General features: G+C 47.2%; 1 protein-coding gene across 1 annotated transcript; it reads left to right on the top strand.

Moving 5' to 3' along the window:
• Nucleotides 1–12,186: 12,186 nt before the first annotated feature.
• On the top strand, nucleotides 12,187–44,662 carry Parp1 (poly(ADP-ribose) polymerase 1). Its single transcript, XM_041635403.1, has 23 exons — nucleotides 12,187–12,408; nucleotides 15,995–16,160; nucleotides 19,802–19,917; nucleotides 21,463–21,677; nucleotides 23,118–23,217; nucleotides 26,629–26,745; nucleotides 27,233–27,409; nucleotides 29,488–29,635; nucleotides 30,791–30,931; nucleotides 31,724–31,963; nucleotides 32,121–32,189; nucleotides 32,419–32,551; nucleotides 33,322–33,517; nucleotides 36,642–36,770; nucleotides 38,074–38,157; nucleotides 38,816–38,938; nucleotides 39,344–39,472; nucleotides 41,426–41,524; nucleotides 41,877–42,029; nucleotides 42,558–42,685; nucleotides 43,291–43,352; nucleotides 43,780–43,894; nucleotides 44,128–44,662. The coding sequence occupies exons 1-23, from the start codon at nucleotides 12,289–12,291 to the stop codon at nucleotides 44,207–44,209; spliced, it is 3,042 nt and encodes a 1,013-aa protein (XP_041491337.1). The 5' UTR covers nucleotides 12,187–12,288; the 3' UTR covers nucleotides 44,210–44,662.
• The last annotated feature ends 26,543 nt before the right edge of the window (nucleotides 44,663–71,205 follow it).

Consider the following 71,205-nt stretch of genomic DNA (forward strand, 5'->3'; position numbering starts at 1 on the left):
CGGGCCCGTGGTGAGACAATAACTTCATGGTAGAGATCACATGGCAGAACAGAACCATCCAGATCACCACCAGGAAGTGAAAGGGAGGAAGAGGAAGGGTCTGGGGTCCTGCTATACCTCCAAGGGTATGTCCATGTGACCCAGGACCTCCTGCTAGGCCCTGCTTCTTGAAGGTCTCACCACCTCTGTTGCACAACAGTTTCCTTGGAGATTGAAATATTCCATCCTGCAGGGAAGCTTGTTAAGCAGCAAGGTAAGCAGCTCATATTAGCTTCAGGAAGTCCCTGAAATAGACTAGATCCACTAGGACCCTCCCTGCTGGGGTAAGCAGTGAAAGCCGGCAAAGAAGACATTAAAACTCTACCTGGAAGAAACAGAAATCAGCAGAGCTTCCTGGAAGAGGGTTACTTGGAAAGGACCTGCTCCAACATGTTGGTTGAGCTTCCTGCAGTGTGGTCCAGGTTTCCTAGCTTTTGTGGGCTGTCAATGCTGGGGTGGGCTTTGATGATGCAGATGTCTGTGAGTCATTTCTGCTCCCATAAGTAACCATCCATATTTCTATAAATAACCGTCCCTATTTCTGTAAATAATCCAAATAAAAACTTATTGATGCACCCAGATGGACTTTGGTGGTACCGGTACTTTGATTTGATGTGGGGCCCCTATCTGGGGTAAGTAAACCATGCGTTGCATCTGCCCAGAAAATGGTTTGTCATACAACTTCCCAGTAGCACCGAGTTGGAACCCGACCCTTCAACAGCCTTGGGTTATTCTGAGTCCAAGCTATACTACCTGACTCTCTGTCCCTTCAGAGTCTCGACTGACTTCCGTCACTTTCCTAAAGGGACAATACCACGGGGCCCATAGATTGTAAATTCAAGTCTACCAAGCATTGCTATTTCCCATAGCAAATTAAGAAACTCATGTCATGATTTTCATATCAATGTCCCAATCAGTTCCCAACTGGCTCTCTCTGACTGTGTGGCCGAAGATGAATTATAAGACTAAACCAAGGACCAGAGCCTGGAACACAGTGAGCTCATCAAAGTTCTCACACAGTGAGCTCATCAACATTCTTTCCCAACACCAGCCAACTGGTCTCCCTGTGGAATGGCCCTTGTCACCACCACAATCAACTCCAGAGCCTGTAAACAAGCTCTGGACAGTGAGCATTCATTCAACAAAAATTGACTGACCTCCTTCAACGGGAAAGACGAATGCAACATCTATCTTAGTCTCACAGCGACCCTGTAAGAAACCTTTACTCCCATCAACAGATGATTCTTGGGAAAACAACTGCCTTGCTCAGAGCACAAACCTTCCAAAGGGCAAGTTCAAGCCTTTCTGGGACTTCACAACCTAGGTGATTGAAAAAGGGTTGGTTTTTATTTTCAGATTTACTTATCTGAAATACACAGGTTTTATGTGTATGAGTATTTTGCCTGAATGTGTGTGTGTGTGTGTGTGTGTGTGTGTGTGAGAGAGAGAGAGAGAGAGAGAGAGAGAGAGAGAGAGAGAGAGAGAGACTGTGCCAATGGAGACCAGAAGAGGTCACTGGATTTCCTGAACTTGGAGTTCCAGACCTGGATCTTCTGCAAGAGCAACAAGCACTCTTAATTGCTGAGCCATCTCCAGTCCCCAAACTGGTGATTTAATGATGAAGTTTTGCATGGCTCTAGAAAAGCGACATAGACAACTGTCTGTAAGAGACCAAGCCATTTTTTTTCTTTCTTCTCTTTTGCTTTCTTTTCTTTAATGCATTATTACTGCTATTATTGTTGGCGGTACAGCGTGTGTTGTGAGTGCAGGCACATGCACACCTCAGCACACGTGTGGGGGGTGAGAGATCAGCTTTTGGGCGTCAGTTCTTTCCTTGCGCCTTGGTGAGTCGGGACCTCTCTTGCTTTTGTGTGTTCTCCAGGCTACCTGCCTTACTGAGATTCCCAGTGATTCTGTCTCCCCTCCCATCTCACTCACAGCAGGAGTGTTAGGATTACAGATATGGCCACATCTGGCCTTTTATTGGGGGTTCCAGGGACCTGAACTCAGGTGGTTAGGTTTCTACAGCAAGCACTTTACCTGCTGGCTAGTCTCAGGGGTCCCTCTCAAGAAAACTATACTCTAGACTTGCTAAGGAGCCAGCCCTGTGCTCCCCAGAGGCAAGGGTGTTGTCCTTGGTATTCAACAAGGACCTGTGAGACCCATCCACTAACAGGCATATTATGCTCACTGGGCTCACTCCGTCGGTGAGCCACAGTTTGGGGGTGGAAGGAGGATTTTTCAACAATTCTCCCTTTAATGATGCTTGGGAAGAATGGGCCTGTCAGTAGCCAAGGGATACCACCCTCGGCTGGCCCTTGTTTACCCTGCAGGCAGACTCCTTCAGCCAGGACAGTACTTCACAGATTGTCACAGTGAGATGGGCCACTGTCAAAAATGACCATCAGACCTTCTCATTCCTTATAGTCAGCCTAGGGCTCTTCCAGGGCTGCTTTCCACCGCCAAGGCCAAACTCCCATCAGAAGTGCTCAGGAGAGCATCACCTGGGCTCCAAGCTGTCGATGATATATGAAAATTTTTGTTGTGAAAATATAGGAACATGTACATTACGTATAACATTTCAAAAGAATCGAAATAAAATAGTCATATGTTCATCTGCTAACTGGAAATAAAATGACTTTAAAGCTCCTTGAGTTTTCTGTCTCCGCTTTATTTCAGCTATCGCCCTAAAAGAACCACTACTTGAAATGTCAACAGTTTTACACATATTATACACCTTGCTGTTTAACCCTGAGTCCCCAATAATGCATAGGTAATAGCGCAGTAAAGAAAGAAAGAAAAACACTCTTTCCCTTGGAATTGTCTAACAAGAGTGCGTCCAGATTCAGAATTCTCTCCTTCATGTTCCCTGTGTCTTCTGTTCTCTGTCTGTTGTCTTTTTCTGTATGTCCCTCTGTGTCTGTCTGTTTCTGTGACTGTGTGTGTCTCTGTGTGGGTCTGCTGTGTGACTGTGTGTGTGTCTCTGTGTGGGTCTGCTGTGTGACCGTGTGTGTGTGTCTCTGTGTGGGTCTGCTGTGTGACCGTGTGTGTGTGTCTCTGTGTGGGTCTGCAGTGTGACTGTGTGTGTGTCTCTGTGTGGGTCTGCTGTGTGACTGTGTGTGTGTCTCTGTGTGGGTCTGCTGTGTGTCTGTGTGTGTGCCTCTGTATGGGTCTGCTGTGTGACCGTGTGTGTATGTCTCTGTGTGGGTCTGCTGTGTGACTGTGTGTGTGTCTCTGTGTGGGTCTGCTGTGTGACTGTGTGTGTCTCTGTGTAGGTCTGCTGTGTGACTGTGTGTATGTCTCTGTGTGTGTCTGCTGTGTGACTGTGTGTGTGTGTCTCTGTGTAGGTCTGCTATGTGACTGTGTGTGTGTCTCTGTGTGGGTCTTCTGTGTGTCTGTGTGTGTCTGCTGTGTGACTGTGTGTGTGTGTCTCTGTGTGTGTCTGCTGTGTGACTGTGTGTGTGTGTCTCTGTGTGGGTCTGCTGTGTGACTGTGTGTGTGTCTCTGTATGGGTCTGCTGTGTGACTGTGTGTGTCTCTGTGTGGGTCTGCTGTGTGACCGTGTGTGGGTCTGCTGTGTGACCGTGTGTGTGTGTCTCTGTGTGGGTCTGCTGTGTGACCGTGTGTGTGTGTCTCTGTGTGGGTCTGCTGTGTGACTGTGTGTGTGTCTCTGTGTGGGTCTGCTGTGTGTCTGTGTGTGTGTCTCTGTATGGGTCTGCTGTGTGACTGTGTGTGTCTCTTTATGGGTCTGCTGTGTGACCGTGTGTGTGTGTCTCTGTGTGGGTCTGCTGTGTGACTGTGTCTCTGTGTGGGTCTGCTGTGTGACCGTGTGTGTGTGTCTCTGTGTGGGTCTGCTGTGTGACTGTGTGTGTGTCTCTGTGTGGGTCTGCTGTGTGTCTGTGTGGGTCTCTGTGTGGGTCTGCTGTGTGACTGTGTGTGTGTGTCTCTGTGTGGGTCTGCTGTGTGACTGTGTGTGTGTCTCTGTGTGGGTCTGCTGTGTGTCTGTGTGTGTGTCTCTGTATGGGTCTGCTGTGTGACTGTGTGTGTCTCTGTGTAGGTCTGCTGTGTGGCTGTGTGTGTGTCTCTGTGTGGGTCTGCTGTGTGACCGTGTGTGTGTGTCTCTGTGTGGGTCTGCTGTGTGACTGTGTGTGTGTCTCTGTGTGGGTCTGCTGTGTGACCGTGTGTGTGTGTCTCTGTGTAGGTCTGCTGTGTGTCTGTGTGGGTCTGTGTGGGTCTGCTGTGTGACTGTGTGTGTGTCTCTGTGTGGGTCTGCTGTGTGACCGTGTGTGTGTGTCTCTGTGTGGGTCTGCTGTGTGACTGTGTGTGTGTCTCTGTGTGTGTCTGCTGTGTGACCGTGTGTGTGTGTCTCTGTGTGGGTCTGCTGTGTGACTGTGTGTGTGTCTCTGTGTGGGTCTGCTGTGTGTCTGTCTGTGTGTCTCTGTGTGGGTCTGCTGTGTGACCGTGTGTGTGTGTCTCTGTGTGGGTCTGCTGTGTGACCGTGTATGTGTGTCTCTGTGTGGGTCTGCTGTGTGACTGTGTGTGTGTCTCTGTGTGGGTCTGCTGTGTGACCGTGTGTGTGTGTCTCTGTGTGGGTCTGCTGTGTGACCGTGTGTGTGTGTCTCTGTGTGGGTCTGCTGTGTGTCTGTGTGTGTGTCTCTGTGTGGGTCTGCTGTGTGACCATGTGTGTGTGTCTCTGTGTGGGTCTGCTGTGTGACTGTGTGTGTGTGTCTCTGTGTGGGTCTGCTGTGTGACTGTGTGTATGTCTAGAACAAAGGGCTTCACTCTGTATTTATTGAACACATAAAAGCATCACATGATGAAGAAATGGAATACTTTACAAACAGAATTTTATAATGGACTAAGTCACTGGCTCCAACTGGTTCCAACTGACCCGGACAATAAACAGTCCTCCGGACATCATTGTTTATCAACCAATATCCATAAATGGTGACTTTCAGCCTCTGTGTTTGCTGCTTTCGGCAGGTGATACACATATATTATACGGGTCAGGTCATGAAAGAGAATATAACTATGACTACAGCTTAGATTAGGTTGTAAAAGCTGATTACTTGGGGGGAAACCCAAGGCAAGTAAGATTGGTTATTATATTGTTGGCTTAAAGGCAACTTAAACAAACGGGCTGAGTACATAGTAGGATAAACAGAATTAACTAGCAATGGCCCCACAGTGGCCCCCACTCTTCAGTATGACTTTGGGGATCTGAATTTTTTTCTGTCAAAAAAGTACACACACACACATACACACACACATATACATTTGTTCATTATTTGTTCAAGTATTAAGAGATTTCCGAATGTATTATTTATTAACTCTGACTGTAGGGTCCAGCCAAAGTTCCAGTCTCTTAGAATATAAGGTATTTTCAGAACATTACATCACTGCACCTGTTGTATTTCTTTAAGGAATGCAGCATATGTAAGCAACTTAAATGGTATATGACTTTTTTTCTTTTGGCTTTGAGCTTTGTACAAATGGGCCTACCCAACTAGATGAGTTTAGTAGCTTGGATTCAGTTTTTTCACTTGGCACTGTTTTTGAGAACCACGTGTATGGATACGTGAGCTGTAATTCATTCTTTACACTGCCGTGTAAGAACTCTATTAGGTGACTACACTGTAATGTATGTATTTATTTTTTCGTGGCTATTTGTTCCACTGGGTGCTATTATGAAAAATCTTCTACAGACATCTTTGTAAGGTTCTAGTCTTCCCCTTGCTCAGTCACAAGCTTTCCTAGAGTATACCTACAAACGTAATCATCCATCAAAGTGGATGATCAAGTTTAGATTTATTAGGCGATGACTGACCATGCTCTGCCACTCTGGAGTTGGCCCCATATGGGGCCACTGTCATTGCTCATGGATGTTGCAAACCTTTACGGAATTCTTTCTATGCAAACATTATGCTGAGTACTAGTGCTGGAGGGTAAGACAAGGCCTTTGTCCTCAAAGATTTCATAGGTTAGATGGTTCAGTGGGTTAAATGTTCATACTTCCTCCCAATGCATGTGTTTAATTCTTTATTATTGTGCATGTATATGTGCACATGTGCATGTGTGCATGTGGATACACAGATAACAAAAGGTACTGGATCCTCTGGGACTGGAGTTACAGACTTGTTATGTGTGCACGTGTGCTGTGTGCATGTGGATACACAGATAACAAAAGGTACTGGATCCTCTGGGACTGGAGTTACAGACTTGTTATGTGTGCACGTGTGCTGTGTGTATGTGGATACACAGATAACAAAAGGTACTGGATCCTCTGGGACTGGAGTTACAGACTTATGAGCCACCTAGTTGTGTCACTAGGGACTGAACTTCGGACATCTGGAAGAGCAGCAGGAGCTCTTGACCGCTGAGCCATCTCTTCAGCTCCACTTTATGAGGCCTCTGAGAGGTGATTGGTGCCCTAATAAAAGAGGCCCCAGGGACTGGAAGGGATGGCTCAGTTGATAAGAGTGTTTGGTATGCAAGCATGAGGACCTGAGTTCAAATCCCCATGTCATATGAGCCTGTAGCCCCTTCACTGTGGAGAGCAGAAAAGGGGGATGGGGATTCCTGGCTGCCTACCTATCTCCAGGCTCAATAAGAAAGTGTGTCTCAAAGGAACAAGTGATGGAGTAGGACACTTGATGTCCTCCTCTGGCCTTCACATACATGCCATGTATATGCACACACAAACACATGCACACATGGCCCCAGAGATTTCCTCATCCCTTCTGCCATGAGAAGTTACCATTAAAAAAAAAAATCCTTTGTGAGGAAGCAGATGCCTCCTTCCCGGTACCCTGGTCTTGGTCCCGGTACCCTGGTCTTGGCTCCCAGCTTGTAGGCTGTTGTCTATAAGCCAGCCAGTCTGTGGGATTTTGTTATAGCAGCCTGAACAGACTTAGACAAATGAAAAAGCCAGATACATGAGGAGGTTATTATAAAACAGGATCTAACACATGGTGGAAGAAAACCCATGCAGTTCAGACTGGGCTGTGGCAGGTGTCAAACTCCTGCCGTGGGTTCCTAACTATAACTGGCCAGTCAGGTTTGTGCAAGGGTCCTCATAGGTCAAAACCACCAAATATTATCCCCTCCTGACCCTGGAGAGGGGCCTGGTGCTCCGGGCACCATCTATGGAATCGTCAAGATGACCAAGCCCGTCTTGAGTTGACCCAGCTTTCCATATATGAGAAATTCCAGGGCTTGCTGACCGCTAGGTATATCGTCTTACACCCCGGTCTACCTCCTCACCTAAGGGCTGTAGAATGTACAGCCTTTCGGAACACTGACCGCAGCTCATGAACGAATCATGTCCTCACAAAGTCACTGCGGATGGCGCAGGCCCTCTGCGTCCATCCCGGGCTGCACTAGCTGTGCGCCCCCACCCCAGGCCCCACTATACCTCCTCAATCCCTCTCTCTTTTAAAATCCTGGAGATTTCGCTGTGTGTAATTGTCTTCCAAGGAAAAAGATCTGACTCAATTATTTCTCAATATGTCAAATAAATCATGCTGCAATAACGTTCAACTGTAATTCAAAAAAATCAAATCTTCAAATGTGAAATTACATGTGTTTACAGAGTTCTAGTTGAAATTTTCTGCCCTTGGAAATTATAGAGAGAGGAGAATGACAGAATTTTGAAGCTATTTTTTTTAAAAGGAAGTGTTACTGAAAAATAAATCACAACGATAGAAAAGCTCCCGTGTGTGAATACCGTTAAGAAATCTACACCTTGATTAAACTTATGTAACCATTAATAGAGGAACTTGGCTTCATAAACACACAGGTTCCCAGCTTCAGGCACTATCTGCCTTTTCTCTCCCACCCTCCTGGATGTGTGGCTGTCAAGAAAACAGAGGATCTGATTTTTATCAGACCCATGCCAGCACTGAGCAAACGAGGGCGAAGGTTCTCACACCAGCCAGGAGGATGTGCACCTCCCTAGCTCTGCTGTCACAGGAGGGACTGGAGGGACAAAGAGAACTCACTGTGACCAGGTAGGTGCCCTCCAGTCAGCCTTCAGATGGGCTGTGGGCACCAGTTATTTCTTTCTAGGGTGGCTATGCCCACACAGCCAAGCTCCTCTCTTGACGGGAAATCGGCAGCAAGGACAACGCGTAGGCTTGGAAGGGAACATAATTTTCAGAGGCAATTGTGAGTTTCGTGATGCTGGCCTCGTGTTTTAAAATAACTGGGTTTATTTGCTCTGTGAGAAATGTGTTCACTGGTCCATGTGGATGGAGCCCTTGGAACAGGGCTGGGATCTGCCTGCCTGGGATAAAGGAATTAACCAGCTAACAATGGCACCACATAGCGGTCCTCACTCGTCAGCATACCTTCTTTATACATATTTATATATGCATCATTTGTTCATTCAGTAAATTTTCATTGATTATCATATGCCAGGTTCTAGGCTAAGGGCTAAGAATACAAGATAATTCATATATTAAAATATAGCTATATGACTAGCTAATGAGATGGCTCAGCAAGTTAAGGCACTTATAGTCAACCCTGATGATCCCAGGACTCATAAGATAGAAGGAGTGAACCAACTCCCATAAATTGTCTTCTAATTCCTATACACACACACAAATAATAAGAACAAATAAATAATTGGATAATTCAAAAAAGACAATAAGGCTGTTGGACCAGGGATATAGCTCAGCAGTAAAGTTTGTCTAGCAGACATGAAGCTCTGGACTCCATCCCCAGCAAGAAAACAACAACAAACACTTTTTGTCTCACATCGGGGAGAAAAAGAGAAGAGAAGGCAATGTGTGGTGGAGGCCGCCAGGGAAACAGCACAGGGTGGCCTCCCGTGCCACAGCGCACGGCCTCTTGTGCCACAGGGCTGCTCCAATCCACCAGCCCAGGTGCCTGTGATCATTTTCTTCCTTCATCACAGAGCTTTCTGTCTCTAGTCTCATCCTCTTAAGAAAGCAGACAACATGAACCACGGTAAAGAGCATTCAGAAGTTAAGAGCAAACAAGGGGAATACAAAGACCATAAACATTATTTTTAAAATCCACAAAACTAGAAGCTGGAGATAGGGCTCAGAGGTTAAGGGCTCTTGCTGCCTTGCCCGGAGAACCCAGACTCGGTTCCCTGTACCCATCCAGAGGCTCACACTATCTGTAACTCCAGTTTCAAGGGACTTAATGCCCTCTATGGGCATGCACATGGTATACATGCAAGCAAAGCATAAAATAAATAAGTCTTTTTAAAACTGTTAAATTTAACATAAATAGCATGGGGGATTTTTTTAATGGCAAGAAGTACTGGGGCTGGAGAGATGGCTGAGTGGTTAAGCGCACTGACTGCTTTTCCAAAGGTCCTGAGTTCAATTCCCAGCACCCACACGGTGGCTCACAACCATATGTAATGAGATTTGGTGCCCTCTTCTGGCCTGCAGGCAGATATGCAGGCAAAACACTGTATACTTAATAAATAAATAAATCTTTAAAAAAAATACTACAGGAAATCCACAGAGGAAGTTGAAGTTGATAAAAACGGTGACGTATCCAAGATTTTCAGTGTTGCTGGATGCAGTGGTCTGCCTGTTGTCCCAGCTACTCCCATGGTGAGACAAGAGAAACATTCTACTGGCCTGGGCGGCACAGTGAAATGCCATTGAGAGAGAGAGAGAGAGAGAGAGAGAGAGAAATAGAGAGAGAAATAGAGAGAGAAATAGAGAGAGAGAGAAATAGAGAGAGAGAAATAGAGAGAGAAAGAAATAGAGAGAGAGAATATATTTCAATCTTATTGGTGATCCCAAAGTATGTTTAAAAATGAAAACAGGCGGGCTAGGTGGTGGTGGCGCACGCCTTTAATCCCAGCACTCGGGAGGCAGAGGCAGGCGGATCTCTGGGAGGCCAGCCTGGTCTACAAGAGCTAGTTCCAGGACGGGCACCAAAGCTACAGAGAAACCCTGTCTCAAAAAAACCAAAAAAAAAAAAAAATGAAAACAGGCAGTGGACACAGCATAGCAGGAAAGAGCAGAGCAGCACCACTCGTACAGAGGACAGAAGCTCGGGTCCTAGGACCCACTCTGGGCAGCTCACCTATAACCACAATTCCAGAGGCTCTGACAGCCTCCTGTAGCCTCTGAGGGCAGCTGCACATATGTAGTATAGAGCCACACAATCACACATACACATACACATAAATAAATAAAAATAAATCTACAAAAACCTTGGAATTTTTCTTAATAATATTAATAGCTAAGCAGAGTGACATACAACTATAATCCCAGTACTTGGGAGGTAGGGGCAGGAGGATCAGGAATTCAAGGCCAGTCCTGACTGCACAGCAAGGTTGGGGTAAGGCTGGACTGCATGAGGCTCTATCCCCTAAATACATGTGTGTATATGTGTAATTTATATACAATTTAGAAAAAACTTAAAGTAATTATCTTGGTTTCCTTCCTCACGGCTATCATATGATGACGTCCCAAAAGTGCACTATGGAGAAAGGGTTTATTTTATTCACTGCTAGTCCATCATGGTGGGGAAGTCAAGGCAGCAATGGCCTGAAGCAGCTGTCACATCGAATCCTGCCTTCCTGCAGACAGAGCTGAAGATTAATAAACCACCACCATCACCCATAACAAATGAACAAATTAAATATTTGTGCCGTTCACTGAGTATTTCTTTGTGATGGGAAAGTTGCAGCTGTTTTGTAGACATTCGGAATACTTCCAGTCAATGCAACTGTTTGCAGGTTTTTAAAAACATATTACAAGGGAGACTCAGTGGTTAAGAGCACTGGTTATTCTTTCCGAAGACCTGGGTTCAATTCCCAGTACCTGCATGGCAGCTCACAACCATCACTAACTCCAGTTCCAGGGGATACGAAAACTTCTGCACACGCACGAGACATAAATATTCATACAGGCAAAACACCCCCAATGCGTCAATTTGGTCTGTGAGACTTTCTATTATTTAAGTCTGGGGTGGCCTAGCCTGCCCAGTTTAGAACCACTGCAGAGCAGCAAAGAGAGGCATTTGTTGGGATGGATAAACATAGGACTGGGTACAAGGGAAAGGGAAAGGAGTACCACCTGGACTAGGGTAGGTAGGGAACAGCTTTGTGATTGATCTCCCTCTCTCTCTCTCTCTCTCTCTCTCTCTCTCTCTCTCTGCCACAGCAGGGTCTCACGCACAGAAGGCACCTGGAGCCAATTCATACCTGCTGAATCAAAAAGACTCATGGGCAAGCAGGCCACAGCTCACCAACCAGGCCAGGAGTTTACCCACATACTAGGGTAAGGGGATCTTTGTGAACTTGAAGTTCATCTTCCTGGCAAGTCCCAGATCAGCCAGGGTTATATGAGACCCTGTGCCACACACATATCATTTTTTTATTTTTTTTTTATTTTTTTTATTTATTTATTTATTTATTTTTTTTTTTTGGTTTTTCGAGACAGGGTTTCTCTGTGGTTTTGGAGCCTGTCCTGGAACTAGCTCTTGTAGACCAGGCTGGTCTCGAACTCACAGAGATCCGCCTGCCTCTGCCTCCCGAGTGCTGGGATTAAAGGCGTGCGCCACTACCGCCGGGCCACATATCATTTTTTAAAAGACCACTTATGTGAAAATCGCCGTGCTGCATTAAATAACAAGCTCTAACAGCAGCAAGTTTAACAATTACCATAGCTTCAATCGGTGACAACCTTAAATATCTTGAGGCCTCCCCAAGTGTATGATTTGAAAACATCTGTTGCAATTACTGCCAACAGTCACAGGTACTGCGGATTCTCCTGGAATTTGTAGTTATACATTTCAGTTTACTAAGAATGAAAAGTTAGGCTTCGGTTGGTATTCTGTGCCAGCAGTATGGAGGCTGCAGACCATAAAGCCCTACTTAGGGTCAGCAGGGCTTGCTCTCAGACAGACCTAGAAAAAAACGGGAGTCGGGCGAAGTGGAAGAAGTTGGGAGAGCAAGGAAGCCTTCCTGGACAAACCGACAAAAGGGGTGGCGCCTATCGGTTTTCCCGGCCCCCCGCCCCAGAGGCTGCGAGACCAGCGTGCACAGGCGCAGACGCACTGGCACTCAATCCCCCTCCCCCGGCCGGCGCGTGTCGAAGCTCCGCCCCCGTGCGCGGGCTTGGGGGCGGTCCCGCCGCGAGGCATCAGCAATCTCTCGCGAGCGGAGGCGGCGCCGCACGCTTGCGGGGAACGGACACGTTAGGGGAGCACATAGGCGGCAGCGTCTGGCTGCCTCTGCGGCACGAGCGGAAGGATGGCAGAGGCCTCGGAGAGGCTTTACCGGGTGGAGTACGCTAAGAGCGGGCGCGCCTCTTGCAAGAAATGCAGCGAGAGTATCCCCAAGGACTCGCTCCGCATGGCCATCATGGTGCAGGTGCGGCGGGGCCGGCCCGGGGGCGCAGGGCGGCGCGGCCGTGGCGGCTGTTTGGGTTCGGGACCGCCGCGCTCCCCCTGCGGCTCACGGTAACGGGGAGAGAAGGGCGGGAAAGGCCCGCGGCGCTGCTGCCGCCGTCCTTGAGGCCCACTGGGCCGACCCCTTCCGGGGGATTGAGCTAACCCTGCAAGAAAAACCCGGGAAGAGCGAGCCTCTGGCTTTGTAAAAACGACAGGCCTCTCTTCTGGGTCTGGGTGGTCGCAGAGTTCTTGTTTATTTCACTGCCTTCTCTGAGGGTGGAGGATGTGCGCTCTGTCTTTGAAGCTGCTCTGATTTGGGCCTACCTTGTCCTGGAAGATTTTTTGTCCTACGTGAATAAAGAGGACGAGCATTTGGAGTTTTGGGATTTTTTTCCCCCTTAAGCCTATTTTTGGTTATCCCTTCGACATCCGTTCTCTCGGTATTTCTATTTTAATTATGCAAAGCACTACGGTTTCTTTACAGTACGTTCGCTTTGGGCCCGATTTCTAGTTGGAAATAACATTTTCTCCAAACATCCCGGGGTCACTGACTTCTGGGCGCTTTCTGGTGTGTTCACGGACGCTTCCCGTGATGGTTCAAGAGTTGGGACGCGCTGTGAGGGGGTGGGTTAAAGAGTCTTCTGGTTTTCTGATGCCTGCCTTTGGAAGTGCGGTTCTCACCTGCTCTGTTCCTTCCTCCCCATCCCTACCTCCCCCCCCCCCAAGTTACCCAAGCTCACTGCTAATGGTCAAGGTAATTGATTTCCCTTGCTGTTCTGCTGCTGTAATATGTTTCAGGATAAAGGCCTGAGAACCCTCAACGGGGTTCGGTACTTACTGGGGGGGGGGGGGGGGGGGTAAGGCGTTCACCAGTGTGTACGAGGGCCCACTTTGCTTCTGATATTTCACATTATGGCAAGAACTAAAATTGACATCTTAGCGCCCTGGGAAGGGCTAGACCGCCAAGCTCAGTCAGCAAGCCCGGCACGCAGTTCTCATTCATTTCGCATACATTTATTAAATACCAGCTAGGTCCCAGGCTCTGCGACAGTGTCTCTATAATTGCCTTTGTTGACAAAAATCACAAGTACTGGGAGGCACATTTTTGTTGCTTGCCACCAGGATTGGGCAGGGAACCCACCCTGGGCGCTTTCCACGTGGTGAAGGGAGTGTGGAGAGGATTGATAAGCCTTGCAGCTGATGGCGCTGGGCACTAGAAAAGGAGGTGCCCAAGATGTCCCAGTCAAGTGTGGGAACTTGATTAAGAGACTTTATTCACAAAAGTAGGGCAGGAAGATGGAGATAGCTCAGAGGGAAGGGCCTAAAATTGGAAGAACAGTTCAGAGCTCTGTTTCCAACTGAGGTCTTTACCCTCGGAGGTAGTAAGTAGAACTCGGGGCTCTCCAGGTTAAGAGCAAACTGGCTCCTAACCTGGCACATCCTTCCCAGCAAAGGTGTTGGAGCTTACATTTTCATATCACTTTGTGATTGGAGATTCCTCGTCCTAATTACAGCAGCTGGGGGGGGGGGGGGTATTAGTAAGGTTTGAAGTAATGGTTCTTTCCCAGAAGCAGGTTGGCTGGTTTTGAGAGAGGGTTTCACGGCTGATCTTCGAGATTCTCTGGCCTCCCTCTCCAAAGTGCTGGCCGCCACCACACCCAGTCTTTCCAATGTTTGTTTGGTTTTTTGTTTTGTTTTGATTTGAGACTTGGGCTCCCCAGCGTCAACTGTCTTGCTGGCCTTGAACTCACAAGAGATCTGCCTGCCTCTGCCCGTGCCTGAGATTAAAGATGTGCACCACCACGCCCAGCCTTTCAGATAATCAGTTTCCTTTCCACGTTACACATTTTAAGCATTTTTGGGTTTCCTGTGTTAGCCAGAGAATAGTCCTTAGGTGAGAGTGTGACCCTGTTTCCCATTGTCCAGGAGAAGAAGTAAGACAGGGAGTCTGGGACTGCCATTGATAATTAATTCAGCATTCAAGGCCCTCCTCCGGATTTTATTGATTGTAAAAGAAACTGTTATTCAAAGTAAGGGATTCTTTTCCTCAGTTGTAGTTGGGACTGATTTTTCTTTTTCTTTCTTTCTCTTCCTTTCTCCTCCCCCCCCCCCCCCCAGTTTTCTCTGTAGCTTTGGTGTTTGTCCTGGAACTTGTTCTGTAGACCAGGCTGGCCTCAAACTCCCAGAGATCTGCCAGTCTCTGCCTCCCTAGTGCGTGCCCTCATCCTCCCCACCCCCACCCCTGCTTAGGTCTGAAGTTAAAGTTGGTCCTCTGAGCTGGCCTGCAAGAAACCTTTCTTCTGGTGCCTGAATTTAAATGCCTCCTTTTTACATTTGTATGGGAGGATTGTTCTTTGAGCAACTAAACCTGATTTTTTTCAAAGCTGGCTAGGAAGGGAGAAGTTGCATCCTCAGGCCACTTGACTGGGAGGAAGAGGGTAATCCTACAAGGATTTGAGCATTCTATGCCCATAGCAAGGAATTGAACCCAGGCCCTCTGACAGAGCAGCTTAACCACAGAGCCATCTCTGCAGCCCTCAGCCTTACATTTTAATGCATCTGAAAATGAGCCACTCGTGGAGTGGAGTGGTTATTGGAGTACCTGACTTGCCATGCTTCTTCAAAATATCACTTGTCTCCATAACCCCAACATGGTGCTTAAGTTCAGTGCTGCTTTAATATTTTTATCTCATTGACCTTCACCTCTCTCAGTCATCGTGGGCCATCTTATCAGAAGGCAGTTTGTTAGGTAGCTCTTCTGCCATCAGGATGGTGGAAAAACCTTGGTGTCAAATTCTTGTCCCATCCGGCTCCATTGTTGTTGCTGCCATCTGTGAGACAGGATTGCTGCTTCGCAGAGGCATGGTTTGTGAAGGAAGAGCACAGGAAACTGGGTTAACGCCTGTGCCTCCCTCATCTCTAAAACAGGCAGGGCTGGGCCCAGAGCATCACAGGGAAAGAAAACACCTGAAGTGGCATGAGCTCGCGTAGGAATTGGGTACCTCCCTGCTGCCAGGGGTCAGCCTAGCTCCAGGCCTAGAGGTCTTCCTTCCCCTCAGGCTCTTCTTCACCCCCTCCCCTCACAGAAGCTGTTTCTTGTAGTCACATGTGCAAACCTTGCTGTGCCTGACACATTTTCTCTGCCTGGCTCATCGGGGTCCTGCTCCTCATTATTTTTAACTACAGGGGCACGGAAGAGCCACTTGTGGGCCGCCTTGATCTCCAGTGCTGCTGTCGAGCTTTGTCGCCAGGACCCTGAGATGAGCTGTGTTTCTCACTAGGTGCAGCAAGTTACAAGGCAGCATGTTCCCTAGAAGAAACCTGGGGCCAGCTTCTTGTCCTGAGACAGTGGATTGTGGGAGTGGAGCAGCTATAACTTTTAGCTTTTAGGAAAATAGTTAAGGTGAAACGCGGGAAGCTGTGTCTTGTCTATTTGCCAGTCATTGTGCGGCATGAGAGAACCCCAGACAGGCCGCAGGAAAGAGAAGGGGGCTCCCATTGCTGCCTGGGCTTGGGGACTACACAGATTATTAACATCTCTCTCACCCCTGCTTTATGACTTCTAGTCTCCCATGTTCGACGGAAAGGTCCCACACTGGTACCACTTCTCCTGCTTCTGGAAGGTGGGCCACTCCATCCGGCAGCCTGATGTTGAGGTGGACGGGTTCTCTGAGCTGCGATGGGACGACCAACAGAAGGTCAAGAAGACAGCAGAGGCTGGGGGCGTGGCAGGTGTGTAAGGAGGGGGCAGGAATACAGCCCTGTCTCTGTCTTGCACCGGTAGAATGAGAGCGGCTCCTCATCCGGCCACATGGTCTGTTGCACGAGGTCTGATGTTTTGTATTTCCAGACACTGAAAATGTAGCCTTTAAATTTGCATGGTTCTCATTTTTAATAAGTTTTGATTTTTTTTATTAGTAGTAAGTGTCTGTCGTGCGTGTATGTGCGCGTATGCTACAGTCTGCACGTGGAGGACAGCTTTACTAAGTTGGGTCTCTCCTTATTTGCATGGGCTCCTGGAATTGAACTCGGGCTGCCAGGCTTGCACAGCATATACCTTCACAGCCGAGCCATCTCACCAGCCGGACTTTGATTTTTAGAGCAGTTTTAGGAAACCCAAGAGATACAAGAGTGCGGTGCTCCCATGGGCCCCTCACTCCACATTAGCGCATTTACAGCAGTTGATGAAACTTGATTGACACATCGTGATCTTGCTGTTGTGCATTCTCTGGGCTTGAATGGATGGATAACTTCTCGCTGTGAGGCAGGGTCACTGCCTTTCAGGTCCTATGCACAGAGGTTACCCCAATAAAAGACTTCTGTACCTTTTCTTCCTTCTTCTCATACTTGGGAAACGTGTTAATTCTTTTCTTTAAAAAAAAAATGAAAGAAAGGAAAAAGAAAAAAACAGACCTCAGGCAGAGTCAGGTGGATCTCTGTGAGTTCAAGGATACCCAGTGGTGTGTATGGAGATCCTGTCTCAAAGCAAAATATAAACAGACCTCAAGGAGGACAGTGTTGGCACACACCTGCACACCTTTATTCCCAGCTATGGCAGAGGCAGGTGGTTCTCGAGAGTTGACTAGCCTGATCTATAGAGTGAGTACCAGGGCTACACAGAGAAGCCCTGTCTCGAAAGAAAAACAAAAAACCAACCCCACAGTCAGCCACAGCCTTGGCTTCCTGAGTGCGGGATTACAGGTGTGCACTCCCGCCTTGGCTTCTGTTCTGATTTCTAGCCTCCTGGGTCAGTTTTGCCTGGGTTTAGTTGCAGGGAGAAAAGGAAATAAATGTGTGTACTTTCTTCTGCCCTTTTTCATTTGGCATGACGTGTCCTTGGTCTTTTCTGTGGCTGAGCTGTGTTCCTTTGCTCGTCCAGGTCTCTGGTGGTGACTGTGGGTTGGTGATTATTTATTCCGCAGACTTTATAGTGTTGATAAAGTTCGAGTGTCCTTCATCAAAAACTTGAAACTGAGCAGCAGTGCACCACAGGTGAAAGGCTCCGCACCTGACTTCTGACAGTTGGAGTCAACCATAGACAGGCTGGAAATACCATGTGCACTTACCTTTGGGCTGTGTGTGTAATGTGTCTGAAACAGATGGATTTCATGTGCGGACCTGCAGTCCCTCCTGACTCCAGGATGTTTTGTGTCATAGACAGGCTGGAAATACCATGTGCACTTACCTTTGGGCTGTGTGTGTAATGTGTCTGAAACATGGATTTCATGTGCGGACCTGCAGTCCCTCCTGACTCCAGGATGTTTTGTGTATCTGCAATTATTCCAAAAGTCAAAACAAAAAATCTGAACTCCAGAACAGATGCCAAGCATTTTGGATGGGGATACTCAGCCTGTAGCTTGTCGTGATTTCTTTCTTCCCCCCCCCCCCCCCCTTTTCTTTTCTTTTTAAATGTGTATGAGTGTTTTGTCTGCATGTTTGTACTTGGTTCCCAGGGAGGTCAGAAAAGAACTTTGGGTCCCCTGGAGCTAGAGTTATGGATAGTTGTGAACCACCATGGATGGGTCCTAGGAATTGAACCTGGATCCTCCACAAGAACAACAAATACTCTGAGCCATCTCCCCGCCCACTTGTCATGATTTCAGTGTGTACTTTATCCCTGCACTATGAGTGCTTAATCCTAGGTGCAGGTTACTGGCCAAACACAAGTATTGTGACTATACTGTCTCCCAGTCTGTGGCTCACCTTTCACTTTAACTATAAATTTTATTACATTTATTTATTTTGGGAGGGGGGGGTCATTGCATACATACATGGCTATTCTTTCTTAACGCCAATTGTATCCCAAGGATAGAACTTGGGTATAGTCAGACTTTCCTTTGGGCCACCAGATCACAAATAATGACATGGATATTTCTTATTATGAAAGTTTGGCCTATAGCTTAGGCTCGTTTGTAACTAGCTCGTAAAACTTACATTAACCCATTTATATTAATCTATGTCTATCACGTGGCATTACCTCTCTTCCATCTTGCACCTCCCATTTCCTCTCCATGTCTCTTGGCATATCCCACCTGTCTGGATTCTTCCTCTTCCCGTCTTTCCCCAGAAATCCTGCCTGTCCTCTCCTGCCTAGCTATTGGCCATTCAGCCTTTTATTACATCAATCCCAACAGTACTCCTTCACTCAGTACAAATATCTCACAACACTTGGGCTGAAGTTAGCTTGTGTTAGCTATAGGATGACGGTGAGGCTTTCCTGTTGTTATAGCGGCCTTTGTCGAAAGACTGTATTCATGACTTATGCTGCTGTGGTAGGACAGCGTGACCAAAGCAACTCAGAGAGGAAAGATTTTATTCGGACTAAGAGTCCATCATGACAGGAATGGGCTCTGTGAAATATCTTATGTATTTAAATTAAATTATACGCTCTGAAGTATTTTATGTATTTAAATAGCTATATGCTTTAATTGGTTTTTTCTGGTTTTTATTTCTAATGTGGAAATGGCTTTCATATTTGCATATTGGCCTGGTTTTCTATAAATTTGCAGAGTATACTTACTAGTAGCTTTTCTGTGGATTCCTGAAGCTATCCTCTGAGTATTGCTGTGTTCTGACTTACTCATGTGGGCCAGAAGATAATTGGTGGCAGTCAACTTTGCCCTTCCATCAGGAGTTATGGCTGGCTATACAATTAAAGTTGTCAGACGTTTTGCCCTCAAGCGATCTCTCAATCATATTTACTTTTTAGATGGGGTCTTACTGTTTAGCTCTGGTTGTTCTGGAACTCCCTATATAGACCAGGCTGTCCCCTGCCTCCTAGGTGCTAGGATTAAAGGCATATGCCACCACATCCAGCATGAGTCTAGGGGCTTTAGAGATCACTCAGCCCTTAAGGGCACTGGAAGCTCTTCTAGAAGACCTGGGTTTAATTTCCAGCACTTACATGACAGCTCCCAGTGTCCATAGCTCTACTTCAGAGGATCCAGCACCCTCTCTGTACCCCACAGGCACCATGTATACAACTGGTACACAGACATGCAAGCAAAATCCCCATACACATAAAGTAAATAAACTTTTTAAATCTAGCTTTTTGTCTCCCCCTTAAGCCCTTCACCATATGTTCAGTTCTTATATAGGCTTGTGGTTCATCTGTATTTAAATATTCCTTTCAATTCAACACTTAACTTTGAATCATAAAAGCACAATAACAATGAGAAGTCTGAGTTGGAAATTAAACAAAAAATAACCATAGTTGTTGCCAGTAGAGATGACCTAAACTGATTGTGCTCACCCAAATCACAATGTCTTTGTGGGAGGATCCTGAGAGGAGGAAGACAGAAGAAGATGGGGACATTTGGGGACTGCAGTGTGAGGCTGCAGAGTTGAGCAGTGATATATGTTTGGTTCTTCAGGCAAAGGCCAAGATGGAAGTGGCGGCAAGGCGGAGAAGACACTGGGTGACTTCACAGCTGAATATGCCAAGTCCAACAGGAGTACGTGCAAGGGCTGTATGGAGAAGATAGAAAAGGTAGTGCTGGGGAGCCAGTGTCTGCACTTGTGGGATCTCACCTTAGGTGGGGGGCATTGGCTATCTCAGGAGAAAACAGCAAACAGCCTCTCCATTTTGGCTCCGCACCCATGGTCAGATATACAGTGGAGAGCCTTGTAGAGAGGGGAGTGACAGTTCTGGGCAGACCGAGTCCTGTGCTCTTGTGCAGCTGCCTCCATGGGCAGGGGCCCTGGAAGAAAGATCTTGGAAAGCACCAGCATAGGTCCCCAAAGTCAAGCAGGTTCAGGGGAGTTCTTGTGTAGTTGGTTTGAGGTTAGGAGGGCTGTGTGGGCCTTCAGCAATCCTGGTTTGTCGGAGTAACTTCACAGACCAGCCTACCCTGCCACTAGATCTTGCCCCTGAAGGCTGGCAGCCAGTCGGGTGGGGTGGCTGGCTGGCTGGATATGCTACTGAGAACAAGGTAGAAGGTGTGCCTATGCTCGCCAGCATTTTCTTCTCTGCTGCCATGATTCACTTAGCACTGGTGAAGGGTTTCTCTCCCTTGGAGTATTGTTAGTCAACATTCTGTATGGTAACAATGCCAGAGATCGTCTACCTGAAGAGGGAGCTTTGTGTTGGCTCTCAGTTTTAGGTGTTTCAGTCATGGTTCCTTGGCCCTGTTGTTTGGGTGGTATCACACATGGCAAGAGCCTGGCACAGGAGTCCTTTTCATCTTGTGGAATGCAAAACAGAAAGACCAACATCTTAATATCAAGGGAAACCCAAAGCTCTAACCTTCTAGTAGGCTTTCTACCAACTCCCAAGAGCATCACAGTCTGATGGTATAAAGGCCTTTGGGAATAGTTCAAGAGCCAAATGTAGTAGGCACAAGACAGAGGAAAATGTAATCGCTAACTGTCCTTGCCTTCCACCATTAAAAATTGGAGGTAAAAAGTATGGTGCCCTTGCTTCCAGGGGAGCACAGCCTGGTCTGTGCTCGAGTATCACTCGACCCTGGATGGAGATTTCTGCATTATCAGGAACCTTGTTCCCTGGGTTTTTGTCCACCGCCTCACAGGTGGGAAACTTATAGAAATGTCATTTGTAGGAATTGTACACCTGGCAGGCTGGCAGGACCCAGCTCTTGCTTATCTGTAACTTAGCCGGACCCTTAGGTATAGCAACCACAGAGTCCACGGGAGGGTGGAGGATAGGTGAAAAGTCCCTGTTGGGATAAGTTGCCACACTGAATCCTTTATAGAATGGTGCAATGCCACCGCTGACCAGCACACCATGTCAGCATTTTAACCCTTCCCGGGGAAGTGTTAGTACTTCGTTACTTGTCTAAGCAGGTGGGTAGGTAGATAGTCATCCACAGTGCAAGGTGTCTTACTAATGCAGTAGTCAGCGTGTCAGTCTCGTAGAATGTTAGTGCAGGGACCTAAGGGTACCCACAATCCTTGGTGGCATAAGAGCCAAAATTTTCTGAGTTGCTACCTGTGCTTTGATGGGAACTCAGGGCTTTAGGCTACCTGTTCGCCTGTCTGGCCTTGTCATTCCTTATGTGCCACATTGTCCCTACAGGGCCAGGTGCGCCTGTCCAAGAAAATGCTGGACCCAGAGAAACCTCAGCTGGGTATGATCGACCGCTGGTACCATCCAACTTGCTTTGTCAAGAACCGGGAGGAGCTGGGCTTCCGGCCTGAGTATAGTGCCAGCCAACTCAAGGGCTTTAGCCTCCTCTCTGCGGAGGACAAAGAAGCCCTAAAGAAGCAGCTCCCAGGAGTCAAGAGTGAGGGGTAGGTTGACTGTGATTAAAATGTGGAGTCTTGAGGAGGCCTGTGGACTCCATTCCTCTGCTGATGATCGGAAAGCCAGGAGCTGTGGGCCTGTGGTATCAGGACAGCAGAGAGACTGGGGCATCTGCTATTCCAGCACCTATTCCTCCACCCCCACCTCTAGCAGCTCACTAGTTATGAGATCTACCTCCAGGCACTCTGAACTTCTGCCCTCGGGCCTGGTACAGCAGACTGTGCCACTTTTTTTTTAATTCTTATATTTATTTATTCATTTATTTATTTATTATGTATACAATATTCTGTCTGTGTATGTCTGCAGGCCAGAAGAGGGCACCAGACCTCATTACAGATAGATGGTTGTGAGCCACCTTGTGGTTGCCGGGAATTGAACTCAGGACCTTTGGAAGAGCAGGCAATGCTCTTAACCACTGAGCCATCTCTCCAGCCCTCTGTGCCGCTTTTTTATACAGCCTTCAGATGCTCTTAGACCAGTCAAGTAGTTCCCTTACATGTTAATGGCCATCGTTTACCACCCTGAGAAAGTCCACGTGTGTGTTTCTTTGTCTGGGTCCCTGGGTGAATCGTGGCTGTTCATAAGTGGATGGACAGTGGTGGATAGGTGGGCCCATACATGGAGTTAGCATCTAGGGTGACTTGGAACGAGCATGCTACGGCATAGAGCAGTGTACTGTGTTCATGAGCCGTATCTGTGCCACTGTCACCAAGAAGCTTGCACCATTCCAGATCCTAACACAAGCTCTTGGAGCAGCACCGGTGCCTTTGGAGTGTGAAGCTAGCAAGTCAGGCCAGTGGTGAGGATGTTTTGGACTCTTAGAGCACAGGGGATTGGGATTCTCTGGCTACCATTATGCCTGGAGAGCTGGGGTGTGTTGAGCATGGTTGGTGTGCCAGACCCTCCTCTCAGTCCTGTGCCCGAGTGAGCTGTTTCATCTTGTTAGCACCATAGTCCTCCTCCCCTAGCACATGGCTTTGCGGAGTACAGGATGAACTCAGGCTGCAGGGTTTTCTGTGTATCCTTGGCTGTCCTGGAACACATTCTGTAGACCAGGCTGGCCCTAAACTCACAGGGCTCTGTCTGTCTCTGCCTCCCGAGTGCTGGAATTACAAGTGCTTACCACCACCACCCAGTTAGGCTCAGTTCTAGTAGCTGTGTTTGGCTTTTCCACAGTCCCCCGTCACTTTGTGTGTAAGAGACGTGGGGTTTAGCATCAGGTGTGACCTGAGCCCTTGGTGTGTCCTGGTTGTTCTAGACACTAAGGTGAGCTCCAGCCCCCTCATTGGCCAAAGATGTTGTGAAAGTCATAGCTGCTCCCTGAGAGCAGAGTGAAAAGACAGGTGGAAGAGGGGCTAATGGGGTTCACACTGGGTGTCCTGTTGGACTGGAGGCTCTGGTTCTTAAATAAGTCCTGTATCTTTCAGAAAGAGAAAAGGTGACAAGGTGGATGGAGCAGATGAGGTGGCCAAAAAGAAATCTAAAAAAGGAAAGGACAAGGACAGTAAGCTGGAAAAGGCCCTCAAGGTGAGTCCTGGGCAGGAGGACATCTGGCTGTCCCTACTTAGCAAGACCAGTGTAAAGTCTCACAAATGTGACTGTTGTTGGGCCACGAGGCTTTTCTCCCAGCTTGTTTCCTCCCCTTCGCAGAAGTCATTTCTATTTGGGTGATGGGACACATTAGACTCAGATGCCAGGCCTGCAGCATGGACCGGGCGCTGTAGAATGTGCCACGTCTCCCCAGACTGGCTGGGCGACACAAAGTGATGCTTCAGTCTCAACCCAGGTATCACTATCTTAGCTGCAGGCTTGCTCCTGAGTATAGAGGTTCTTAGCATAGATACCTTGGAGGCCTAAGGAGAAAGTTTTCCCAGTTTTTAAAATGAAGGTCTTTTTTAACAAAGGACTGGAAAGCATGCAATAAAAAGGGAATCTCCCCGTCCCAGCACTCAAGAGGCAAAGACAGGCGAATCTCTTGAGTTTGAGATCAGCCTGGTATACAGAGCCAGTTCAGGACAGCCAAGGCTACACAGACAAACCCTGTCTTGAAAAGAAACAAAATGGGTTGAAGCAATGGCTCTGGCTAAGAACACCGGCTGCTCTTCCAGAGATTCTGAGTTCAGTTCCCAGTAATCACATGGTGGCTCACAAACACCTAGAATGAGATCTGGTGTCCTCTTCTGGCATGCAGAACAGCATATAAATAAATAAACAAACAAATAAATAAATAAAATAATAAACAAAAAACAAAGCAACAACAACAAAAAGGAATTTCCCCCACTAAATCAATTGTCATGGACCAGAGGGGCTCATCACTCCTGCTGTGCTGTGTTGGAGTGGAGAAACGGTTATTACTCTGAGAATGTTTGGGCAGAGAACAGTGGGTCTCTTCTTGGGAACATGATTTTTCAGAGGCCATCTGTTTGAGTTTCTGATTTTGACCGGTGGAGCCCTCTACTTGAGTGAGTGTAATGTGCAGCGGGTGTTTTGGCTGCCTGTGTGTCTGCTCCCTATGAAGGCCAGAAGAGGGTACAAGGTTGTTTGGAACTAGAACTAGAGAAGGTTGTGAGTCGCCATGTGGATGCTGGAAATTGACCCCAGGTCCTCTAGTTGAGTCATCTCTAGCCATTCCCACATTTGATTTTTATTCATCTTTGCGTTCCTATAAATGGAAGCTTTCTGTCCTGACCACCTGGTCCCAAATAAACACACAGAGGCGTACATTAATTGCAAATGCTCAGCCGATAAACTCATTTCTATCTGTGCCTTGCCACATGGCTCATGACTTGGTACCTCATTTTCTACATGTCTTGCTTATTCGGCAGCTGACTGACATCTCTCCCAACTCTCCTGACTCCTCCCTTCCTCCCATCATTTTCTCTGTAAGGCTGTCTCACCCAATCTCTTCTTGGCCCTGTTATCAGCCAATCCATTTTTTATTAACAATGGGTATAATCCACGGCACATTCCCTTCAGTGGGTGTGCTGATACTTTCTCCCCGATGTGACCAATGATGAAGAGCGAGCCAGAAGTTTGAATTACCCTCTCAGCTCCTTCTCCCTCAGCTGTAAAGAGAAATATTCTGCCATTTCTGTGAAACCTGTATTCATAAACTGTTGCTCCTGGTGTCCCAGTGTGTTTCTGCTACAGGGAAGAGTGAAAAGGATGGTACTGAGGGCCCAGCACTGGAACTGGGAAGCAGGGAGTGCATGTAGGTAATGGCATTAATTAGTGGGGTCGATGTCTTGCCCTGGCATTAATGGCAGCCTGTGTAGTATAGTAGGACCAGCATTCTCCTTTCCAGCTTAGGAGGTGCAGCCTGCTGCCCCATGGAAGGTGGAGGCTCATCTTGGCCGGCCTCCTTGGCCAGTAGTTGTAAAAATAAATGAGGTAGAACTTAAAGCAACAGCAAAGAGTGGGCACTCAGTAGACACTGAAATTGAGATTTAAAGTCCCAGTTCCAGAAGAGATCACATAGATTCCTGCTTGAGCTTGAGTGTCTAGGAGACTAAGGAATCTAACTGGGTGTTGGGGCCATAAGCCCTACCCAGAACTTGTAGTTGCTTCTCTGTGTCTTTTAAAACAGCTTTCATAGGGGTTGACACCAGGGCCCTGTGCAATAGAGAATTCAGTCTTTTGGGTTTTTGAGACAGGGTTTCTCTTTGTAGCTCTGTCTGTCCTGGAACTCACTTTGTAGACCAGGCTGGCCTTGAAATCAGAGATCCTCTTGCCTCTGCCTCAGGAGTGCTGGGATCAAAGGTGTGCATCACACCGCCCAGCAGGGATTCAGTCTTAGGAGTGGTCTCCTCTATACTTTGCAGAGTATTTTCTAAGCACATTGCCTGGGCTTATTTTGATGTGCACATGGATTTGCCTGAGGGTTAAACCCTGGCGGTGGTGGAGTTGGCCAGGCTGGCTTTGGAGGAAGAGCCCAGCTCCATCAAGGGTTTGCAGTGGAAGACTCAGTGATTGGGCCTGCCACTCCGGTGATACAGCTCAGCCAATAAGGGCACTGCATCTATGTTGTGTACCGCATGCTTGCCTGGTGCCCAAGGAGGAGGTTTTGAGCTACCATGTGGTTGCATCTCTAAACCATCTCTCCAGTCTGATTTTTCATATTTTTATATTAATTGTTTTGCGTGTGTACATGGTGTTCATATGGAAGTCGGGACAACTTGCCGGATTTAGTTCTCTACTTCTACAAGGTGGGCCCCAGGGGTCAAAGTCAGGTCATCAGGCTAGTAGCAAGAGACTTTTCCCATGAGCCATTTTGTTAATCAAGGTAGCTCTTGATTAACTCATTAGTTCAGCAAAGACTGAGGCAGGAGAATTGCCATGAGTTTGAAGGCAGCCTGGGTTCCTGAGTAAGATCCTCTTTTACCCTAGTCTCTCCCTAAAGGTTACCACTTAAACTTTTGAAGTCTACAGCCCAGGCTTTTATTGCCCCTCCAAGAAGACCCATACCCTCTGCCTCAGTAGCAACAACCATACCACCAGACTTGTGGCCAGCCCCAAGACCAACGCAGCGTTCATCAGCCCCCTGACTTGTCCTAGTCCTCTGAGTTTCATCTCCAAAAACTACATTATGGGGTCTAGATGTGATAACACACCTTAATTCTAACACTTGGGAGGCAGAGACAGGTGGCTTTCTGTGAGTTCAGGGCTAGCCTAATATACATAGCAAGTTCCTAGACAGCCAGGGCTACGTAATAGAGAGACCCTTTGTCAAAAAAAAAAAAAAAAAAAAAAAAAAAGCTTAAAATATGAAAGGAGAGAACCAAATCCCACACGCTATTCTCTGACCTACATATGTGCACTATGGAACATGTCAGTGTATGCATGTTAATAAATGCAATTTTTAGTATGGTAAGAAAACAAGGGTGTGTGTGTGTAAGTGTGTGTGTAACTTTGATTTCCATTGTGGGGTCTCATCCTCAGGCCCAGAACGACCTGATCTGGAATATCAAAGATGAACTGAAGAAAGCTTGTTCTGTCAATGACCTGAAGGAGTTACTTATCTTCAACCAGCAGCAAGTACCATCTGGAGAGTCTGCGGTGAGCTGCCTTTGTGTTGGGGGGAACACAAAGAAGGCACTTAAAGAAATCACGGCTCACCGTCTCCTTCAGTTGGGAGGCTTTCCCAGTTATACCATACATTGCCTCATGTTTGTTCTGATTTAGAACTTGGTGAAGTTCCAAGGTGAGCAGGTACTTTTACTTGGTACACAGTACCTTGTGTGTTCATATACATATATAGCACTGACCCAAGGACCTCTGCTGTCTGCTGCCATGTCTGCTTGGGCCACTCCTTGTGTAGTAGAATGTATGCTGTAGGCCTCCCTTGGCTTTCAAATTTCCTGATGTGGGGTTGCCGCAAGACCCCCCAAGTGTAAAGCCTGGCCTGTATTGTAAGCTGGCAGCTGAGCTGTGGTAGAGCCCAGAGATGACCTTTTTCTAGGGAATAGGGTCTGTTTGAGAGCTCTTCCGTCTTCATTAGTAGCTATCATGTCCTGAGCCTCTGGTCTCTGACATGTTTCTTCAGATCTTGGACCATGTTGCTGATGGCATGGCGTTCGGGGCCCTCCTGCCCTGCGAGGAGTGCTCAGGGCAGCTGGTCTTTAAGAGTGATGCTTACTATTGTACTGGGGATGTCACTGCCTGGACCAAGTGCATGGTCAAGACACAGACTCCTAGCCGAAAGGAATGGGTAACTCCAAAGGTAAGTGTTGGGGCATCTAGAATCTGCTGGCAGGAAAGCGTGACTGGACTTGAGCATACGTCAGGTCTTAAGGTCCATGTTCCTCACCCTTCCTCATAACCAGTGCTCTCTGTTCCTCGTTTACTGCTGTGATCACCCCCCTCCCCTCCCTGGGCTGGCTCTGCCTTCCTTGGCCTGAGTAAGCTACTCGATAGCCCACCTGACTTGATCATTTCCTCACCATTAGAATCTCAGCTTGCCAGTCAAGATGGTGGTGGCACTGCCTTTAATCCCAGCACTCAGGAGGGAGAGGCGGGCAGATCTCTGAGTTCGAGACCAGCCTGGTCTACAAGAGCTAGTTCCAGGACAGGCTCCAAAGCTACAAAGAAACCCTGGGGGCGGGGGCGGATGACTCACCTTGCCCAGCTTTCTGATACGCAGATTCTACAATCCCTTATATAGCATTTTTATATCATATATCCTGCCTTTGGTTGGGACAGTTGTAAGATGACAATGAGCAGAATCCGCCATTAGATGGCAGAGTGTGTACTTAACCTCCTTTGTGGGAGGGTGCAAAATGTGCTCAGTCTGGTGATGCTTGCTGTCCAAACATTGTGGAGTTCATGACTGTTGTTCCCCCAGGTGCTTATCTCAGACCAAAAGTCAGCTCCTTAATGTCCTCCAGAACCCTTGTGACCCTTCCTGACTGGTTCTACTTGACAGGGTTCCCACTGGCTACTGTGTTTTACGAGGTACCTGTGTCCAGGCAACTCTGCTGTTTTGATTCTTGGCAGACTTGTCCAGGTACCGCCTGCACGTATTCCTGCATATCTCCCATCCTGGCATCTGTGTGCTGTACTCTATCCAGACAGAACTGCTTCCTGAGGGCAAAGGCCCTCTGTCTAACCTTTTGTGCCATGTGGCATTGATGAGTGTGAACCTGAAGGTGTCTGGCACCTCACTTGCCATTCACTGAACATGGGCACAACTAGGAAGTTCCTTTCTCAAGAGGGAGACTTGGGAGCAGAGACTGTGCTCTGTGACACCATCAAGTGACCACCTCCCTCCCTCGTGCAAAGCCTACTACTGTAAGTCGTTAGGGAAACAGAAAGAACTGCGCCAGTAGAGCCATTTCTCCTGACCATAAGAGGGCTTGCTATGTGTATTCCTCCCTAGCAAGCAAGGGAACTTAACCTGGGTCTCATTCGGAAAACTTCTAAATCTCTCACTGGGTGTTTGAGGTGTTTTTGTTTTTGATCTCTTAAAACCAGTGAGCCTGAGGCCCCGCCACCCAAAGTCTAGTTTACATTAGGGACCAGTTATGTTAGCTTCCTTCACTTGGGAATGTGCACTCAGGGTTTCCCTGTAACTGGGTAGTTGATTGGATTTTGATACTGGATAACAGTTCATTGTCTCTATACAGCGCTGGCTGTTCCTAGAACTCACTGTGTTTAGACCAGGCTGGCCTCGAACAGAGATCCGTCTGCCTCCCAAGTGCTGGGATTAAAGGCGTGCGCCACCACTCTACCCTCTGGCCTGGGTGTGTGAGTCTTGGAGCCTTCAGCCCTGAGGGAGGCACCTGTGGACCCTAGAGGTCAAGGACAAGGAGGTCCCAGCGTGCATCCCAGGTCTGGTGAAGCTTCTCTCACTAGGCTGTCCCCTGGCTTTTTATTTTGTATTAAGATATGACTTTTATTGGTGGGGGGGGGGGGGGCTCGTGTACCATGGTGCACATGTAGAGGGCAGAGGACAGTTTGTGGGAGTTCTTCCACCATGTGGGTTCTGGGGGTCAAACTCAGATCCCTGGCTCAGCAGTCTCCACTAAGCTGCCTCATTGGCCCTTGTTTTGTTTTTCTGACGGGTACGATTTTTTTCTCTCAGGCCCCTGCAGTAACAGATCTGTCATAGATAAAGGAAGTGAGTCCTATAAACGGTAACAGTAACAAGCTTTCTTCCTGGAACTTCAGCATTCTCCTGTTTATTGTAGAGATTTTAAGAAGGGTTATTTAATTTGCACAGGACATGTCCCACTTAGTCTATTGCAGGTTTATTTCAAGAGACATCCGATGCCTTTAAAACTGAAACTTAATGTTGTTTAGGAATTCCGAGAAATATCCTACCTCAGGAAATTAAAGGTCAAAAAACAGGACCGGATATTCCCTCCGGAGACCAGTGCCCCAGCGCCACTGGCACCTCCACCCTCCGTTACCTCAGCACCCAAAGCTGTGAACTCCTCTGTCCCAGCAGGTATGACTCCGGGAAGGATTATGGGCTGGGTTTGACCTAGGAGCCGTGCCATGCAAAGACATAGAGGAATGACGAGGGTATCCTGTGGTCTGTTTGCCATGTGGTCAGCATTCCTTGGGGATGGTCAGAATATACCACATGGTGTGCTACAAAGCACATCCTCACTCTCCAGGCCCGTTGTCCTCCCTGCCATCAGGACCCTGGGGAGATCCCAGTCATGAGTTGGCATGCCTTAGGCCGTCAGAAGCAGATAGAGCTATGTTTTGTTGGCAAGGAGAAATGTTGCCCACCCCTTCAGGCGTGTGGACACTCTTGAACCATAAAGGTGGAGGCCAAGGCTCTGCTTCTAGACACTAGCCCAGCTGCACCTGTTCCGCCCCTGGTGCTGAGAGGTGGTTGCCCCAAGTCCTCTCTGCTGCTTGAAGCCTGGGGTCTACATGAGCACACGGTGGTCAGTCAATATCTGCTCTCCGGTCCCCCTTGTCAGGTCCTTCCTCTGCTGTCTCCTCGATTGCCATTCACACCCAAATCCATGATTTTGTTCTCTACAGAGATGTTAATAAGATTCACGTGATGTTATCAATGTCCACCCTCTAGAGAGGACAGGCTAGACCTCCCCTGTTGAGAGATACAAGCTGTGGCCTGGCTGTAACCAGTGATGCGTTCTTGCCTTCCTTTCCCAGAGGGCCCCATCCATGCCAGCCTTATAGTCAGTGCTGGGTACTTGGTGCAGCTTGCTCTGCCTTTCCTGGAACAGCTCAACTCAGTGTGATCACACTGATGGAGGCCTTTGTCACCAAGAAGTTACTCAGGAGTTAGGTCTCGCCACCTACCCTCTTGAGCATTCTCTTCCCATCTCCAGATGCAGCGTCTCCTGTCTGCCCCCTGAGCAGTCCCTGGTTGCCAGTCCGTGGTTTGTTCCTACCCAGTTTTCTCTGTTGCGGAACTCGGGTCCTCAAGTGGAAGTTTGCTGTTTTGCCCTTTGCTCTCCCACTGGCTGTGGGCTTTGGTCTTCCCAAGATGTCCCAAGGCTGGCCACACCCTGGCTTCTGGGGTTTTCTCCCAAGGAGCCTGCAGTTAGTCTGCTTCACTTTGTCTTCTCCTGGGAGCAGAGTTGAGTGGGCCTAGCCTGACGCATCTACTTTCCTGTCCCAGATAAGCCGCTGGCCAACATGAAGATCCTGACTCTCGGTAAACTCTCCCAGAACAAAGACGAAGCAAAAGCCATGATTGAGAAACTCGGGGGCAAGTTGACAGGCTCGGCCAACAAGGCCTCCCTGTGTATTAGCACTAAAAGTGAGTTTAACGGCCTCGTGTGTCTCTTGCAAGTGTAAGAAGGGTGTGTGTGTGGCACAGCTGGGGTTCAGCCTGTCATTGCTTGAATGTAAACTGGTATTGTACTGTGCAGTCCTTGTGTGCTCACAGTGGCTCAGCATTCCCAGCCGCGGGCCATAGTAAGTGTCACTGTGCCGTGTCCATGGGATGTCCCCAGTTCGCTGTCAGAACAAAAGGTATGAAAATAGAGAGGAACTGGTTCCTTTGTAGTTAGGGTCACAGTCTGGTGATGAGGCCCATATTTTTAGGCTGGACTGGTGAATGTTGTGGGTCTGGGCCCAAGAGTCAATTTCTTTTTTTTTTTTTTTTTTTTTTTTAAATATTTATTTATTTATTTATTTATTATGTATACAATATTCTGTCTGTGTGTATGTCTGCAGGCCAGAAGAGGGCACCAGACCTCATTACAGATGGTTGTGAGCCACCATGTGGTTGCTGGGAATTGAACTCAGGACCTTTGGAAGAGCAGGCAATGCTCTTAACCACTGAGCCATCTCTCCAGCCCCCCAAGAGTCAATTTCTGTTGAGTACCTCTGACACCACGCTGGGGTTGGGAGAAGATGGCTCCCTTGGTATTCCATACCCGAGGGACAGCCAGTGCCATTGGAACATGACTGTCGGATGGAGAGGATGGAGGAAGTGTTGATCATGACGACATTAGTATTCTGGGGCTGCAGTAACTGCAAGTCCAGCTTACTTTTTTGCTTATGGTTTGTTTGGCTTTTTTTTTCCCTCCTTTCTGGATTTAAACAGAGGAGATGGAAAAGATGAGTAAGAAGATGGAGGAAGTGAAAGCAGCCAACGTTCAAGTTGTGTGTGAGGACTTCCTCCAGGATGTGTCTGCCTCCACTAAGACCTTCCAAGAGCTGCTCTCAGCCCATAGCTTGTCCTCATGGGGGGCTGAGGTGAAGGTAGAACCTGTTGAAGTGCCAGTCCCCAAGAGCAAGTCAACTGCACCCTCCAAGAAGAGCAAGGGCCCTGTCAAGGAGGAAGGTGAGACCCCGCTGCCCTGCTGTGACCTTGCTTCTGTGTGCTGCTCTGGCGAGCTGGGTTGAGTGGGCACAAACAGCACCCATGCTGCACGCCTCTGGAAGCTGCTCTGCCTTTGTTGCCTTAGTTTGGCTCTTTATGTTCTCTGTCCCTTCCTGAGGTGTCAACAAGTCTGAGAAGAGGATGAAGTTAACTCTGAAGGGAGGAGCAGCTGTTGACCCTGACTCTGGTGAGTGATGAGGGGCCACCCATGCCCCGAAGTGGTGGTTCAGAGAGTAGCCAGAGGGGAGCAGGCAGCCTTTGATTACCAGCCAGTCCTGGAATCATGGGTGCCGGTGGGAGAACCTCTAAACGTGGTGTAACACACAATTGACTGGGGACTCCTAGGCCCACAGACCCCTCTCCTCCGCCCTAGCCCTTCATGGGAAAAAACTACAGGAGCTTTGCCTCTGGGGCAGGTCTGGAACACTCTGCCCACGTCCTGGAGAAAGGCGGGAAGGTGTTCAGTGCCACACTTGGCCTGGTGGACATTGTGAAAGGGACCAACTCCTATTACAAGCTGCAACTTCTGGAGGATGACAAGGAGAGCAGGTGAGCTGGGAACAGACTCCCTCCAGGCTTAGTATGTGCTGCCCACCTTGAAAAGTCAGGCTGCCGCAGGACCTGGAGCAGAACTCCCCGTTAAAAATAGCAGCACTGACAGTTGTGTTGCTGTGCTTGGCTCAACCATCACAGGCTGTGGTTTCACATCTACCACTGGGTTATTCTCTTGGGCATTAAAAACAAACAAGATTCATAATTTATTGTTGTGCATGTATTAAAATTAAAGTTTATTTTGTTTGTTTTTTGAATCAGTTTCTCTTTGTAGCCCTGGCTATCCTGGGACTTGCTTTTTAAACCAAACTGGCCTCAAATTCTTGAGATCCACCTGCCTCTGCCTCCCAAGTGCTATGATTAAAGGTGTGCACCACCACCACCAGGCTTTAAATTTATTCTTCAGTGCCATTCCATACTTGGTGGTTACTAGAATGAAGGTGATTGTTTTGGAGTGTATAGGCTCTCTCGGTTGTAGTGTGCTTACCTAGTGTGTTCAAGGCCCTGGTTCCACCTGTAGCACCAGTCAACAAATGGGAGGGAGGGAAAGAGAGCGAGAGCGCACACTTGTAAAAGCGTCCCTTGGGTGGGCAGTGGTGGTGCACAAAGCAGATGGTTCTCTGGATTCGAGGACAGCCTGGTCTTCAGAACAAGTTCCAGGATAGCCAGGGCTACACAGAGAGGAGAGGAGGGAAGACTGTCCCTTACTGAAGATGAAACAGAACAAAAGCTCATCCTCTGTCTGCCTCCTTCGTATCCTCTCACAGGTACTGGATCTTCCGATCCTGGGGCCGAGTGGGCACGGTTATCGGCAGTAACAAACTTGAACAGATGCCATCTAAAGAGGATGCTATTGAAAACTTCATGAAATTATATGAAGAGAAGACTGGAAATGCCTGGCACTCAAAAACCTTCACAAAGTATCCCCAAAAGTTCTACCCTCTGGAGATCGACTACGGCCAGGTAATCAGGATAGAGCTTTTCCATCATCTGTTCCTTACTCCGCAGTGTGGCTCAGATGGTGTTGGTGAACAGTGACACATTTAGATAAGAGTTAATGGTAGCAGTGTGACAAATCTCCCCAAAACAGAAGAGAACTTCCTGGCTCATTACATGAGCCAGTGTTACCCAAGAACATTAGGAAAAAGCTGTTGAATACCATATCTGTAATGCAAAATCCTCAACTAACAAATCAAGCAGTATGTGAGACTGTATACACCAAGTTCAAGTGCAATATAAACCCCGAATTGGAGGTGGTTGACATTTCAATACTGCCTATGAATGAGAGCAGAAGTCACACGATCATCTCCATAGCTAAAAGAAAATTATTTTTAGACCTATGCCATAAAGCATCAAATGAAACTTAGATAGGAACAGGGTGGGAGGGAGCTCCAGCTGGATTTGAGCTCACACCCTCCCACTTAGCCTTCTGGGTGCTGGGATTACAGGTATGTGCAGTCACAAGTGTTGCTGCACCCACAGCAGTGATTCTGAGACATGAAATAAGAGAAATTTCTACATTTGCTCTGGGCCCCTTCACTGTAATGCTTACCTTCTGGAAGGTTGTACATGTTGGTTTTGTAAAATCGCTGAGATTTATAAATGGGTGCAAATTTTAATTCCATGTCTTTGGGATCCAGCATGCCTCAAAGGAGAAATTCTCTTGTAGAGTGTTGTGAGTTCTGCGTTAAAAATAGAATTTAGAGGTGGCTGGAGAGATGGCTTAGTGGTTAAGAGCACTGGCTGCTCTTCCAGAGGACCCAGCTTCAATTCCCAGCATCCACATGACAGCTCACAACTGTCTGTAACTCCAATTCTAGGTGACCTGACACCCTCACACAGATATACATAAAGGCAACACACCAGTGCACATAAAATAAAAGTAAATTATTATAGAATTCAGAAGGGCAGTGTGGTGCCACCTTTAATTCCAGAGAACAGAGGCAGGTATATCTCTGTTAGCTTGAGGTCACTCTGGTCTTCATGCTAACATGTTCCAGGGCAGCCAAGCTTACATAGTGAAACTCTGGTTTTGGTTTTTGGGGTTTTTTTTTTTTTGTTTTTTTTTTTTTTGTTTTTTAAGATTTTATTGTATACACAGTGTTCAGCCTCCTTGTATGCCTACAGGCCAGAAGAGGGCACAAGATCTCATTACAGATGGTTATGAGCCACCATGTGGTTGCTGGGAATTGAACTCAGGACCTCCAGAAGATCAGCCAGTGCTCTTAATCTCTGAGGCTTCTCTCCAGCCCTTGTTTTTGTTTTTTAAGTAGAATTTAGCTTTTACATAATGCGTAGGCTGAAGTCTTGAGACCTTGGACTTGGAAGTGAACTGGCTTGGTCTGACTTAGTACCCTCCACTGAATTAAATATCTTTAGTATTTCTTTCAGAAAATTTTTGAGAAAGGCACGGACACTAAAACTATCCAGGATTAACCATAGTGAAGTCGTGGCGTATGTCTGCATCTGGCTAGTTTCACCTCTGGTGTCATTTTCCTGCCACAATATTTGAACCCTGCCTTACGTACTGTGTGGTACGTGCCCATCTCTACCCTTGTGACCCAGGACCACCACACACTTTCTCCAAAGACAACGCTTTGCATAAGGAGCTCAGTGTAAGACAGATAGGTGTTTTAAAAGCGGAAACCATGACACTAACCTTAGTAATTTAACCCAGCCTTGTGCAAAATGGCCTCACTATAACGTAGTTGGTAGCAGCAGAACTGTTGAGCATTTCCAGTTTGTATTATGGCACCTGGGGTGGTGCTTGCATAGCACTTGGCTTGATTTAGAGTGGTGTATTTAAAAATCTCAGTGGTCGATCCCTTGGCCAGCAGCTGCCATAGGAAACTAACGCCTGCCCAAAGATACTGTTTCCTTTTGGAATGTTGGGTTGTGTTTGGGGTAGTTATGTATTTGTTTTTAGGTTGGTTTGATTAGATATTTGTTGAGGTCATGAGGCTTTGAGGGGTTTTTTGTTTGTTTGTTTAATTTTAGTTTTTGACAGGGTCCTGTTGACCTGAAATTCACTATGTAGAACAGGCTAGCCTTAAACTCAGAGATCCTGCCTGCCTCTAGTGCTAGGATTAAAGATGTATACCACCTCACACAGTTAAAGCATCATTTCTTCAAATTGCTTGGAACTCCATCTTGGGGTGAGCCAGAAATCACAGATGCTCAAAACAAAGCAGCCCCTCCCCCTGGTCAGACATTTAGATTCTTTGCAGGGACCTGCTGTGGTGATACAGGTAGGCATATGGATGCTTGTGTGCCTTCAGAAGTGGAGTCACTATGTCATAAATAATGTGCTGGTAGACAGTTTGCCCGCCAGTACCTCTAAAGCTCCGTGTGCACAGTAGGTCCACTGGGAAATGACAGGAGCACCAGGAGCACTGCTGGCACAGGTGACTGCAGTTCCCTCCAGGGAGAACCCAGGTCCACAGCCCACTTCATTTTCCCACTGCCCATACCCCACATGATAGGGCAGCGCAGCGCCCGCCTTGTCAGGCTTAGGTGTGAAAACTAGAGGAGGCAGTCACAACAAGTTGATGTTAGCTTAGCCCAGTTCTCCGGGAGGCAGGAGTGAAGTCTCATGTGCTACTCGTTCATTAGCAATAGCGACCTGGAGAAGGTCAAAGCGGGCTGACAGGTGCTGCATCTCTGTCGGGCTGGCAGAGCGAGATGGCGCATGGGGATAGGTACTGTAGGGAAGGGGATAGAGACGGGTCCTGCAGCTTGCCCTGGGTGAGCAGTACTAACAGGTCCCTGCCCGCTGGTCTGAACTTCATTTTCATAGCCAGCCCTTCTAAGGTAGCATGGGCGGGCATGGGCAGCTTCTTCTGCAGGCACCAACGTACCCAGAGAGGGACAGGCGTTATCAGAACAACTGAAGGGGAGGGTGCGGCTTGGGAATGCATAAAAATTATTTTGTCTGTGCAGAAACCCTCCTGGCCACTATGGTCTGGAGAGTTTTGGTGAACATTTGGCTTTTTTTGCTGGCTGTAGCCTATCCTAAATCTTAGTTACCTGTAGCTAAGCCCTGATGACACCGCCCTTTGTCTTCTTTGGGTTCTCTGCTGACCTGAAGGATGAAGAGGCAGTAAAGAAGCTAACGATAAAGCCTGGCACTAAGTCGAAGCTCCCAAAGCCAGTGCAGGAGCTTGTCGGGATGATCTTCGACGTGGAGAACATGAAGAAGGCCCTGGTGGAGTACGAGGTGGGTGCTGAGCCTGGCGAGTTCTCGTGTTCTCTCTCAGCCCTGCTTGCCAGGCATCACGTGCTGTGGAGCATCCAGTGTACAATACAGGTCTGGTTCTTTGGGACCCAAACATACCAGCCAGCTGATGCCAGTGGAAGTCCAAGACTTTGGTTCACTTGTTGGAAAATGAAAACTGGGCTGGAGAGAGATTGCTCAGTAGATAAGAGCACTCTCACTGTTCTTTCAGAGGACTTGAGTTCAGTTTCTAGCACCCGCATGACAACTCACAAGCATCTGCAACTCCAGTTCCAAGGGAATCTTTTTAATCGCCACAGGCACTAGGTACCCAAGTGGTATGCAGGCATGTTGGCAAAACAGTCATAGATAGAAAATCATTTTTAAAAATTTTAAACTACAAAGAAAATGGGACCACCACCATCTTGACCCCCTGCTCCAGTCAATCAGTCAAACTCCTGTCAGCTCTCTCTTAAACATTGGAATTAGGTGTAGCCATGGTCAAGTGCTTGCCTCACATTCATGAGACACAAAAAGAGAAAGGAAAGCTTGGAGGCAAGACAGTGGCAGATGAAACAGCGCTGCTCCTGATTGGGTGGGCCTGCATGTCAGGAGCTTTCACCTCGCTCCAGTCTCCCCAGCCATGAGCCCAGAAGCTGCAGGCTGCTCTGCAAATCCAGCAGCTCTGGTAGGTGTGCCCGTGCCAGAGTCTCAGGCCAAAAGGTGTAGGTTCCTGCAGCACACAGGTGTCACACCTCAGGCACTGAGTGAACAGCACAGACCAGTTCACTCACAGGAGGGGGTAGGTGTCCTCCTGGTTTGTGAGTGGGGAACTGTCAGTTTCTCATCACTAGAACATAATGACCTCATCTGCCTTCTCAGCTCCAGACCCAGATTAACAGGAGAGCCTAACGTGGTGTGCTCAGTCGTAGTGTTGTTGGGAGCAAATGTGTAGCCTTAAGGGTGGCTGATTTGACAGGAAGTATTGAATCAGATGTGTGTTCTTGAAAAAATAATTCACCACTTGGACAATTGAGGCTCTTATTCCTGAACTCTAGTGTCCTGGGCTGTACAGCCTGCAGTGGGAGGCTTAATCCCTCACCTTGGTCCTGTGGGATTGGTAGGAATTCTCTTGCCTCTTCCTTCAGAAGTGCTGAACTGTACTCATTGGACTGCTGGTACTTGGAATACAGGGTCAGGGGAAAGGGTTGTGATTTCTGTGCAGGTGGGTCACTGATCTGTGAGGGAACTGTGTCCTGTCAGCACTGCACAGAATGCCCAGCCTTTGTGTCCCCTGTCTCCTCAGATTGACCTTCAGAAGATGCCATTGGGGAAGCTGAGCAGAAGGCAGATCCAGGCCGCCTACTCCATCCTCAGTGAGGTCCAGCAGGTAAGCAAGTACCTCAGGGTTTCCAGCCAGGCCAGCATCTCTCCTGGTGAGAGATAGTAGCCACATCCACTGTGGGGTAACAGTGACAGTATTGAACCAGGTTTATGTGGATTTGGATAATTTTTTTCAGCTCAGTAAATATTGTCACTGTCCAAAGATTGTTAACAAAATATACAAATAGTAACGCTTTTAATTAGTGGATATGTAATAAGCTCCTTAAAAATTTGGTGGAGACCTTGTCCCTACTTGCACCGACATTGTTTGGGCTTCCCGGCTCAAGCTCTTTTTGGCTCGTGCTCTCCAACATTATGAACAGTTTCCTTATCTTTGAGATAAGGTCTCTGTGTAACCCTTGCTGGCCTGGAACTCAGATCCACTGGCCTTTGAGTGCTGAGATTAAAGGTGTGTGCCACCATACCATGCCCAGTTGAATAGTTTTCAAACATAAAAGCCAAAGGAATTTTACACCAGTAGCCATGAGCCCACCACATAGAGTTTGCAACAGCACTTTGTGCGGATTAACTATGTGTTACAGGACCACGGTCCTGCCCCGCTCAGTTGCACCGCGCTGATGAGAAGGGGCTCTAATGACCATTTCCCTGCTCGTGCATACAGCAGCTGTGTCAGTCCTGTGTCCTTCTGTCCCCTTCCCTTCCAGGCAGTGTCTCAGGGCAGCAGTGACTCCCAGATCCTGGATCTCTCTAATCGCTTCTACACCCTGATCCCCCATGACTTCGGAATGAAGAAGCCTCCGCTCCTGAACAATGCAGACAGTGTGCAGGTAGTAGGCCTCTGCCCTCCTTACTGTATCCTCAGAACAGCATCTACTGTTTCTTTCCTTTCTTTGACCAATTAAGTCTAGGAAATTGTCACTAGGGAAGACCGTTTTCTCTGTCCCCATGTAAAGGCCCCCATGATTCCCTGGCGGAGGTCAGTTTGTGGCATCTATTTCCCTGCCCGTCATTCGTGTGTAAGGTTTCTGACATTTGCCACTCACTTCCCCATGCATCAGAGCCTCACTAGCAAGTCAGAGATTGCCTGTGAGTGTCACCTGCTATGTGGGAGGTGATGGCAGCCTTTGACCAACAAAGAGGTCCCCACACACACTGTAGGGTGTCATCTACATACTGACTTCTGTCTCCTTCCCTATGGACTTAGCTCCCAGGTCTTAATTTTTTGTTCCCAGGCCAAGGTGGAGATGTTGGACAACCTCCTGGACATCGAGGTGGCCTATAGTCTTCTCAGAGGTGGGTCTGATGACAGCAGTAAGGACCCCATTGATGTCAACTACGAGAAGCTCAAAACTGACATTAAGGTAAGAGTCCTGCCCCTTCCCAAGTATTCAGTAGTTCACCCAAGAGCAGTGGTCCCCAACCTATGTGTGCATCAGGGCCATCTTCACAGCTCCTTAAATGTGCAGCCAGGCCTTGAGCCTGCCCTCTCACATATCCCGATGGTGGTGGTCCTTGGAGCCCCCTGCAAGAGTCTTCTGAGCTAGTGTCTCAGACTGGATTGTTAGGGTACTGCCAAAAGTTCCTTTTCTTCTATTTCGGGTACAAGCAGTCAACTGAACTTGGGTATATTGAAGGCTCAGGCATATGGGAATTGCCCTGCCTGGGCTGTGTGTCTCTGCCCCCAGCCTGGCATGCCTCTGATTCTTTTTACCTGTGACAGGATTACAGTATGCAAGAGTGTTTCCAAATTCTTGGCCTATCAAAGAATAGAAAGGCTCATGGTTTGCAAAAATAGTGTAGGTTGGGTGATCCGCTATTCTGATTGACAGGCTTGATTATGTTTGCCATTCACCCCCATGCATGTCCTTCTCATAGTGCATCTGATTTTAATCTTGGGATGCCCAATTTCACATAAGCATAAAATGATAGAGGATTTGTCCTAGTCAGAGTTACTTAACTATTGCTGTGATGAAACACCGTGACCGAAGCAACTTGGGAAAGAATAGGGTTTACTTGGCTTAAACTTCCAGGTCAGAGTTCATCATCAGGGGAAGTCAGGGCAGGAACCTGGAGGCAGGAGCTGATGCAGAGGCCATGGAGGGGTGCTGCTTACTGGCTTGCTCCTCATGGCCTACTCAGCCTGCTTTCTTACAGAACCCAGACTACCAACCCAGGGATGGCCCCACCCAAAATAGAGTGGGCCCTCCCACATCAGTCACCAATTAAGGAAATGCCTACAAGCTTGCTTACAGCTCAGTCTAATGAAGACATTTTTTTTTAATTTATTTATTAGTTATGTATACAGTTAGCCAGAAGAGGGCACCAGACCTCATTACAGATGGTTGTGGGCTACCATGTGGTTGCTGGGAATTGAACTCAGGACCTTTGGAAGAGCAGGCAATGCTCTTAACCGTTGAGCCATCTCTCCAGCCCTGAAGACATTTTTTAAATGAGGCTCCCTCCAGTGACTAGATGTGTCAAGTTGGCATAAAACTAGCTAGCACAAGATTTTCTGCAGAAGTTTACTTCAGACCGTGTAGAGTCCCTATGTTTGCCTGCCTCACAAACTGGATATAATGTCAAATGTACATTCTTTTTTTTTTTTTTTTGATTTTTCGAGACAGGGTTTCTCCGTAGCTTTTGGTTCCTGTCCTGGAACTAGCTCTTGTAGACCAGGCTGGCCTCGAACTCAGAGATCCGCCTGCCTCTGCCTCCCAAGTGCTGGGATTAAAGGCAAATGTACATTCTTAACGGGAGAGCTATAGGTCTTGGTGAAGAAGCTTCTGTTTGCATCTACGGTTATAAAGCTTGTTATTAAGAGGCAGCAAAGAAAACCAGAATTTCTAGGTTTTTCCAAACTTAGAATAAGACTACATAAAGAACATCCATGCCTTCTGCATAAGCTCAGTATATTTAGTGTGGATTGCAGGGCTGGGGTATAGAGCGCTTGCTGGGCTGTGCAGGGCTCTTTGGTTCCATCCTTAGGACTGGGTTAGAGACATTGAAAATGTATGACATCACTTTGTGTTCCTTCCATAGGTGAGCTGGGCTTCTGGTTCCACCTCGCTAATGGTGAATCTCATGTTTCTAGCTTGACTCATACTTAGTGCCTCGAAAGAACTCTTGGGCTCCTCCTAGCAGTCCAAGTGGATGAGGAAGTGGTGTTTGGGCACATGGGACCTGGCCTAGGCCTGCAGATGTCATTTGTTGGGCAGTATGAACAGCTCCTGGCATCCTCTAGGCTTGTATATCATGGTTCTTCACAGGGCTCTCTGGGGGTCTCCCTGTCCTGATCCCAGATGCCTCTTTTCCAGGTGGTTGACAAAGATTCTGAGGAAGCTGAGGTCATCAGGAAGTACGTGAAGAACACTCATGCAACCACACACAATGCCTATGACTTGGAAGTGATAGATGTAAGAATCTTTCTACCCCTTTCCGTCCTGCCAGGTCTCCCCGTCCCCTACTTTCCTGGGTCTGGCTCAGAAAGAGTGGGCTGTGTTGCTTTGCTCTGTTTTGAAACAGGCTGTAGCCTGGCTTTTCTGAACCTTGCTTTTAAACCATACTGGCCTTGAATTTAGAGAGATCTGCCTGCTGGGGTGCTGGGATTAAAGATGTGCACCACCACGCCCAGCCCTACTTATTTTTAAGTAAGCAGAGCAGAAGTGACTTGTTTGTTGAACTGGAGAATTAGTGGTATTGTAGAGTTGGTTGTGTCCACCTCTTACCCTGAGTCACAGTTTCTGCCTCGCTTTTGCTAACGCACAGATCTTTAAGATAGAGCGTGAGGGAGAGAGCCAGCGCTACAAGCCCTTCAAGCAGCTTCACAATCGGAGGTTGCTGTGGCATGGGTCCAGGACCACCAACTTTGCTGGCATCTTGTCGCAGGGTCTGCGGATAGCCCCACCTGAAGCCCCTGTGGTAAGTTGCTGACCTCGTGTATGGGGAAGTGTGGAAGTATGTGTTCCTGCAGTAATCTCCTGAAAGCCCTGGGTGCTTCGGGAGAGCCTCTAAGCCTGTGCCAGCCCTGTCAGTAGTGACAGCTTCTGGAAGTGTCTAGACAGGATGCTCTGAAGACTGGACTTGTTGACATGCAAAGAACAGGCTTTGGAGCCCAGGCATGCAACTCCATGAGCTCCCTAATTTCCACTAATAAACAGAACAAGGAATAGATGTCACCTGCCGGGTTAAAGAAAGGACCAACTGGACAGGAGTTCTGATGTGGCCATCCCAGCCTCTTAAGTAGTGATCAAATCTCATTAAATCTTCACATTACCCGCATGAGACTCCTGTTAGGAGAAAGTGGCATCCTAAGCTGTGAAATGCCTTCCCACAGCTCCTCTGTGAGCACTGACCTTTGAGCAGTGGCTCATGTGGGTACTCAGTGGACCACCGCCTTGCTGACTTACTCTTGGAAGGTTTTCAGCTGTCCCTCTTTCAACTTTCCAGACAGGCTACATGTTTGGAAAGGGGATCTATTTTGCCGACATGGTATCCAAAAGTGCGAACTACTGCCACACATCTCAGGGAGACCCGATTGGTTTACTGCTGTTGGGAGAAGTTGCCCTTGGAAACATGTGAGTATCCTGGCTTCATGGCCAGGTAGATAGAGTGAACCAGGAGAGTCTCCTTGGCCAGGCGACAACCATGGAAATCCTCCACCAGTTTAATGAACCCTGAAGTCTACTAGGCTTGTTTGTAAATACAGTAGTAGTGGGTGGTTCAGGGGACCAAGGGAGGGAGATTGAGAGATGGTATGAAAACCTGGGGGAAGGAAGGCAGGAGGCCAGGAACTGGCAGCAGGAGTCCTTTTGCAGTGCAGGGAAGCAGGGAGGCTATACTTCAAAGATCCAATTCCTCCAGCTTCATTCAGGCAATCTCCTTCCTGATAACAGTGAACTAGGCCATAGGGTAGACTAGACAGGAGACTTCAAGCAGCTGGCCACAGCTCCAAACAGGCCTTCCTCTGGAGATAACCCCATAGCAGTGGTGGTTGTTGGAGGCTCTGTATTTGAGAATACTCTTGGTTCTGAAGAGTCCAGGAGCTGGAGAGGTAGATTCCACTGTAAGGGAGGACAGAGTTCCATGGACATTGAGTTTACCTGACAGTAAAGACGCTGACAAATAGTGACTGGGAGCCCAGTACCCAGGGACTAGTCTGAGACCGTCCTCTTTTGAATAGGTACGAACTCAAACATGCGTCACACATCAGCAAGTTACCCAAGGGCAAGCACAGTGTCAAAGGTACTGTCTCCAGCCTGGCGTGGCAGATGGGGAGGCGGGGACTTTCCTCCTAAGGCTGGACTCGTGGAGCTGCTGTGAGGGGTTCATAGAACAAAGCCGTCTCATTCCTTGTGACTACAGCTAGTGTCATAATGCCGTAGGAGTTCTGTGGGACAGGAGGACCCTCTGGTGTGCCTGGAATGAGTGGGTAGCATGTGATGATCAAGGCCTGTGTGTGTTCATTCCCCAGTTACTACTCCATCTGGGCCTCCATGGCTTTATTGGCTTATATTGGTGCCTTGGAACCTTTGTGACTTCCATGTTTGCATCTGAAGGGTGTTTAAGTGAACTCACATCCTGCATAAAGTACGCATCACGTGCCCAGGACATTTTCACAGTTCCTTGCTCATCCCCATCATGCCTAGCACTTGATCCTTCTTCCTTACAGGTTTGGGCAAAACCACCCCTGACCCTTCGGCCAGCATCACCCTGGAGGGTGTAGAGGTTCCACTGGGGACAGGGGTCCCATCAGGTGTTAATGACACCTGCCTACTATATAATGAGTATCCTTTCATGGCCTGTGCCGTGTGTTCCAGAACTGTCCCAGCGGGTGTGTGTGTATTGGGGATGGTAACAACTTTTCCCTTGGGTGGTCTCCTGTGTGCATTTGAGATTTGACTCCCATTGTACGGGTAAGCCTGTTCTCTGGGCACCCGCCTTCCCCCACCTTGAGGGGATTTCATGTGAGGAAAGTCACGGAACTCCATGGTTGGCTCCTTGACCACTGCCTTTCCAGGTACATTGTCTACGACATTGCTCAGGTGAATCTGAAATACCTGCTGAAACTGAAGTTCAATTTTAAGACGTCCCTGTGGTAAAGTGTGACGGGTGTGCTGTACCCAGCACCCAACCCCCCAGGTGCCTCCACACCACAGACACCGAGAAACCTCAGCCATGCCGCTGCCTAAGGGTGGCACCCTCACCAACTCTCCTTAGGGTTTTATAGAGACAGGTTAAAGGGCTCTGGATTCAAGTCCCTTGTCCATGTTGCACTCGGTGGGAGGGTTGTTTGGGGTTTTATCCTACCAGGCGCATCCCTGTTAGACACAGCTGACAGTAGAGGAAAAGTTGGGGAGAGGTTTTTGTTTTGTTTGCCTAGACTAGTTCTGAGGAAAACCCAAGCCACGCCACAGTCACAATGTCTGCCTTACTGGTTTCCACATGAAGGAAAGTGTGCTTCCTCCCTTTTCCAAAGGTTTGTCTTTGGGGTTGATTTTGGCAAAATGTTAAGCATTTATTTTAAAGTAAAAATAAAAACTAATTTCATACTATGTAGATTTTCTTTTATCTTGGACTTATTGTTCCTTTCTTAGCCTTCTGGACTTTTGTTTTGCTTTGGTTTTCAGTGATAGGGGGTAACCAAAAAAGAAGGGGCTTCCAGGAGCCCTTAACTGGGGAAACCTAATCTCTGGGACTCTTGATTAGTCCATGAGCAATTTTGTCTTCCAGATTCAACCTTCTGTAATCAGTATAGCCACCCAAAGAGCTAATAGTTCTCAATTAAAATGCAAATGGCTCTCTACTCCTGTGTTGTGTGGCTCACCTCCTTGACGGATATGGTTAGGGGGCAGAACCCAAGCTACGTTCAGTGGTTAAGCACACTTACTCTTGAAGAGGATCCAGGTTTGGTTCTTACAACCATTTAGAATAAAAGAAAACAAGTTTAAAAATCACATCTGAGGAAGCTGGAGAGATGGCTCAGGGGTTAAGAGCATTGACTATTCTTCAAGGGTCCTGGGTTTAATTCCCAGCAACCACATGGTGGCTCACAACCACCTATAATGAGATCTGGTGCCCTCTTCTGGGGTGCAGGTACACATGCAGGCAGAGCACTGTATACATAATAAATAAATCTGTTTTTAAAATAAAAATCAAGTCTGAGCTGGACTGTGAAAGGAGAAGGCAAAAGCACCAGCCCTGGCTTTATAGCCAATTACAGAGGTAAGGCTGGGGCAACCACTTGGGGGCATTGACTGTAGTTTGTTGTTTTTGGTTGGTTGGTTTTGGTTTTTCGAGACAAGGTTTCTCTGTAGCAGCCCCTAGCTGTCCTGGAACTCACTCTGTAGACCAGGCAGGCTGGTCTTGAATTCACATGGCTTTGTCTTCTGAGTGTCTAAAGGCAAATGCTAGCACTGCCTGACTTGACTGCAGTTTCAAGTCAAAGAGCAAAGTACCCAAGGAGACTTTCTAGTGACTGGAGACTGTTAATTGAACAGTCTTAGTCTTAACTCTGAGGGATACCACTATTCTGGTGGCAGAAGTTGGGGGTCCACAGAAGGCCGTCAATGGCACAGGTCATCTAAGCCAGATTCCCCAACATAATGTGACCCTCTTCTAAGTGAAGCCAAATCTGGCATCATCTGAGTTATCTTGAGAATATAAACACTGGTCCCTGTGAAGTACTCAGCTTCACATCTGTGATAAATACTAAACAGTTTAGACTGTTAGCACTGAGGTCTGGAGCATGATATTGCCAGTATCTGAATGCAAACAGCAAGCTCCAGGTAAGAAAGAAACTAGAAAATAGGACCTGGGTCTAGCTCTGTGCATTTCCAGTCTCCTTGAAACACCCACCCCCATGACCCTGGCTTTCTTTCCAGTCTTTGCTCATTGTCCAGTGTCTTCCACCTTGACTACGAAGCAGCAGGCCTCTGGGTCTTTCCCTGAGAGGCCCAGCCCCACTTGAGGCAGGTTCTCTGGGGCTTAGAATAGCCCAGCTGCTGTTTCAGCAGATGGCCAGGCTAATTTTAGCTGTGTGCTGCTACTCACCCAGGGGCTGGGCTGGCTAGATTTGAATAAGCCAGCCTGCAACTGTGGCTTACAGCCAGTAATAAAGCTTTGAGTTGTGATCCGTCTGCCTAGCATTTGATAAGAATGACGTCATTTTAAAGGACTTTGTTTCTTCTGAACCAAGGGTTCAAGCTGTGAAGCCAACCCATGGTCAAGTCAGCAGGGTGCTAATGGATGGTGAGAAGGGTGACCACCCAGTGCTGCCTTCCTGGTGGCATCAACATCCCAGGGACACCTCGTAGTGATATTTCATTTGTATTTTAATAAGTAAAGCTTACCTGAAGAACAGCCATACTGGTCAGCCCTACAAACCAGGCAGTGGTGGCACACACCTTTAATCTCAGTAGCCACACTAGTTTGCCAAGAAACTGGGCCATAGTGGTACACACCTTTAATCCCAGCTCTAGAGGAATATAAGAACGGAGGAGACGGGTCTCCAGCGCAGTCTCATCTTGAGGATTTGTGAAGAATCTTTCAGTCTGAGGGTTTGTTGGGGGGGGGGGGGATTGTGGTCTTTCGAGACAGGGTTTCTTTGTAGCTTTGGAGTCTATCCTGGAACTAGCTCTTGTAGACCACGCTGGCCTCAAACACCCAGAGATCAACCTGCCTCTGCCTCCCAAGTGCTGGGATTAAAGGCATGTGCCACCACCGCCCTGCTCAGTCTGGGATTTCTTAGAGGTAAGAGCTCTCTAGTGACTTGGCTGCTTTGCTTTTCTGATCCTCAAGTTAAACCACATTATCTGCCTCTGGGTCCTTATTTTTGCTGCAACAGCTACTGGTCATTGCTCTCCGGATTAAAATGAAAAAGGAGCCAACCCTCTTGGCTTCCTGAACTGGGCAGTTCCTAGACAAGCCATATCTTGAAGCATCAGAAAGACTGCATTCCCATAAGACATTGGAGCTCACATAGTGGTACTTTGTGGCCTCCTAACATGGAGTTACCAGATGCAGAAGTATAGACTCATTAACGGGTTAGAACTGAAGAATTACTGAGAATTTGTATTTCCCAAAGTGGTTTTTTGCGTTGATGGAGGTTTTTTTTGTTTTTGGTTTATTTGTTTTGGGGTTTTTGGTTTTTTTTTTTTTTTTTTTTTTTTTTTTTTTTTTTTTTGGTTTTCAAGACACGGTGAGTTCTGTGTAACTGCCCTGGCTGATCTGGAACTCACTCTAGATCAGGCTGGCCTCGAACTCACAGAGATCCACCTGCCTCTGCTTCTTGGGTGCTGGGATTAAAGACATGCCACAATGTTTTAGTTCATTATCATGGTGGGAAACTAGGCAGGGTGCTGGAGAAGGATCCCAAGACTTACATCTTGACCAAAGACAACAGGAAGTGGTGTGGGCAACACTGAGCAAAGGAGACCCTAACCCACCCTCACAGTGACACACTTCCTCCAGCAAAGCCACACCTCCTAACAGTGCCACTCCCTATGGGGGCCTTTTTCTTTCCAACCACCACAGCCCTCTTTGTTACTTTTCTCTCGACTGTGGCAAAAATACCCTGATGCCAACAGTTTGAGGGAAGATGGAGGGGCTGGGTCAAACTTGGTTCCTCCACAAGAGCAACGAGCACCCTTGGTCCTGAGCCATCACTGCAACCCCAGGAAGGGCTTGGTTTGAAGGTCTGGTCTGTCAAGGCAGCAGGAGCCTGAAGCAGCTGATCGCGTCTGCAGTCAGGTAGAGATCAATGAATGTCTGTACTCGGCTCAGTTTTTATGTAGCTAAGGATCCTAGCCCAGAGAATGGTGCCACCCACGGTAGTCTTCCCACCTCAGTTAACTTGGGATGATCCCCAACAGACATAACCAGAGGTCTTCCTCTAGATTATTCTAGATCAGTGGTTCTCAACCTGTGGTTTACGACCCCTTTGGGGTTTGAATGACTATTTCATTGGGGTACCTAAGATCCCTGGTAAACACGGATATTTACATTATGATTCATAACTAACAAAATTAGATGAAGTAGCAATGAAAATAATTTTCCTGTGCAGTTACTACAACACTTGAACTGTGTAAAGGGTCACTGCATTACGGAGGTTGAAAACCACTGGCCTAGATCTCAAGTTGACAATTGAGATTAACCATCACACCCCTGATTGTAGATTTTCCTGGGGAGGGTATAAACACAGCTATTTGTCCCAGATAAGAGTACCATCAGTAGGGCTGGAGAGATGGCTCAGAGGTTAAGAGCATTGCCTGCTCTTCCAAAGGTCCTGAGTTCATATTCCCAGCAACCACATGGTAGCTCACAACCATCTGTAATGGGGTCTGGTGCCCTCTTCTGGCCTGCAGGCATACACACAGACAGAATATTGTATACATAATAAATAAATAAATAAATAAAATATATAGTTTAAAAAAAAAAGAGTACCATCAGTAGACTAAAGAAACAGCTTCACCCACCCATGCATAGCTTAGTGGTCCAGTGAGTTCCAGTTGGGCACAGTGGTGTAAGGGGTTTCTAATGAGAAAAGGCAGCTGCATTACTGAAGAACCTGCTCCCATATACACAGTCACCTAAGAGTGGAGCAGTTAAGGGAGGCTTACTTAGCAACCATCTGCAGCTGTGGTCATCATGGACACCGAGGGGCAGGATGAGAGCTAAGGATCCCGCAGGAAGAGCTTGCATTCCTCAACTTCTGCCTTCTCCCAGGGCATGGCAGACTTTCCACCTCTGGGGTTTTGCTGAGAACCACTTCCCCTATCGGGCTGAAAATGTTAGGCACTCTTTGTAGATGGAGCGCAGCATGTGGTCCCAACCGTAGTCGGGAAGATGAGGGGCGTGTGAGCTAGTGAATAACACGAAGGAGATGCTACCTACCTTGGGATGGTGATGCTGGGAGTCTTGCAACCATGATGGAAAACACAGGGAAGCATCATTAACAAGTCCTGTAATTGATTGACAGGGGGATGCTATGTGTCCTGTTAAAAAAGCAGGTGTTAGCTGGGCTGAGAGCAGCCAGAAAGTACCTCAGTTAACAGGTTGGTTCTATGAAGGCCATCTAGGCACTTTCTAAGGTTCACATACTCTATTTAGGAAGCCTAAGCTGTCTGGTCCTGAGCTTCTCTTCATTACCAATGTGAAGAAATGCTAGATTCATAAGCTTCCCCTCCACCTGCAGGGTTGTGACAACCTATTGCTGAGGGCCACCAGTCTGCAAGCTGAGTGGGGGCTCCTGGGATGCAGCCTCATCTTCCCGACTACGGTTGGGACCACATGCTGCGCTCCATCTACAGAGAGTGCCTAACATTTTCAGCCCGATAGGGGAAGTGGCTCTCAGCAAAACCCCAGAGGTGGAAAGTCTGTGCCATGCCCTGGGAGAAGGCAGAAGTTGAGGAATGCAAGCTCTTCCTGCGGGATCCTTAGCTCTCATCCCGCCCCTCGGTGTCCATGATGACCACAGCTGCAGATGGTTGCTAAGCCTCCCTTCACTCCTCCACTCTTAGGTGACTTTGTGAAGAAAGATGTGAACCAGCACAGAAATAGAAGCTGTTGCCCAGAATAGTTTAAATGGCAGCTCTTAGTGCTAATCTCACAGGCTCGGCCTAGCCTCGGTGACTGCAGAGGTCATGATGGGCATGCAGGACAGCCAAGCTTCTGCCTTCCTCTTCCTCTTGTGTTTCCGCTGTGAATTTGTGTCTTTGCCCAAAGGTCAGTTCTAACTTTGCTTCCCTGGGGATGAAGTATCTGTCTGAGCAGTTACAGAACTTCATCGATACTGGCAGTGATTTCATTGCTTCTTGAGGCGGGCAGCCACAGTGGCACTCAGGACCCGAGGACCCGCCACAACTGGTAGTGATTATCTATGACGTGATTGCCCCAAAGGCAACAGCCTTGGAGCTTCAACTCTAAGTCCTACTACTGTCCTTGGATGACTCCCACTGTCCCAGGGCCAGGTTCATCTCCAAGCAGTTCTGATTCATGGTACTATGGAAATACATAAAATATCTCAACCAAAGAGACAGAGACCTGACATGTCCTGTCTGCATTGTATTGAACATTTGTAGGTGGGAGGCCACTAGTTAGTTCCCAGCCGCTTAGCCCCAAAATAATCAGACAGAAACTATATTATTTAAAACACTGCTTGGTCCATTAGCTCTAGCTTCTTATTGGTTAACTCTTACATATCATTTTAACCCATTTCTATTAATCTGTGTATTGCCACATGGCTGTGGCTTACTGGGTAAAGTTCCGGCATCCATCTCTGGCGGCTACATGGCTTCTCTTTGACTCCGCCTCCTCTTTCCCAGCATCAGCTTAGTTTTCTCCACCTAGCTTTGTTCCCCTATAGCTCTGCTATGGGCCCAAAGCAGGTTCTTTATTAATTAACCAATTGTATTCACAGCATACAGAGGGGACTCCCACGTCAAACAATCATACCTCTAGTGTTCAAAACCATTTCTTTGTCTCACACCAGTCTTTAGAATTAGTAGATAAACCTTTGTCCTGCCACTAGAAGGAAACTACTGGCCTTAATTCATCCCCTTAGTTCCCCATGGTAACCCTTCTAAGATGCAACTCAAGCCCAGTATCACCTCCTCAATGATTTAATTGTTCATTCCAGAGAGCATATCTGTTTAATGGCTGTTGGGTTGGGGATGAGCAGGATTTATTTGGCTGGTTGGTTGGTTGTTGGTTGGTTGGTTGGTTGGTTGATTGGTTGGTTTGAAAAAGGGTCTAATACAGTATTTTCAACCTTCCTAATGCTGCTACAGTTTAATACAGTTCATGTTGTAGTACCTCCAACCATAAAATTATTGCCACTTCATAACTGTAATTTTGCTATTGTTATGAATTGTAATGTAAATATCTGATATGCAACCCCAGAGGGGGTCATGGACTACAGGCTGAGAATGGCTGATCTAATGTATCCCAGGATGACCTCAAACTCATGCAACTGCCCGATGAGTCTATACTTCTGCATCTGGTTACCAGATGGGATTACAGGCCCATTTATGCTGTGCTAGGAACCAAACCCCAGGCCTTGTGCATGTTTGGCAACCACTCTGCCAACAGCTATGTCTTCAGTACTTTTAACTTTAGTTTGGCATTGCCATTTCTCCGTTCATGGGCTAGATTCAAGTTGATGGGACCACCGCTGGCTCACTGGGGACCCCACCCTTTCCCACTGTTGGAAGAGAGAGTTTCCTCTTCATCTCTCAGCCTCTCTTCCCATCAGTATTATCAAACTTTCCATCACTGACAAATTCCTGTGACATAAAATGAAAATATTTTGCCTCACAGTTTTAGGAGTTCTGGCCTAATGGTTAGGAGCACTGCTTGCTCTCCAGAAGACCTGGGTTTGATTCCCAGCACTGGCTTGGCGTTTCACAACTGTCTTAGGGTCTCTACTGCTTCGACGAGACACCATGACCAAAGAGCAAGCTGGGGAGGAAGGGGTTTATTAAGCTTACACTTCAGTATTGCTGTTCCTCACTGAAGGAAGTCAGGACAGAAACTCAAACAAGGCAGGATCCCGGAAGCAGGAGCTGAAACAGAGGCCATGAAGAAGAGCTGCTTACTGGGTTGCTTCCTTTGGCTTACTCAACCCACCTTCTTACAGAACCCAGGAGCAGCCCAGGGATAGCATCACCCACCATGGCCTGGGGCCTCCTCCATTGATCGCTAATTGAGAAAATGCCTTACAGCTGCATCCCAGGAGGCCTTTCCTCGGGTGAGGCTCCTTCCCCTGATGACTAACTTGTGTCAAGTTGACACAGAAAACCACCAGCACAACAACGTTCTGTAACTCCAGTTCCAGGGGATCTAATTCCCTTCTGACTTCAGGGCACCAGAAATGCATGTGATCCATAGACATACATGCAGGCAAATGCTCATCCATAACTGCTAAATATTCTTAAAAAAATTAAGGAAAAGAGAAGAATGAAGTGTCCAGACAGCAGAGGCTGAGCAACCACAGAGGACTGGATGTAGGAACAACTTAGACAGGCTAGGGGGCACCACAGGGGAATGGCAGGCACAGGAAGAGCAAAAGGTCCGAGCCTCTGGGACACCAGCTGGAAGGTTACTGGAGAGTGTTAGGTTCTAGGCCCGGGATGCCCTGGGAGGCCAGCTGAAGGGAGTTCTTCCTGGAATAAGTATGGAGAGAGCAGGTGTCAGAAGCCAGGGGCCCAGAGGACAGAACACAGTCAATCCCTGAGCGAGAACAAGTTGGACCTGCAGGCAGAGCTTGGAGCCTGTGCTGGGCCATCACTGGACCCCTCTGTTCCCCTCTGTCTTTTGTCGAGACAAAGAGATACTCACTTTTCTGCCTGAATCCCTTGCAGAAGACAGTATCATTCCCGACTGGGAAGTTGTGTTTTCTAGAGTGAAGTTGGAGGTGGTCAGAGCTGGACTCCTCGGAGGGAATGGTGCAGCCGATTAAAGATCAAGGTGGAGGAACTGTGCGAGGGCTGAAGAGGCTGCTGTGGGTTCGGGAATGCCCGGACTCTGACTTTGCTGCCTGCTCTCTGTGACAATTAGCAGGAAAACCTATTTATTTGCTTTTCATAGCAGAAAGAAAGAGAAAAGGGTGTGTGCCCAGTCTTCCAGAGGCAGCACCAAGAGGCCTCTCCAGTACACTGAGGGCTCAGCTTGAGCAGGGGAGCATCCAGGGTGGTGCCCCAAATCTTTCATCTTACGAGTCCCGAGATGGTTCGCTCACAGCACAGATCTGTTGTTAAATGCTGTTTACTTGGCCTGGTGCGTGGCCCGCCAGTCTAGCTCCGGCCTTTCTCAGGATACTGCAGGGTGCGTGTAGGGTGAAGGTTCCTAACCCCCTGCTGGGTTTGAAAATTTACCAAACCAACCAATCCCTGAGCTCAAAATACCGATCCCTAGGCTTTTTGGAAATCTCATCAATCCCCACCCTGGAAAACTCCTCCCTCAAGAAACCCTATATAGGCCTGTCACTGGCTTAATTCCTGTGGCTTCTCACCCAAGCAAGGTGAGAAGCCACCATCTTGTGTCTTTCCCAAATAAATCTCTTGTGTGAGGTTTGTTGTGCGGTGTGACTTTGTGGTATGTGGTATTCCATGGCTCTCGAATGCCAGGAGCCTTTCCTTCCAGAGCTGTAACATTTACACAGGGAAAACCTCTCCCCGCAGAGCTGTAACACTTAAAATAGCTACACTGCGTTTCAGGATTAGGGAGGAGGTGGGGACTTCCTGCCACACGCTTTGTCATCATGTTCTGAGATGGTGTCAGGAGGGAGATCCCTAGGACTGACCAACTGGCAGACCACCCAATAAACTCATGCCTTGGTGAACAGCATTGGCCCAGCCTAGAAGCTGCTTGCCAACCCCAGCTGTTTCCTAAGGGGATCAAAGAGCCCAAGAAGGCAGCCTTTCTGGGATAGAAAAAGCCAGGTTAGAAGACCTTTGCCCCATGGTATTTCACCTCAAGTCCTTGGAACACTCGGAAGTCAGATAAACAAAGACGTTCTTTTACATATATAAAATATGCTTGAAAACTAAAAAAAAAAAAAAAAAAAAAAAAAATGCAACCTTCTACCTCCATGTGCCTGCAGGCCAGAAGAGGGCACCAGATCTCATTACAGATGGTTGTGAGTCACCATGTGGTTGGTAGAATTGAACTCTGGAGTTCTGAAAGAGCAGTCAGAGCTCTTAACCTCTAAGCCATCTCTCCAGCCCCAGCAAAGACATTCTTTTCCTCTCTCCTTTGAGCCAGCAGAGCCCTGGGTTGGGAACCATTTCACCTGCAGAAGCCTTCCATGCATTTCCTTGTCTCTGTGTAGCTTGGGCTGGCCGCCAGTCACACACAGCTCTTCAGATCCTGCCTCCTGAATGCTCGATTAAAGTCATTCACCACCACACCTGACCTCTCGCTGTGTGTTTCCTGGAGCTGCGAGCCAAACCCAGTGCCTACTCTCACTAAGCAAGCTTTCTACCACTGAACTAAATCCCTTATCCCTCTTTTATTTTATTTTACTTTATTTTATTTTTAAGTTTTGGTTTGTTTTTTTGATATGGATTTTCTTTGTGTAGCAGCCCTGGCTGTCCAGGAACTCACCGTGCAGACCAGGCTGGCCTTGAACTCGTAGAGATCCACCTGCCTGTTTTGTTTCGTATGAACCTGCATGTGCCTCACATGCATGCAGGAGCACAAGGAGACCAGAAAGAGGGCATCACAGCCCCTAGAACTGGAGTGACAGGTGGTTGTGAGCCTCCATGTAGGTGCTGGGAACTGAATCCAGAACCTCTGCAAGAGCAGTAAGTACTCTTACATGTTGAGCCATGTCTCTAGTCCCTCGTTTTTGTTTTTATTTTTATTTATTTTATTTAGTTAGTTTTAATGTGCATTGGTGTTTTGCCATGGTGTCTGTTCTCCTGGAACTAGAATTACATACAGCTGTGAGTTGCCAGGTGGGTGATGGGAATTGAACCTGGGTCCTTTGGAAGTGTAGCTAGTGCTCTTAACCATTGAGCCATCTCTCCAGCCTCATTTTTGTTTTTGTTTTGTTTTGAGACAGGATCTCACTATGTAATTGTGACTGTCCTGGAACTCGCTATGTAGCCCAGGCTAGCCTCCCACTCACAGCGCTCCACCTGCTCCTGCTGGGATTAAAGGCGTGTATCATCGTCATACCTTGCCTGAACACTCTCTTTTGCCTTACTTTATTTAGATTTATTTATGTGTATGAATATATGTTTTGCCTGCGTGTATGTAGTGTGTATGTGCGAGTGCGTATGCACCATGTATGTGCCCCGTGTCAAGTGAAAGTCAGAAGAGACCATCAAGCTGAGCGGTGGTGGCGCACGCCTTTAATCCCAGCACTTGGGAGACAGAGGCAGGTGACTCTCTGAGAGTTTGAAGCCAGCCTGGTCAACATCATGAGTTCCCAGACAGCCAGGGCTATGTAGAGACCCAGCCTCAAAAAACAAAAACAAAAACAAACCCACCACCACCAACAACAACCTATCTGGAACAGCCTTTCTACCTTTCCAGTCTGGGGAGATGGCTCCACGGTAAAGGTGCTTGATGACCTGAGTTCAATCCCTGGACCCACAGTGGAAAGAGAGAGCAAGAAAGGTGTCCTCTCACTGCCACCCAGGAGCTGTGGCACACGTGCGCACACATCTGCAAGTGCACCCCCCACACACACACATGAGCAGAATTCTGCCAATCTAAGGAGTTCTTCGCTCAGAACCTGAGCACTGACTAAATAGACACAGCTTGAATATCTTCACCACACACGACACCGACTCTGCTGTCAGAAAGAAAACTGGGGTATCGTAATCCAAAATCTTCTGCCTGAGCCCCCGTCTGTGTGACAATTGCTCTCCCTCCCCCCAGAGAATTGAGTATATCCTTGGCCCCCAGATGAACATTTCTTTGCCCCCACCCCTGTGTTTCTACTTCTAAGCACTAAAGAAGGCCAACTGTTGCTTGCTGGCTCACACTTTCAAAGCCTTTGACAATCAGCTCTGTCAGTCCCCAGCTTGTTCACCAGGGCTTCCCCTCAGCCTCTCTCCCCAGGTTCTCAGAGGCCACAGCATGCTTGAGAACAGTTCTGCCTCGTGGTGCTATTGGGAAGTGCTAGACCCATTAAGGGGATCCTTCTCCTACACAGACACACTGCAGGCAAGAAACTCAGACAATGTTTTTTTGTTTGTTTGCTTGCTTTTCTGAAACAGGGTTTCTCTATGTAGATGCCCTGGCTGTCATGTAACTCACTCCATAGACCAGGTTGGCCTCAGACTCACAGATCTGTCTGCTTCTGTCTCCCTAGTGCTGAGATTAAACCATGGCTTGTTTCAAATACATAATTTAAAAAAAATGATTGGGAACTCTGGGGCTGAAGAGATGGCTCAGTGGTTAAGCATACTGACTGCTCTTCCAGAGGACCTGGGTTCAATTACCAGCACTCACAAGGCAGCTCACAACTGTCTGTAAGTCCGGGGGATCCAACACCCTCACACAGACAAACGAGTAGGCAAAACACCAGTGTGCATAAAATAAAAATAAACTACATTTTTACAAAGGATGATGACTAGTTAGCAGTGGGACCTCACGGAAGGTTCTTAGCGCACTGAGGGCATGCCCCAAGAGAATGTAGGGACTCTGGCCTTTCTGCTCTGGTTTGAGTTGTGAACAGTGTGTTCGGATACTTCCCTGTCGTGGCAGTAGAAATGCAAACTAATAGGACCATCTGATCTTGGATTTGAACCTCCAAACTATGAGTCAAATAATCTCCTCTTTACTTCCTAAATAGCTTTTGTCAGGTATTTTGTTATAGTGACAGAAAGCTAACACACGAGGCTGAGGAAATGTTTGGGATATCCTTCACGGAGTTAGTGGAATTTTACCCATTCCCATGGACCATTTCCTTGAAAAGCTCTTCCAGCCCTGCTGAAATCCAGCATCATTTCCTTGCCTCTGGAAACATGCCCAGCTGTATTCCTCTAAAGTTAGCCTTTGTGGGTCTTAACCACTTGCCAGACATAAAGTAAGTGCAAAAGGAGGACCACAAAGTGTGGAGCCGTCATCTTTGGCAGAACTTCTTGAGTGAAACACGGAATGGCTGTTAGGTCTGTCTCACAGGAGACACCCGTGTGTGCGCATAGACTAGGGAGCGTTTCTGGTCTCACTTGCAAGAGTGTGTGCTAGCACTGGGGTGAGACAAGGGTAAATGGAGATATTTAGATACCTAGGAAGAGCTGTGTATTCATGCCAGGGCGGTGGTGGCACACGCCTTCAATCCCAGCACTCGGGAGGCAGAGGAGGATCTTGAGATCAGTCTAGTCTGCAGAGAGAGAGTTCCATGACTGGCTCTATAGCTACTAAGAAATTCTGCCTCAAAAAAACAAAACAAGAAAGAAAGACGGATGGACAGACGGACGGACGGAAGGAAGAAGGAAAGGAGGGAGGGAAGGAAAGAACTGTATATGCTGTATATTTAAATTTTTCTCGAATTATACTTGTGTATGTGCATATGTGTGTACACTCATGTGCCACAGCATGTAGAAATTGCTCTCTATTAAGTAGGTCTCTGGGCTCAATCAGGTCATCAGGCTTGACAGGCAGCAGGAGCCTTTACCCACTGAGTCATCATCTTACTGGCCAAAAAACAAAACCTGTATGACTTCTTAAAATAAATGTTTAGAAACAATCTCACAGAGCATCGCTATGCTAGATGCCAATATATATGTGTGTATAATCTGCTCATTTGCTTAGAAAATAACTACTTTGGCTATTCTGGAACTTGCTCTGTAGCCAAGGCTGGCCTCAAACTCAGAGCTCCACCTTCCTGCTGGGATTAAAGGCACAAGCCACAGAACAATGTTCTAATTTTATCTCTGCTGCGGTGATAAAATATCCTGACGTGTCCACAGGCCAACATATCTAGAAAACACTTTTATAGAGACCTCTTTAAGGAGATTCTAGGCTGTATTAAGTTGATAGTTAAAACTAACCAACATGGGGCTAGAGAGATGGCTCTGTGGTTAAGAACACTGGTTGTTCTTCTAGCGGGCCCAGGTTCAAGTCCCAGTACCCACATGGGAGCTCATAGCTATCTCTAATTCCTGTTCCAGGGCCTCTGATATCCTCACACAAACATATTGTATGTATGTCTGATGGAGGAAGGTCATTGGCTAATAAAGGAACTGCCTTGGCCCATTTTATTGGTTAGAAGATAGGTGGGTGGAGTAAACAGAACAGGATACTGGGAGGAAGAGGAAGTGAGCAGAGAGTCTCAACAGCTCTCCTCTCGGGAGCAGACGCCAGAGAGAGACGCCGTGCTCCTGGCTCCTGGGCAGACGCACGCTATGAAGCTCCGACCCAGGATGGACATAGGCTAGAATCTTCCCGGTAAGCGCACCTAGGGGCGCAACACAGATGATTAGAAATGGGCTAAATTAATATGTGAGAATTAGCCTAGAAGAGACTAGATAGAAATGGGCCAAGCAGTGATTAAATGAATACAGTTTGTGTGTTGTTATTTCGGGGCATAAGCTAGCCGAGCAGGCAGCCGGGGTGCTGGGGACGCAGCCCTGCCGCACCCTTATTATTACATATGTCAGAATACTAATGTACATAAAATACAAATAAAAACTATTTTAAACATTTTTTAAAAACTAACCAATGCAAATATGTGTGACTGATTGTACAATTTCACAAGTGGTAAGAAACTTGTGTAAATCAAATCATATTCTCAACGGAAGATGAGAGCTGCCATTAAAGACTTACAAGATGGGGCTAGAGAGATGGTTCAGGGGTTAAGAGCACTGTCTGTTCTTCCAAAGGCCCTGAGTTCAGTTCCCAGCATACATGCAGACAGAACACTATACATAATAAACGATCTAAAAGATGTCCTCTCAGATTTTATTTTTTTTTTTTTGAGACAGGATTTCTCTGTGTAGCCCTGACTGTCATAGAACTCACTCTGTAGACCAGGCTGACCTGCAACTCACAGAAAACTGCCTGCCTCTGCCTCCTGAGTGCTGGGATTAAGGTGTGTGCTACTACAGTCTGGCATTCTTCCTCCCAAGTGCTCTCATCTTCCGTTCAGAATATGATTTGATTTTTTTTTCTTTTTCAAGATCTTGCTATCTATCCCAGGCTGAATTCCAACTCATTGGTCTCCTGCCTCAGCCTCCTGCCTGGGATTGCAGGCATGCATCACCATGCTCAGCTTTTGATCATTATTTATGTCTCTGGGGACAAAGGACAAGTTCCAGTGACTTCCATTTGCTCTTTAACCTTCTTGCGGTAGCTCTGACCCACAGGTCCTTGGGGGAAATTACTCCAAATGCCAAGGTCCACCTTAGGGAATCAGGAAGTGACTCTCAAGTATGTCAACAGACCCACAGTGAACCAGACTTTGGTCAAGATCCCATTCATTGTCTTCCTTCTCCACTCCACTTGCCCCAACGCTAATGGAAGCCTGTGGTGGCTCGAGGTTTATGACTATTAGTGTCGACTCCAGCCCCGTGTCCGAGAGCTCTTCACACATCTTACATTTCCCTTTGCTCCAAGTGGGTCCCTCTGGGGAATAACACAGAACAATTCCTGTGTACACTTGTCCCAATGTGACAGTCTTTCCTTCTTGGGTCCAGGCTAGTTCTTCAGTAAATTACAGATCCGAAAGTTGGCTCAGGTCCCAGAACTGGACAGGGATCATGACTTTTTATTGGGGTGACTGCTCTCGGCCTGCCGCTCCTCCACTATTGCCTCCCCTTGATGACAGATGTGACAACAGCCTTGTGGCTGCTCCTGTTTTGCTCCCCAGAGACTTTCTTATTCTGTTAACCACTTCTGTCTTCAAATGCTTCTGGGGATCAGTTTCCACTGGCTTTCCTAAAAGCCTGATGATTTTTATTTAAAAAAAAAAAAAGAAAACTAAAAACAAAAGCTATAGCTGGTCTTAGTGGCACATACCTTTAATTCCAGCACTTGGGAGGCAGTGACAGGCAGATTTCTGTGAGTTTGAGGCCAGCCAGGTCTAGATAGTAAGTTTCAGCACAGCCTGAGCTACAGAGTGAAACCCTGTCTTGAAAAACAACAACAAGCTGAGTGATGGTGGCACACACCCTTATCCCAGCACTCAGAAGGCAAAGGCAGGAGAATCTCTGTGAGTTCGAGGCCAGCCTGGTCTACAGAGTGAATTCCAGGGCTGACTCCATAACTACTGGGAAACTGTGTCTCAAAAACAAACAAACAAAGATAACAAAAAAGATACCCCCATCTTGTCATGCTACTTGGCCTCTAGTTCGTTCAGGGACCCCTGCCATCCCCCTCTCCCTGAAAGAGTCCAGACTGTAAGTCCCCTCCCACCATCACTCTTTAACCTCAGGGAGGCACTGCTGCAATGTGACACTGACTTCTCAAATCACCTTCTTGCTGGCCTTAGTGAATGCTATGGCTCTTTTTAAGAAATTACTAGCCGGGCGGTGGTGGCGCACGCCTTTAATCCCAGCACTCGGGAGGTAGAGGTAGGCGGATCTCTGTGAGTTCTAGGCCAGCCTGGTCTACAGAGTGAATTCCAGGACAATCAGGGCTACACACAGAAACCCTGTCTGAAGACAGCTTTTCTGGTGGTCAAATCACAATCGACTTTTCCAGAGGACTTGAGTTTGGTTCCCAGCACATTTGACTGCTCACATCTGTCTGAACTCTGATTTCAGAGGATCTGATGCCCCCTTCTGTCCTCTGTGGACACTGAAAGCACTTGTTGCACAGACATACATACAGGCAAAAACTCAGACACATAAAATGGAGTATTATCACCATCACCATTTATTATCGGTGGTATTATTATTATTATTATTAATATTAATATTAATATTCTTGGCATACTCATGCCATGACATGCAAGTAGAGATCAGAGCAGAACTTTTGTGGAGTCCAAATAGCATGTCTTGGTCTTGTGGTCGTCCCCAGGTAACAAGTTAGCACTCTCTCCCTTAGGAAGTCTTCTGCATCACAGACTATGTCCATAGCAGCCTGTCCAACTCCCAGAGTCTTTTTATCCTTTCTTCGACCACCTGTGTTGGGGAGCAATCTTTTAAGGTGTGTGACTTTTGTTTACGCTGCATTTGTTTAAATCTGTGAAGCTGTGATTCTTCTAAAACACCCGATGGTTTTAATTAAGAGCTGAATGACCAATAGTGGGGCAAGAGCAAGGATAGGCGGGGCTGGCAGGAAGAGTATAAAGAGGAGAAACGATAAACAAGGAGCAATGAGAGAACAAGGGGAGGAAGGTGTTAAGGGCCATCCAGCCAGCCACGGAGTAAGATAAAAGTAAGATATACAGAAGGAAGAAAAGAAAAAAGGCCAGAGGCAAAAAGTAGTCAGGATAATTTAGGAAAAGCTGGCAAAAAACAAGACAAGCTAAGGCCGGGCTTTTTTAATATATATATATATATATATATATATATATATATATATATTTAAATATATATATATTGGGTTTTTTATACAGGGTTTCTCTTTAGCTTTGGGACCTGTCCTGGAGAACTAGCTCTTGTAGACCAGGCTGGCCTCGAACTCACAGAGATCCGCCTGCCTCTGCCTCCCTAGTGCTGGGATTAAAGGCGTGTGCCACCTCCACCTGGCTTTTTTTTTTCTGGACTTTTATAATTAAAAATAAGCCTCCCTGTCATGATTTGGAAGCTGGGTGGATGGCCTGCCAAAAAAACCTAACAACCTGCATGAGAAATTCAAGAATTTCCCCTTAGCCCAGTGCTGTGGCTCATGCCTGTGATTTTGGCACCTGGGAGTCAGAAGCCAGCAGGGGACTGCTTCAAGTACAAGGCTATCATGGGCAACAAACTGAAACCTTGTTTTTAATTTTTTCCAGCTTTATTCATTGACTGTGGCTTCCTCTAAGCTTTGAGGATTCCCTTGAGACCCTTATTGGGGCACAGAATCCTATTCCCTAAGGAAAGAGCACAGGTCAGGGAGTTCATCCAGTTTATACTCTATCTTCTTGATCAACAGCCCTGAAGATCTAATTCCAAGTATGTACTCCTGGTCCTGCCAGTACTTTCTAGGTGTGTGTGTGTGTGTGTGTGTGTGTGTGTGTGTGTGTGTATGTGTGTGTGTATATATGTGTGTGTGTGTATGTGTGTGTGTGTGTATACATGTGTACACGTATGAGGCAGAGGTCAACCTAGAGCATTGTTCCTCAGGTCGTCAGGTGCTTTCTACCTTGTTTTTTGAGACAGAATCTCTCACTGGCCTGGAGTTCACCAGCTGGGGTAGAAGGGCTGGCCAGTGAGCCCAGGAATTCACTTGTTTCTGCCTCCAGGGTGCTGGGGATTGAATTCAGGTTCTTGCTTACATGGGAATCATTTTTATCAGCGGAGCAATCTTCTTAGCCCTCCTAGGGAAACCTTTTTATATATCTATTTATTTTGACTCAATTATAGTAATTGCGCATGTTTATGGTATACATTGTGACATTGCAATGCATGGATACAATGTGCAATGATTGGCTCAGGGTCATTGGCATATCTGTCACCCCAGACAGTGCCATTTCTTTATGTTAGGAGTTGTCTTGTTAACTTTCCTACTGCTGTGATAAAACACCATGCGGCTTATAGAAGGAAAGGCTTATTGGGGGCTCACAGTTCTAGGGGCATAGGAGTCCATCACCATCTTGACAGGGAGCCTGGCAGCAGGCAGGCATGGCTCTGGAGTAGCAGCTGAGAGCTCACAACTTGATTCACAAGCAGGAGGCCGAGAGGACAGAGGGGGCTTTTGAAGCCTCAAAGCTCACCCCTATGACTCACTCTTCTGAGCAAGGCCACACCTCCGAATCCTTCCCAAGCAGTTCTACTGATGGGGACCAAGTATTTAAACATATGGCCCTATGGGGGACATTTCATTTAAACCACCACAGGACTGTTTGAGATTCCCCTCTACTAATCAATTGTTATCAACCACACAGATACTACCTACAAATCTGCAGCCCTAAGCCCATTAGCCAGCTCCCTCCCCCTCTTCTTCTTTACAGCTTTCCTTGTCTTTGATAACAACTATCTTCTTCTCTTCTATGAGAACAATTTATTGTCCTTACATATAAGTGAGAACGTGTGGCATTTATCTGTTTGTGCCCAACTACTTCATGTAACACATAGTCCAGTTCTTTTTGTTTTGAGATGGTGTCTCACTTTGTAGCTTATGTTTTCCTGGAACTCTTTGCAATTCAACTGAGATTACATGTATGCATCACACCCTTAGGCCATAAGATAATTCTTGAAGCTGCACAAGGGTGTAATACATCTTCTATTACTTTATTTAATTTTTGGTTTTAGAGACAGGGTTTCTCTGTGTAATAGCTCTAGCTGTTCTGGAACTCACTCTGTAGACCAGGCTGATCTCAAACTCACAGAGGTCCACCTGCCTCTGCTTCCTGAGCACTGGAATTAAAGGCGTGCACTACCACTGCCCAGTGGTGCAATACGTCTTATTTTTCAGGCCCAATACATCTTCCAGGCAGGTTGTACTGCTATATAATCCTGGCCATTGGTCTAGTGACCAAGAGAAAAAGGGGGTGCTCCTGAAGGGGACCCCTGCCGTTTTTCAGAGAGCCACCCCTGCAGGCCCTCTTGCATGGGAAAATGTTGGGCATCACTCCAGTTCTGCAGAGCTGAATCTATTGGGGGGATTTCCCACCCCAGACACTTCCTTCCCATGAGTCAAGTCCTTAGGACTTCAAAGCAGGACTCCAGATAGCAGACTTAACTTGTCTGAGCACTTGCTCTGGTTCTAGATCTCAGTACTGAGTTTGCTGCTCAGTGGGGACCACTCTTCACGGAGGCAGTAAGGGCCTCTTCATAAGCTAAAAAAGGGATCTTGGCTCTGCACTCAGCTTTCAGGTGCATTCCTTGTTTCCACACAGGAAGTGGATGCTGCTGAGAATGACCTGCCCACTTCTCTGCCCTTTCATCATGATCATCTTCATCTTCTTCATCATCATCATCTTCATCATCATCATTATTTTTAGGAAAGGATTTCTCTGTGCAGTCCTGGAACTCACCAAGCTGGCCTTGAATTCAGGTTTCTGCCTGCCTCTCTCCCCAGCCCTCAGTGCTAGGATTAAAGGCGTGTGTCACCAGGCTCTGATATTTTTCTTAATTTATTAATTTTATTAATTTGTATGTATAAGTGTTCTGCCTTACATGTCTGTCTTTGCACCATGTGTGTGGCTGGTGCCTATGGGATAAGAAGATGGTGTTAGATCCTCTGGGACTAGAGTTACAGACAATCGTGGGCCTCCATGTGGGTGCTGGGAATAAAACCCAGGTCCTCTACAAGAACAACAAGTGCTCTTAACCACTGTATAAACTCTCCAGCCCTCTCCATTGTCCTTTGAAGCACTGTTTCACTATCTTGCAATACCTTCTCCTCCCAGGAAACCACTCTGGAGTATTAGGCAATCTGTATCATGCATCCTCGGTACCACGCATCCTCAATACTCCACATCCTTGCTGGCCAGAGAAAGAGTTATCAGTCCATAATCGACCATATTTTCTTTTTTTTTTTTTTTTTTTTTTGTTTTTTTTGTTTTTTTTGTTTTTCGAGACAGGGTTTCTCTGTGGTTTTGGAGCCTGTCCTGGAACTAGCTCTAGTAGACCAGGCTGGTCTCGAACTCACAGAGATCCGCCTGCCTCTGCCTCCCGAGTGCTGGGATTAAAGGCGTGCGCCACCACCGCCCGGCCTCGACCATATTTTCAACACTCCTGATCCCATGTGCTTGGGTCAGTTTCTCTGAGGTACAAACTGTGAAGGAAACAGACGTGTAGACAAGTGTAGGCAACACTTCTGAAGGACAGAGCAGAGGGAAGTCAGACTAGAAAGCAGCCTGACACCTGCCGAGGCGACACTGGCTTTGAGGTGCTTCCCAGGGAAGTCCTGGCCAGGCTGCTGAGGCGACCAACCACACCTTACTCACCTTTGTTTGCCAAAAGAGCTCGCTGCTTTAAATTCCCAGTGCACCTTCTCCAGGCAGAGGATACAGTACTGACAGCAGAGCTGCAGTAGTAGAGAGACTGAGGTCTCCGGCACAGGCTCCTTGGTCCACACAGTGCACAGTAGTTGCACGCCTTGAACCATCATGGGCAAACATTTGACACCTTGTTTGTACCCCTTAGGTTGAGCTACGGAATATGTGGGCATGTCCCATCTCCTGAGAAAAAGCCTTAGTTGTTCATTGTCTCTGGGCTTCACTAAAGAAACAAGTGTTAGGGGACCGGAGAGATGGCTCAGGAGTTAAAAGCAACTGATCGCTCTTCCAGAGGACCTGGGTTCAGTTCCCAGCACCCACTGGCTGCTCACACCTGTCTGTGACTCCAGTTCCAGGAGATCTGACACCTTCACACCAATGCACATAAAATAAAGTTAAATAAATTTTTTTAAAAAAAGAAGCAAGTGTTAAACAATTCTGATTCATCCTGGCCTGAAATGATCCACAGAGTGATGGCCACCGAGCATCATTTGATGTATTCCATAGTGATGGCCAAGAGAGCCATAGATTAGTGTGCAGCCAGTCCAGGTCACGACCTATAGAAATCCCATAGCACAGAGTGCCTGTCACAACTGCCACAAGAAGCAGGCCTAGCTCCATTAGCCCTGCCCTGGTCAGTTACTGGCTCCAGGCAGCCAGGAAGAGCAGGGAGTGGACACTATGGCAGATTTGGCCAGGGCAGGGTGCTGGGGAGCTAAATGCATCCCTCACAGCTGACAACCTCCATGGCTATGGAAGCCTATTTCATCAAAGGCTTTTTGAAAGATCTGCCTCCCATGCTAGGCATGGCAGTGGCTCATGCCTGTTAATCCCAGCTCTTGGGAGTAGAAGAGGAGGGTCAGGCATTCAAGGCCAAGCCTGAGCTACCTGAGACCCTGTCTGAAAAACAAATCAGCACACAGGCTGGGGGATGGCTCTGGCAGTGAAGTGCCTGCTGCACAAGCATAAGGACCTTAATCTGATTCCCAGAACCCACTGTAAAAAGAAAAAAATAGCTGGGCTGGAGAGATGGCTCAACGGTTAAGAGCACTAACTGCTCTTCCAGAGGTCCTGAGTTCAATTCCCAGCAACCACATGGTGGCTCACAACCATCAGTAATGAGATTTGATGCCCTCTTCTGGCATGTAGGCACACATGCAGAGGGAGAGAGAGACAGAGACAGAGACACACACAGAGACACAGAAAGAGAGAGAAAAAAAGAAAGAAGGAATGGAGGGAGAGAGGAAGGAAGGAAGGAAGGAAGGAAGGAAGGAAGGAAGGAGCGAGCTGGGCATAGTGCCACACACTTGTTCCTGGAGCCCTAGGGTCAGCCAGGCTCACCTAATCATTGAGGTACAGTCCAATGAGAGACCCTGTCTCAAAACAGAAAACAAAGACACCAAAGTGGATGGCGCCAAAAAAGGACACCTGAAGTGGTTTCCTAGCCTCTGCACACACATGCATACAAGAACACACACATATGTACACACACACACACAACACACTATGGACTTGTGTGGATCTTGTTGCTCCTTCTAGTCTTACCTCTTACCTCATTTTCAACTCTCTAGCCATACCTCGTCCTTAAATTGCCTTCTCTCTTCTGGGCCTTTACATGTGACCCTCTGCCGGTCACGCTTCTTTGTCTGCTGTCGTTTGTGGCTCAGTTAGCGACCACGCCTCTGGAAAGTCTTACCCTTCCCCTACCACTAATGGGGGTCAGGTCATGTGACATCTTTGGCATTCGAGAGCATCGTAGGAACCCCCTCACCTGAAGCTGACTTCAAGAAAGGTTTCCCTGTCCCCACAGAGAAGGTGTGTCCTCATCGCTGAAGACAGAGGACCCAAAGAGGAGTCTGAACGCAATGGCTTTGAGAGTCCCTTGCCTAAAGTACCATGGGGTCACAACTGTTTAATTTAATCCAATTTCTTCATGTTGGTCCTCTTTCTCCATCAAACCTTACTTAAAATCTACATAGGCTACCTGTTTCTTGGGTCTTCATTTCCTTATGAAGACTTATTATATAAAATTTGAATAAATTTCTCTTTTGTCTTACTGATCTGTTTTTCCTCATAGAAGGAACTCTTGTTTTACAGGGGCATCAGCCAGAAACCCTGAAAAAGTGTGAGAATAAGTTAATATTTCCACTCCCTGGTGATAGGACTTGAACTACCACTTTGTACATGCCAAGCACATCCCTACTACTGAGCTATGCTTACAGACCCAGAAAAATCAATTTTTCCCCCTTACATCCCCTATTCTATGCTATGATGGCATCTTGTCCTCAGCCTGGGGTGGTACTGCAATTGCCCATAGAGTGTGTCTGTCTCAATTGGGCTACAATGGGCAGGCGCTACTTCACATGGGATTTTACAGCCCTAGTGCCTGCTGCATAGTAGATTTTTAATGAACACTTGCCAACCAGCTACTGGGTAATTGCCTTGAACACTGGAATTAAAAAAAGAGACTAAAATTCAGCCAGGAAGTGGTGGCGCACACCTTTAATTCCAGCACTCGGGACACAGAGGCAGGTAGATCTCTGTGAGTTCGAGGCTCAGGCTGGTCTACAATAGCTAGTTTCAGGACAGGCTCCAAGTTATAGAGAAACCCTAACTAAAAGAGAGAGAGAGAGAGAGAGAGAGAGAGAGAGAGAGTAAAAGTCATGGCTATGCAACTCTTTATTATTTCTATGAATGTGTGCATGTGTGGATGCCACAGCACGCACGTGGAGGTCAGAGGACCGCTGTGGGAGTCAGTTCTCCTCTTCCATGCAGGTTCCAGGCCAGGAATTGAACTCAGGTCATCAGGATTGGCAGTAAGCACTTTTACAGGTTGAACCTTCTTGCTGGCCCCATGACTATCCAACTTTCTTTTTCTGTTTGCTTTTTTGAGATTCGGGTTTTTCTGAATGCTTTTTTATGTTCTTACCCAGCTTCTGGCCCAGTCTCTCCCTCTGTTTTCTGGTCCACCAAGGTGTGAGAAGTCTGAAGCCACACACTGCTGCTGTCATGATTGGCAAGAATTTTGCCATGTCTTCCCAGCCATATTAGACTGTACCCTCAAATCCTTCTTGCCCTAAGTTGCTAATGTAGCCATGACTATCCTGGGACTCACTCTGTAGACCAGATTCGCCTCAAACTCACAGAGATCTTCCCACCTCTCCCTCCAGAGTGCTGGTAAAGGCGTGCGGCACCACGCCCAGTGATTATCCCGCTCTAAACGTTTCCTTCCAGGATACTTTTCTCATTGCTGTGACCCAAGTGTCTGAGAAGAAGCAACTTAAGGCAGAAAGGATTTGGAGTACAGCCCACCATAGCTGGGAAGCCGTGACAAAATTCTTGCCAGTCATGGCAGAAGCAGTGTGTGACTTTGAACTTCTCAGATCTTGGTGGACCAGGAAACAGAGGGAGCTCCTGGACCAGAAGTTGGGTAGGAATGTAAGAACAAAGACCCATTCTCTGGGAATCCACTTCTCCATCTTGGCTTTACCTCCTGAAGCTACCGCAGTCTCCTAAAATGGCACAGTCAGTCAGGGGTCATGTGTTCAAATACATGAGCTTTACACCCCACAGCACATACATATCCTGAAGGGAATACCTCAGTGGGGTCCAGTCCACCGTGAACTGTCCAGTCTTTTGCTTGGATGAAGATTCTGCCTCCGGTGTCTATCCTGGCATGCTGTCTTCACTGATATTCTTTGATGTGTTTAGAAATTGACTCAGTGTGTTTGTCCCTCTTTGTTCTTTCATATAGAACATCTAACTTTTCAGCCTATTACACGGGACGTCCTGGAGAAAGAGTTGTGGCTAATATTCCCTGTCTCGGCTCCATTGTGAGTAGAGAAAAACATCCATAATTAACCAAGATGCACCAATAAATTTTGCTAAGAATAATGTTTTTTTAGAAGCAGTGTCTTTAAAAAAGGGTATTTAGTCCCTTCTGGACACAGTTAAGAAAGCCAGACAGAGCCAGCGATGGTGGCACACACCTTTAATCCCAGCATGCAGGAGGCAGAGACAGGCAGATTTCTGTGAGTTTGAGGCTGGCCTGGTCTACAGAGTGAGTTCCAGAACAGTCAGGGCTACACAGAGATACCCTGTCTCAAAAAAACCAAAACCAAAATAATAATAATAACAATAACAATAATAATAAAAATCAGGACATAGGAAAGAGTGGGAGGAAGCTGGGGTTTATGAGCTGGGGTGTGAGCTGAGAGTTTTAGATCTCCTTTAATTTTCATTATGGCCCTAGGAGATAGGCTAACTCTCTCTCTCTCTCTCTCTCTCTCCCCTCCCCTCCTCTTTCCCCCTCCCTTGCTCTTTTAAGAAGCAGGTATCTGATAATCTCCTAGAGTCATTTTTTAAATTACACTAATTGATTATGTACCACAGCACTCTGTGGAAATAAGAGGACAGCTTTTGGGAGTTGGTTCTCTCCTCCCACCATTTAGGTCCTAGGGATTGAACTTTGGTCCAGGTTTGGATGCAAGCACCTTTTCCCTATGAGTCATCTCACCTGCATTCCTGGAATCATAATCATTAAAAAAAAAATTGATGTTATGAATCCAGTTTGCCTTCTCTTGTAGCCACTTGGGTCCAACAAGAAAAGCAGTTTCTCTAAAAAATATCAAATGGAAAAAAGAAAACATATTTAACAAGTGGTGCTGGCCTAACTGGATATCAACATGTAGAAAAATGAAAATAGACCCATATCTATCACCATGCACAAAACTCAAGTCCAAATGGATCAAAGACCTCAACATAAAGTCAGCCACACTGAACCTTATAGAAGAGAAAGTGGGAAGTACACTTGAACACATTGGTACAGGGAACCACTTCCTAAATATAGCTCCAGCAGCACAGACACTGAGAGAAACAATTAATAAATGGGACTTCCTAAAACTGAAAAGCTTCTGTAAAGCAAAGGACACGGTCAACAAGACAAAAGCCTATAGAATGGAAAACTATCTTCACTAACCCCACATCAGACAGAGGTCTGATCTGCAAAATATACAAAGAACTCAAGAAATTGGACACCAAAAGATCACACAATCCAATTAAAAATGGAGTAAAGACCTAAACAGAGAACTCTCAACAGAGGAATCTAAAATGGCTGAAAGACACTTAAGGAAATGTTCAACATCCTTAGTCATCAGAGAAATGCAAATCAAAACAACTCTGAGATTCCATCTTACACCTGTAAGAATGGCCAAGATCAAAAACACAGATGACAACTTATGCTGGAGAAGTTGTGGGGAAAAGGGAACACTCCTGCATTGCTGGTGGGAAAGCAAGCTGGTACAACCCCTTTGGAAGTCAGTGTGGTGATTTCTCAGGAAATTAGGAAACAACCTTCCTCAAGACCCAGTAATACCACTTTTGGGTATATATCCAAAGGACGCTCAATCATGCCACAAGGACCTGTGTTCAACTATGTTCATAGCAGCATTATTTGTTTCTTTGGTTTTTTTTTTTTTTTTTTACAGAACTTGCCTCAAGTTTATTTGTAAAAACAGCATAAGGTACTGAACATCTGCAAATACTGTGTAGGTGTTCACACCAGTCCATCTGTCTTCGCATTGGCAGACTGAGATCTTTTTTATGTGGCCTTCACAGGGGCCTGGGCACCTTTGGGAGCCTGAGCTGCAGCTGAGGCCTCTGTTTTGGCTTGAACTTTGGGCTTTGTTTTTTGGAGCCTACGAGCCCTGGCCATGTAGCTTCTAATCCCCACTTCCCAAACTTGGGGTGAGCAATTAAAGCCAGACGGGTGAGTTTCAGCTGGGGCCCTTTGGCCCCTTGGGCTTCACCACCTGGGGCTTCACCACCTGGGGCGTCACCAGGGCCTTGATGGCCTCCACACGTGGCTCATAGCCTTTGCATTATTTGCCTGCATCTTCTTCAGGCCTTTCTTGTTGTGCTTCTTGGCAAAGCACATGTTCCTCAGGAACTTGGGGTCAACCCCCTTGAGAGATTCGTATCTTTGTGACCGGGGTTTCTTTTTTTTTTTTTTTTTTTTAGGTTTTTCGAGACAGGGTTTCTCTGTGGTTTTGGAGCCTATCCTGGAACTAGCTCTTGTAGACCAGGCTGGTCTCGAACTCACAGAGATCTGCCTGCCTCTGCCTCCCGAGTGCTGGGATTAAAGGCGTGCGCAACCACCGCCCGGCTATGACCTGGGTTTCTTGATGCCCTTTCTGTGCCATTTCCGGGACTGGTTGTGTGTGGTGTGGTTCTTGGACTTGGCCATGGCTGGACGGTAATCAGCGGCTCCAGCAGCATTGTTTGTTATAGCCAGAACCTGGAAACAACCTAAATGCCCCCTCAATTGAAGAATGGATAAGAAAAATGTGATACATTTACACAATGGAGTATACACAGCAGAAAAAAAATAATGACAGCTTGAATTTTGCAGGAAAATGGATGGAGCTAGAAAACATTATTTTGATTGAGGTAACCCAGACACAGAAAAACAATTATCACATGTACTCACTCATAGGTGGTTTTTAAACATAAAGCAAAGAAAACCAGCCTACAAACCACAATCCCAGAGAACTT

This window comes from Microtus oregoni, unplaced genomic scaffold (genome assembly GCF_018167655.1).
Source record: "Microtus oregoni isolate MIOR12 unplaced genomic scaffold, Mior012 000047F_ref0000412, whole genome shotgun sequence".
Lineage (NCBI taxonomy): Eukaryota > Metazoa > Chordata > Mammalia > Rodentia > Cricetidae > Microtus > Microtus oregoni.

Excerpts from the sequence above, each read along its gene's own strand:
- Parp1 (XM_041635403.1), top strand. The coding sequence starts at position 12,289 with ATGGCAGAGGCCTCGGAGAGGCTTTACCGGGTGGAGTACGCTAAGAGC. Across the intron at positions 16,161-19,801 it reads AGAGGCTGGGGGCGTGGCAG|GCAAAGGCCAAGATGGAAGT; the intron begins GTGTGTAAGGAG and ends TTGGTTCTTCAG. Across the intron at positions 32,552-33,321 it reads GAGGATGACAAGGAGAGCAG|GTACTGGATCTTCCGATCCT; the intron begins GTGAGCTGGGAA and ends ATCCTCTCACAG.